The sequence below is a fragment of the Castor canadensis genome, chromosome 11 (genome assembly GCF_047511655.1).
Source record: "Castor canadensis chromosome 11, mCasCan1.hap1v2, whole genome shotgun sequence".
NCBI classification, from domain to species: domain Eukaryota; kingdom Metazoa; phylum Chordata; class Mammalia; order Rodentia; family Castoridae; genus Castor; species Castor canadensis.
This window is the reverse complement of record NC_133396.1, coordinates 22,022,568-22,078,834: the sequence shown is the minus strand read 5'-3', so window position 1 is coordinate 22,078,834 and position 56,267 is coordinate 22,022,568. Positions and strand designations below refer to the sequence as shown.

Here is a 56,267-nt window from a genome sequence, read left to right as displayed (position 1 = left end):
GAAGGCCATGATAGCTACCTCCATCCATTCTTCATAGTCAGTGAATTAACCCCCAAGATTTGAAGAATGACTATTCTGCTCCTATAGGTGCCATCCTCTGATAATCCACACAACCAACAGTCACTCAGTGAACATCCCATGTACCCAAACACTGCTGGGTTGCAGTGGCATAATAAAGTTGCCCAGCCTCCCTCCTCTGTTTGAAGTCTATCATGCCAGTTCAAGGAACCTCAGAACATTAGGTATAAAGGCAAAAAGGCAAGCATGAAGACACAGTCCCACCCTCAAGCAACTTTCAGCCTCATAGGACTAAGCAGTGTAATTGGCCAAAGCCCGTCATCCTCTGGACCTTGGGCCACTGCTTGTAATAATAAGAACTGTCAGACCACCTGACCTCTGGACCTTATCAGGCCTTGTATAATTCAGGTGTAGGTTCTACATGCGAGGTCACTCGATGACATGCAAGAGTCATTAGGTCCCCCTAAGACAGGTGCCAGGAAACCTACCAATTGGGTAATTAGGCTTGCCCCGACCCTCACATCCCTTGAGGGAGCAGATGTGGACTTTAACCGCCCTTCCCAAACAGCGGAAGCTCTGCGGGGGTCCCTTGGTAGAATGGGCTGTGGTGGTGGGCACTGGGACAGAGGGCTCGGCTGACAGATCTAAGGCTGCCGCAAGCCACCAGGTCTCCGTGGGGCTGCCTGCTGGCCTCCCTCCTGTGGAATGACAAGCCTTGCTCCCCCCACCTGGCGTTTAATCTTTAATGCAGCCCCAGCTGCCCTCGGGCAGGACCCATCAACCCACCGCTCTGATAAAAGCGATAATTAGCTCTTTTTCAACTTTTCCCTTCTCCCCCCTCCACTCTGATGTGTGAGCATTGGGAGGGTTCCAGCTAATGGGCCTGCCCTCAGCCAATTCCTGGCCCATGCAGGCCGGAATGCAGGGGTCATTAGCTGGGCCTCCTGAGTGCTCCCGGGCAGGGGCCTGTGCTCCGGATCTGCTCGTCTGCCCTCTCTAGGGCGTCCCAGCCACCAAAAGCACCCTGGTGGAGAACAGACCTGCCCAGACCTGCTGGATCCCACCTTCCTCCATGGCAGCCCTTGTTGTGCCATAGTGGAGTCCACTGGAAGGTGGTCTTAGGCTTCCATGGGGCTGGGCCAAGAGGACACAGGGCCATCCATCCTCAGGCATCGCCCTGCTCCCAGGGCAGGGCGCCCAGCCCGGGTTCAGCCACCGGTCAGTGCAGAGGCTGCTGGCTGGGATCCCCCACCCCCACCCCATCAATGACTTATAATAACTAACTTGTGCATAGAGCCTGCTCCTTACAAAATGCTTCCAAATAACTTAGCTAGGAGGTAGCTGCAGACCAGGACTTCACCATGCAGGCTCAGAAGCCGGGCTGCCTCAGGCAAATCCCAGCTTCCCCACTGGTGAAGAAAGGGAACCTCTGTGACATGGAGATGGTTATAGTTGCACCCACCTTGTAGGCTGGTGTGAAGAACGAGAGAGCTGAAGCACGTGCAGTGCTCAGTCTAGTGCCTGGCCTGCCTGTGCACTCAGTACTAGTGAGTACTGAGTTCATACTCTTGGTTGTCTCACCAGGCCTCTGCTTTGCAGGGCTTCAGAAAGGTGGTGACTTTCCTCAATTTTATTTTCTTAATAATTATGCTTGACTTATCCTGTCCTTCTAGCAGCTTTGCCCAAAGGCTCTGTCGTTCCCATTTTGCAGAGGAGTGATTGATAAACGATGGGTGCAGATGATACCTGCCTGCTACTCCCAGATGCCTGCCTCATTTGACGCCATCACTGCTGGAGAAGCCACCATTCAGCTGCAGGTGCCTGAGCAGGGAGTGCGGGGGTGGGGGTGGGTGGAGATTGTCAGCACAGGGACTGACCTGAGAGCTTGAGGGACAGGGCATTCAGCAATGCAGTCTCTGCCCATGTCTTGGTTGTTCTGGGGATGCAGGAAGTCCAGGTTGGTGCCCAAATCATGAGCCGGTCCCACTCCATCATGGGACCTCAGTTTCCCCATCCTCAGACTGTGTGCTGCCTTCTAGTGACACCCTTCCCACTGCAAGGCAGGCCTTCTCACTCACTGTCCACTCCTCCTGGATTCCAGTACCCAGTTGGGAGGGGATTGTGAAGAGAGAGATGAACAGTGTTGGCCTGGACACCCCTGCCAGAATCCCAGCCAGGAGAGGCATCCTGGACCAGCACTATTGGGTCTCACTAGGACTTTTCAGCATCAATTAAAATGCTCCAGACTATGATTCTCCCAGAGCTCCCTGAGGGCTCTGCAGAACACCCACAAGCTGGCTGATGTGCCAGAGAAGGAGGTCATCAAACAGAGAACTTCAGAAGAGAAAGAGCTGTGCTGAGCCTGCTGGGGTACAGGAGCCTGAGGCAGACTGTGGTTTAGCTTCCTCTTTCATTCTCTGTCCAGCTCTGGCCAACACCCACAGGTTTGTGGTCACACAGTGAAATCATGAGGATCCATCACTTCTGTCACAGGCTCACCAGCACCCAGATGACCCACAGAGACAGAAAATACTTTAGCGGCTGCCTAGGACTAGGGGAAGGCCAGAAGGGGAATGACTGCTAATAGGGATGATTTTTGTGTGGTAGTAATGAATTAGAGCATGGTGATGCACAGCTCTGTGACTATTCTAGAATCCACTGAATTGTATGCTTTCAAAGGCTGAACTTCAGGCTGGTGGAGTGGCTCAAGTGGTAGAGCACCTGCCCAGCAAGTGTAAGGCCCTGAGTTCAAACTCCAGTACCACCAAAAACAAACAAACAAACAAACAAACAAAAGGCTGAACTTCATTGTATGTGAATATAGCTCAATAGAGCTGTTACTTAGAACATACCAGGAAACTTTTAGGTGGGTAGATGGTTATCCCATTTAATTCATGCAGTGACCCCACACTGGAGGTAGGGAAGGTCTAGCAGAGTGGTTAAGGTCACAGGTTTTACAGCTGAAGTATAAGGGTGCAATCTCAATCTATCTGCTACTTGTGCAGGGACCTTGAACATGTCACTCAACCTTCATGAGACCCAGCATCCTCATCTGTAAAGTGGGTACAGTGGTCTGTATGTCATGCACGCAGCGCAGATGTGATGGTGCACAGGGGGTGCACGGATACAGTTACTGTTAGATGTAATCGTAATCTAATAGCATTACAACTTCACAAACCTTTCCCAGCTGCAGGCTGTGTCTGCTTCTCTCAGCTCACTATGTATGGTGTGTTTGGCTTTGCAGGGAACGAGAGTAGGGTAAAACCACTTTAGTCAGTCTATAGCAAGCTAGACAGCACATTTTTTTTTTGTATTTTTTCTTCCTATTTCATCCCAGAAAAATGGCCTAGCCTGGACATACCATTAACTTATTTATTTATACCAAGCTCTGGGCTCCAGGCCCTAAGCTAGATGAGAATCAAGACAGTCCAAAGTCTCACCCTCAGTAGGGCTTCTGGGAGAGAGGAAGATAAAGAAATGAGCCAGAAACAATGTGTTTTCCAATCAGTTAGAGTGCAATGAAAACACATCAAATAAGGGTGGAAGGACTACCATGTATAGGTATTCAAGGGAGCTTTGTCTGAAAAACTGGCTTCTGAGGAAGGCATTGAAGTAGTGGGACTGACATAAGAACAAGCCCAGCCTGTTTAAAGCACAACAAGCAGATGGTGTGGTGGGGACCGAGGCAGCCAGGAAAGTGAATGGGATAAGACCAAGGCCTGTTATGCAGAGCCAGTGGCTCTGTGTGAATAACTTGATCTTGGCTCTGGTACCGTGGGCAGCATGGGGGGTTCTCTAGAACTCTTATGGGAGGGGATGCTGTACGTAGGGACATATCTGCTAATGGTGGCTCTTCGTGTATAAGCAACCAGGTGACGTGCAATCATTTGCCATAGGTCCTTTGGTTCCCTCCACAGTATACAGCTGCCAGGGACTGTCTCCAGGCTGGATGGAGCAAGACTTTACCACTGAGATACATTCTGGTCCCTGTGATCGTGGCAGTAGGCACACAGCCTTCCTCCTGAGCACTGCCCTCAGAGCTTCTTCTTTCAGGGCAGGCCACGGGGGGAGGCGCACAAGTTTGGGTGTTATTTTTCCTTACCGAGGTCAAGCCTGGTCTTCGGCCGTAAGTTGTTTATGAAAAAACAGAGGCTCCCAGATGCCTGCTAATACAAACCTTGTGGGAAATGGATCTGGGGCTAGGAGGGTCATGTGCTAGAATGTATTTCACCCAAAAGATATGGAGTTCAGAATAAGTCAGTGGAAATCTAGATAAGGGTGTGTGTGTATGTGTGTGTGTGTGTGTGTGTGTGTGTGTTTAAGACTAGAATAGAAGGAGAGACAAAATGCGATAGCAGGAAGTTTTCACTTGGCCAAGTTTTAACAACAAACAAGGAACAGTTTGTGGCCAAGCAGACAGTCCAGGGGAAAAAACAAATAGGCAGGGCAGGGAGTAGAGAAAGCCAGGGGTGGGCTTACTTTGGGGCTGGGGAAGAAACATAAAATACTCCATCTTTTGTTTGGTTGCCAGCAGACACTGTGAGTAGCCAACAGTCAGTCCCCCTTTCTTGATAAGGAGAACCCCGGGTTTGATCAGATATCTAACCTCCTTTAGAAAGGACTCCCCATTCCCTGCTGCCCATCCAGCTCAGGGTAAATAAATCCTCACTCACCTAAAGAGATGTAGTCATCTCTTTAACCTTCACACAGATTAATTTAAGCATGGACGGATGGTGCATGCTAGCTAGCAAAGAGAGCTGAAGGGAGGCTCTTCTGTGAACCAAGGGAGAGGCTCTTCTCTTAAAAAGGGTAGCAAGAAGAAACTGTTCCTCTTAGTCTTCAGTTATTTACAGTATTGGCCAGAACCCTACAGATATGTGGCAGCCACCTTGGCACCACTTGGAGGGTAGTCAGGCAGAAAGAAAAAAATTGATTTCTCAATGATATGCCATTGAACACCAACTGACCAATCTGAATGCCTCTCTACATCTGGTCTTCTTGTTTTCCATCTTATTTAAGCAATCTCAGGTGGGGGTCCCAGGTACTTTTCTCCTAAGCAAAGCTATCTCCCTCTTGAAAAACAATTGGAAGATGAGGACCATAGCTTTTTCCTCCCTTGATCTCCAACTCCCAACACCAAACCTGGTATACAATGTATACTGATGGATGGATGGATGGATAGATAGATGGTGGGTAGGTGGGTGGTTGGATGGATGCATGGGTGGGTTGATGGATGGATGGGTGGATGCATGGATGGATTTCACTAGCTCTCACAGCAACTTTGTCCCATCATCTATTCTTCTAGATCTCATATCTTCAATCAAGATCAGAGTGTACTGAAGAGGCAGAAAGTTCTGAACTCAGGAGATCTTCACATGTGCTCTCTTCCGAGCTAACAGGAAAACTTGGATCTTCCCCGCAAAGGCCTCAGAAAGAGCCCCCTTGCCCAGGGTCTCCTGCAGAGCTCTGCCTCTCCCTTGAAGATGGGCACTCCCATCACTTCGGGGGGCCTCCTCCCTGAGACTCCTCCTCCCACCTGCCTTGGATCAGGTCTTCACTTATCCCAAAGCCTGTTTGTACATTGGACAAAGGGAAGAATGGCCCTGTGGAAAGGGCTTCTTAGCCAACCTGTGTCAAGACTCCATAGGTCCCTTTGAAGACGGTGCTTGGAAAAACCCACTCAAGCAAGAGTGGGCAGGCAGTGTTACCCTTCCGTGGAGTCATAAGCAGACCGCCTCTGTTGAACATGTCACACATAAATGAGAGAGCAAGCTCTGCTGCAGGGTGGCATCTGCAGCCATGGAAGGAAAGGAAATCTTTGCCCATGACCTTGACCTTTGGGAAAATGGACCTGGACAGCTAAGCCATCATTCCCAATAGCCTGCTGTGCATCAAGACAGTGGGGTTCTGCAACCTGGGTCAGCCCAGAGGGAGGTCAAGCAGAAAGCTAAAGCATTAATTGGTTGCTTCATCCTTCAGTCCCTACCATGGTGTGTGTGTGTGTGTGTGTGTTAGGAGGAAGGGGGAGATCATGTGTGCCTGTGAGTGTGTGCTCAGCTTTGCAGACTAGGGTCTTCCAAAGGACCTGCTCCAGTGCAAAGGAAAGCCACCGCCCAGCAGTGACGGAGCAGCCAGCCCATCTTTCCACAGCATCTGGGAGGAACAGGCAGGGCCGGATGTGGGGCCCGACCTTCTCCCTTCCTCCTGAAGAGGAAGCTCCTCCTGTGCCACCTTTGTGCTGCCACTGGGCGTTACAAATCCTTCCCTGCCTGTCATTCCCTTCCTGAGCAACGATGAGCAGCTGGCCTGGCCCAGCCCCCACTCCCGAGAGGCCAGCCCAGGAAGGAGCTCCAGGCCCTGGCTTTGGACCAGAGCTGAGGGTGGGGTGAGAGGCAAGGCCAGGCCTTCATGCTGGCCCCTTCTGGAGCGTGGCTCTCTCACCTATCTCATAAGATAAGGACTCATAAGTCAGTAAGGACTTCCCTGCATTAACAGAACAAGGTCAGCAAAAGACCCATGCTGGGGCCAGCAGATGGCTGATAAGTATCTCTGGTCCAGGAGGCTGGCAGATAAATTTCATTAAACAAAGAACTCATAGCAATATCTTGCGCCTTTTATGATTATGGACATATAGAAGGGTTCGAACAACTCTTTGAGGAAGGTGCTATTATTGTATCCTGTTGACAAATGAGGAGGCTGAGACACAAAGAAGTAACTTACCTGAGATTTCCCATGTAGTAAGCTGCAGGGCCCAGGTTTGAAATCCAGATGCAGGGTTCCTGCTCTCAACTAATATGCAACCCTCCCTCCCAAAGTTACGAAAATGAAAGCAGTGCGTGAGCACCATGTGTGTGTCAAGCACTGTCACAGGATTCCACCTGGGGCCCAGTATTTGGGAGATCAGTATGTAACCATGCCACAACTACACTGTAGTTAGAATGATCAGGGTAATCATGCTCCACTGGTGAGGGTTCCAAGAGAAATTTAGGGCAGGCGACAGAGGGATGAATTCCATCTGACGGTAGCACTGACTCTGGGTTTTATCAGGTACTTTCAAGTACATGATTTCATTTAGTCCTCATAAAAAAACTTGTAAGGAAACAGAAGGGCTGAGTAGTCATGTAATTTTCTTAAGGATGCACAGCCAGCCACTGGTCCAGCCCAGGCCTGTCTCATGGCAAGGCCAGTGGGTTTCCACCACACAGGGAGCTTGCCAATTAAGAAAGCGGGGCGTGGGGTGGGGGTTGGTTCCAGCTAATTCAAGTCATCAGGCAGCAGGAGGCTCAGTCAGGATTTGAATACAAGCCTTTCCAACGTCTCTAGGAGCAAGTGCCCAAGGCTGGGGGCTCTTCTTGGCCCTGCTGTTCTTAGGATATTAGGCTTCTGGTTAGGCCTCCCCTCAGAGGAGAGCAGGGGTGGGACGTCTATGCTCTGGTCCCACCTAACAGGTAGAGGCTGACCATGTCAGTAAGTATAGTTGCCTTCCCTCAACCCCATGAAAACCTATGGATAGTACTAAAAGCTACGTAAACCATGTGTGTCTTATACATATGAATTTATAAAGTTTAATTTATAAATTATGCACAGTAAGAGATAATAAAACAGAACTATTACAACAGTATACTACAAAGTTATTTAAAATGTGAATTTTTTATTTCTGGAAATTTCCATTTAATAGTTTTGGATGGTGGTTGACCACAGGTAAGTGAAGCAGCATGTAAGACAGGACTCCTGTACTCAGGCACCTGGGGCTGGCTGACCTAGAGCTTCAGGGGGCAGGCCAGGTGCAGGTGTTAGACTCAGTGAGAAGGATGGTCCAGGTGGCCCTCTGTTTTTATCTGAGAGACCCTTCCTGATCTCCAGCCCCAGCTCTTGGTGTAAGCAAGGCTTTAGAGACCTTGGTAAGACTCAGCAACCCTGACTTAAATCGGGAAAAAAAAAAAAGATAGTAAAGATTACTTCCCAAAGTATGTGCTATTTTCTTAAAACCAGGGTCAGGCAAAAGGTTCCCACTAAGTTCTATTTTGTCCTGGGCCCCTTAACTGCAGCTCCACTGGGGATGGGTGGCAGGGGAGGTTAGTCCCAGCACTGTGGGAGAGCAGGTTGGGGGCCAGCTGGGCCTGGTCTGCAACCCCCCTAATCTCTCACCAATGGAATGTGCTTGATTCCGGGAGGCAAAAGTTTTGGTGGAAGACCCCTTCAGAAAGTCCAAAGTTGAGGCAGGCTACATCCCGCTGTTTGAAGGTTCTTGATGGATGAGCCCTGGACCTGCCTGTCGAGCCTACATTCCCCTCCTCACGCTGTGAGGTCTGGCTTGTGCAAGGAAGCCTGTCAGTGTCGTCCAGACATGTTGGCCCCATGGCCTGCAGCCTCTGAGGGATGCCTGACCCATGCCTCTAGGTCCTGGGTGCTTCCCTTTCAAAGTTGCAAAATTATCACCATTAGTGCAGCTTGTCTCCCAGAGGAAGGCCTGAGAGTGCAGCTAGGCCAGAGGAGGACCTTCTCCTGGTTGGGGAGAATGGGGGTCTGGGACTGGCTTATTTGGGGACTGCTGTGGGAGAGAGAAGGGCACAGGCTGGCTTTGTGGATACTGAATGGGTTTTTTTTACCCCCAAGGCATGGGGGCTGTCAGACCACCTGGGGACTGCTGGGAGCTCAGCGGTGGACCACTGCAGCCACTCACTCCTGCTGAAGGCACCATGTTGAAATCTGATGTAGCTGCCAGAAAGGATAGGCAAGCAGAATTCAGCACTTGTGCCACCCATGAGAGGAGCTCCTTAAAATTTGTGCCCTGGGTGCCCTGCTCTGGTTCCAGACTTGAAGCCTTTTTTCACCTCCAACAGGAAGCCTACCTTGATTGCTTTCATACCTTACCTTGAGACTCTCTGGATTGCAAGAACCACAGAGGAGCCACAGGGAGAACTGAGGACCCAATCCAGGCTCCATGCATGTAGACCCTGGGCTGTCAGGCTGGGAGGGGCTGCGCTGGGGGAGGAAGCAGCATCTGAGGCCATGCTCTGCCCTTCAGTAGCCTGTGGTCTCCAAAGGCCAGCTCTAGAGCAGCACTGTCCAGAGAAACACAGCATGAGTTACGAACATGAGCCAAAAATTGAATTTTAGATTTCTAAAGGAAAAAGAGAGGGTGGGGTGGAGCTAAGTGGTAGACTGTACTCTTAGCGTGTGTGAGGCCTTGAGTTTAATCCCCAGCACCAAAAGAAAGGCAAAGAAACAGGTGAAATTAATTTTAGTAATATGTTTTCTTTAACCCAATACATCCAAAATAGTATTGTTTCGGCATGGATCAACATTAAGAAAGCGTTGGAGTTGTTTTACATTTTTTTGTATTCTTTTTGCAGATGGACAGCACATCTTGATTTGCAGGAGCCACATTTCAGGTGCTATAGGGCCACATGGGGCTACCTGCTAAAGTATGGGGGGTGCAGGTCAAGACGGGGTGGCTTAGGCCACGGGGACAGCAGCTTTGGACACTTTACTCAACTCCTCTGAGCCTCAGTTTCCTCCTCTATAAATTAAAAACCTGCACGCAAGGGGTTTGAAAGGAGTGAATGAGATTTGTGAATGTGTGTGTGTGAGTGTGTGTGGGTGGGGGGGGGGTGATGGGGATGGACGATGGACTCAGGGCCTTGCACATGCTAGGCAAGTGCTCTACCACTGAGCTATATGCCAGCCCAAGATCATTATTCTTAAGAACCCTGAGAGACATTTCTCCATCAGTCCCTCATGTCTAAGCCAACCTCCTTCTGCAACTGCCCCCAACCTCATGCCCCCTCTGCCTCCCTCAGACATCTGTCTTCCAAGAATGCCAGATGAATACCCTGCTCTACTTGGCCCCAATCCTTTGAAGGCATTTCTCCAGTCTGGGGAGGGCTTTCCAGAAACTGCACTGGGTGTTGGGAATCCTTTAGCAAGAGAAAAGGCCAGACCTTTGCCCTGGCCCCACTCACAGGTGATGGGGTTAATCAGGAATTCTTTCCCTTCACTCAGGGCTGCTGGTAGGGGTCCAGCTCCCCATGACCTGGGGATGCATTAGTCAGTGATAAGTGGGGTTTCCAGTCCCTTTTCTCCTGTTTACAATACACTGGCTTTCCTTAGACAAAACCCTTCTCCTTTGCCTTGCTCCTGGCTGTTATGGTTACATGAGACAATTTGCTGATGGGCTTTCCACAGAGGGCAGCTTCCTGGAAGACCCGTTTCCACCTCTGCAGCACCTGGGGCAACATCTCCTCCACCTGGCGGGTCCCAAAGGGGGCCAAAGATGCTTGTTTTTCTCAGCTCACTGCAGGCTCTGAATTAAAAAATGTTATCCTTGCTGTCTGCTCAGCTTCAATCCAAGGAGTCAGGGAGGTGGCGAGATGATGTTTCTCAGGAGCCTAGATGGAGAAGCCACCCAAAGGTGTTTATCTGTGAGCAGGCTCTCTTTTAGGTCAAAAAGGTAAAATGAGGGTTGGGGATGTATCTCCATGGTAGAGCATTTGCATAGCACGTGCAAAGCTCTGGGTTTGATTCCCTTTGTATCATACACACACAGCACACAAAGGCAGAATTGCCTGAGGGTGGCATATAAATGCAGTCTGGTCTTTGTTCCCTTCTACCACTAAGGAGCTTGGACCAGCAAGTTAATTTCTCTGCAGCTCAGTTCCCTGTCTAAACAACCAGGATGGTCCTTTAGCACTGCACTGATTTCGAGTGATGATTCTTTCACTAAGACTGGCTCTGTTGCTGTGGGCAGCGCTCTGCTGTGGGGCTGAGACAGGGTCTTGCTATGTAGCTTAACCTGGCCTTAAACTCCAAATCTTCCTGACTCAGCCTCCTGAATGCTGGGATTACAGGCATGAATCACCATGCCCAGCTATGTGAGCAGTCTTTAATTACCTGAAAGTCTACTTTCGAATGATTCTGTGCTCCCAGAATGCCAAGCAGAGAGAATATTAGGTGAGCTGATTACATGGACTCCATTTAAGGTGACAGATACTTAATGAGCACCTGACTCATACTGGGAACTGAGCCATGCAGGGATGAAAGACACATCTCCTGTCCTCAGGTTAGGGGACAGAGAACTGGGACACATGTAATGAGTACTGAGAGGAAGCCCCAGGTGCTAGGGGACATAGGAGAAGGGTGTCAACGGTGCTCCTCAAGGTAGGTGAAGTCAGAGTTGAGACTTCAAAGAATGAATGAGGATTGGTCAGATCTGATTCCAAGGGAAGGTGCTTGAGGCACAGGGAACAGTACATACAAAGACCAGAAGACACAAAGGCTCTTGTGAGGAAAGCTGAAATTTCTCTAGTCAGGACAGGGGAAATAACCGGGGAGGAGGCCAGTAAGGAGGGCTTTGTGTGCCAGGAGGGTGTTACTGTGATCTGGAGACACCAGGGAACCATCAAAAGGTGTGGCATGTATGAGACAGCATTAAATCTGTGCTTTAGAAAGATTTTTCTGGGCACCACTGAAGAGGTTGTGTGGAAAGTGGAGGGAGTGGCTGAGGAATAAGGGCCCCTCAACTGGCTCTTATGGTTCAGTAGGGAAATGAGACATATTAACTGTGTCACCAATCATGGTGGCACAAGTGGCCATCTGGCAACAATAGGGGTGACAGAAGAAAACAGGACCACAAGGTACACTGGGAGGTAACCAGCATGGAGGAGGAGACAGGGAATTGATAGTTTGGTAAAAGAGATGACAGAATTGTTCTATATGATTCTGTACAGTCTCCTTGACATGGCTAGAGAGACACACAGACACATGTGTTTAGAGATAATTAAATTTCATTAAGGAGGATGGAGCAGAACTCCTTTGTTCATTTCCTTATTTGTTTGTCTTTTTAAATTTTGAGACAGGGTCTCACTATGTAGCATAGGCTGGGCTAGAACTTGAGATCCTCCTAACTCAGCCTCTGTGCAGAGATTATAAGCATATACCATCATGCCCAGTCAGAAATTCTTTTTAGTAGAATGCCTTCCAAGTTTATCACCCCACAAATGGGAACAAACATATAAGTAGGATCTGGGGTTCCAAATCCTGGAACTCTAGAACTGTTGGGGGCATTTCTTGATGTTCAAATAAAAGGAGAGAGCATGATTTTCCTGAAATACTACTTTCTCCTACCACCTGAGCCTAAAGCCCTCCAGAAGTTCCCCACAGAGACAAGATAGAGGCAAAACATTTTTTCTGTCTGCAGCTACACTGACTCACCAATCCAGCTGCATCTTTCTCTGCTGCAGAAACCTTCTGCTCTAGCCAAGAAGAACCACACACACTCCCTTTTGGGCTGACCTACACTGTTCTGACTTTGCCTTTCTGCCTTCCAGGAATGCCCAGTCCTGTCTTCATCCTTGCACTTCAATATCCCCTGAAATCTGTCTTTTCTGGAAATCTATCCATCATCACCTTTCAAAGGTATCTTTTCCTTCCCTGAATTGTAATGGGACTTCACTGTCCTTACTACCATCATACATTTGTGTACTCTTTTGCATGGTTACCTTTGCATAAGTCCTGTACCTTGTTACCCCAACTAGATGATAAACTTTTTGAGGTCAGTGTCATTGCTACATAACAACCTACTCCAAAATTCAGTGGCTAAAACTTCATCTGTTTTACCATATCTCTTGATGTCATGGGACAGGACCTCAGGCAGAGGTGCATGTGGAATCCCACATGGTGGAACTCAGTTGGCTGACATACCTAGCATAGAAGGTACAAGATACCATTGCTCACATGTCTGGCGCCTTGGTGGAAATGGCTGGAAGACTGGTCTCAGCTGGGTATGTTGACCTGACCCCTACACAAGGCCTTTCCAACATGATGACCTCAAGGCAGTCAGACTTCTTCCATGGTGGGTCAGGGCCCCAACTAAATGCTGCAAGAGGCTGAATGGAAGCTGCAAGACCTCTTGTGGCCTGGCCTTTGCCACACTCTGCTGGTAAAACAAGTCAGAAGGCCAGCTCAGTTTCTAAGACAATGGAACTAGACACTTCCTCTCAATGGGAGCAGTAGCAGAGAATATGAAACCATCTTCATCATACCATTTTCCATGAGACCTAGGCAGGCAAGTTCCCCAGTCACAGTCCCAAGCAAGGTGCTCAGGGTATCCCACACTTCTTGGAATTTTCTTAGTCCCCCTTCAGCAGCTAGAATCATCCCAGTCTATCTCTCCTTAGGGTATTCTCTGACCTACCACTCCATCTATGGGGTTGACCAGATGCCCTGAAAAGTTTCAGGGATTATTGGCCCAGAAAAACTGACAAACAAATTACTTCTGCTGGCCAATGCAATATTCCTTTTGTGGCATTGCACAATATTAGGACATCAGAATGTAATTGCTTGCTGAACTTGGGTGATTCCCAATCATTTTGGATACAGAAGTTCACGACTCTGGAATACTGCCCAGTCACCAACAGCCCTTGGAATTGAACCATTTGGAATTGAACCATTTGTCTGAGTCAATGTCATTGTTTTAATCAGCCTGTGTGATGACCACAGTAACAGCCTCTGGTCTCCCAGATGCCATAATGATAGGAATGGTAACATTCTTTATCCTGTGTGCAGCCCCCAACCTCCAGCTGGTACAGGGTGGTCACCCTACCCTCTCTGGGCTTTGCACCATGTCAGGCACCTTTTCTATTTGATATCATTATTCTCCAATGTCAGCTAGCTTTTATAATCAATATCTTCTCTCTGATCAGTGTAGTGACCTCATGAACTACTGGGTCAGTCTTGAGCTGTGCTGGGCAAGGGGAAGGTGTTAATAAGAGAAGGGACTTCTCTTATTGATCCACCTATGGGTCCCTAGCCTATCCTCCCCCTTTCCCTGCCAACTTGTTTCAGTGTGTGGAAAACAGAGGTATAGTTAACACTGAAAAAGATACATTCTAGTGATTAAGGCCTAAAGAAATCAAAAGAAGACATGGTTGGATGATACATTGATGTATCCTTATGCTACAAGACTCTGAACAGTGATTTTTTTATTCATATTCTCTTGTATACTCTAGAAAAACACTTGCAATTAGTATCCTCATTAAGGAAGTGCAGTAATAAACTTGAGTCACTGGAAGCCAGTATTCATGGGCAGAGTAAAGGAGATACAGCATCACAAGTAATGATGTTGTGAGCACTAAATAAGTGGCATGAGGAACTGGAGGGGGAAGAAGGGTTGCACAGATCAATTCTAACATGTTCTGAAGAGTCATGGCATTGTGAATAATAACATCATCGTTCCCTTTTTCTCATGGTGTCCAGAACCCAGCCAGAAATAGTACATTTGACAATGAAGGACATGAAGAGAGAGTTCCTGGACCCAAATAAGGAGCCATGGTACATAAACACTATAAGAAATCTTCACATGCACTTGTTGAACAATAAACAAATATGCAGATGCCTCTCTTCTGTAAATTATTCTATTACTCAAATGGATCTATGAATTCTATGATACATTTTAAAATCAAATTCCTCAGATAGACAAGGCCCACAAAAATATTTACCTGGGGCCCCACAGACCCTAGAGACAGCCTTTCCAAGATAGATAGACAGACAGATGGACTCATGCAAGACACAGGCATACATACACATTTCCTAGAGGATCCCTCATCCATGATTTATTAATAAAAATAGCCCTTTATCCAATTTTCCTCCCCTGACCCACATTGCCCATTGGACTGCAGCTGGAATGATCTACCTAAAATGCAAATCTGCTCATGTGACTCTCAAGGTTGAAATCCTTCAGTGGCATCCCACCACCTACAAGATGAAATCCAACCTCTGACCTCATCCTTTGTTATTTTGTGTATTGTGATCTAGAATACCAAACTATTTGAAGTTTCCCTGTGCACCATGTCTTTGCATTTGCTTGTTTCCTTTTTGGATGCTCTTCCCATGGGGTTGAGCTTTCAAGATTCAATTCAGGTATCACCTGCTCTTTCAAGTCCTCCTGAATCCCCAGCTTGGCTAAGTGGTCCTTCTCTGTCATCCCAAAGTTCCCAATTATCCCTATCCCATAGTCACTCCAGAGTATTCTAATTATCTGTGTAGAAATTTCCCTACCAGCATATTAAAGAACTCCTTTGGCAAGGTGGTATCTTACTCATCTTTGTAGCACCCCCTTCCACAGCCCTTGCATTGTTGCCTGACACATAGAATAAGCTCAATAAATACATAATGTAGGATGATTTATAGAAAGAGACCACTAGGGTAAGGCAGGTGGATCCTGGTGAGTCTAGAAAACAGTATGAAGGAGAGATGGAAGGGCAAATCACCCATAGAGAATGTCAGCAGTGTAGACAAACTGTCCAAGTGGTTTACTATAAAAAGAAGGAAATTGGATAGAATTTAAAAGTGCAGCAAGATAGAGGGATGAAGTTTTCTTTTACTTACAGGAAGGCATAAGCACATGTAAAAGCCAAAGAGACTGACAGGCAATCTTCCGAACTTCTATTCCCTTATCTACCTTCTCCATCTCACAGGAATGCTACTTATTTTCCAAGATACTCGAATAAAAATTCTTTGAGAACATAAAAAAAGAAAAAAAAAACCCTTCTATCCAACCTATGCTGGCTTCTAACTAGCTATGGAATAAAAACTACAAATAAAAACCTGAGCCTGACATTTAAGATGCCCCATGATCTGGCTCTATCCTTCCTTCTAATACCATGATTGTCTAACCCCCTTAAGTTCAAGGCACAGGAAAGCCAAGTTCTCCCATTTGCCTTTGCTCGGGATATTCCTTCCAGCTCAAATGACCTGTCTTTCATTTCTACCATGCCAACTCAAATAACATTTACAGAGTGGCTAGTATCTGCAAGATAGTTAAAACTCCATTAGTTCTTGAAGGCCCTATTCCTATGCTACTTGGTCCATGAACCCTTCTTGGGAACCATCTCCAAGGAAACGATGCTTGTAACAACGACAGCAAATGTGTTATTTGATAATTTAGCTTGAAAGTATTGGTGGCCTTCCCAACAGACTGTGCGATGTGTGGGAGATTCGAAGACTCTCAAGACACGTGTTTTGCTCGTGCTCTGATCCCCAATATCTGTGTATAGTCCATAGTAGATGCTCAATAAATATCAAAGTGGGAAAATTAATGCTAGGGAAAGAATGCACATGGGTGGGATACAAAACTGGGACGGATCCAGGATACAGGAAAACAGAAGAATCAACTTGCCAAAAGAAGAGGAACATCTCGTCCCTTGGGAGGAACTACAGGTAAGCCTGGGAGGATGGAAACACGATGGATCAAGATCAAAAGACCAATGCGTCCAAGTCCTTTCAAATTCCAACTCAAACGCCTTCCCTCTTCAAGTCTTCCCTGACTCTTTTACTTTGGACAACCCCAGATCAGTTCACTCTCTTTGGATTTCTTAGGATTTTCTACCATTTAGAATGTTTGTACACATAGCACATTTTCCTTCTTTCTTTTTTTTTATATTCCTTCTTTTTTTTCTTTTATTATTCATATGTGCATACAAGGCTTGGGTCATTTCTCCCCGCTGCCCCCACCCCCTCCCTTACCACCCACTCCGCCCCCTCCCTCTTCCCCCACCCCCTCAATACCCAGCAGAAACTATTTTGCCCTTATTTGTAATTTTGTTGTAGAGAGAGTATATACAATAATAGGAAGGAACAAGGGTTGCACATTTTCTTTCTTACACCGCGACCTCTTGGAGGGCAGGAGGAACTCGGTTGTGCCCATATCACACATAACAACCACTCATTCAATGTAGGTTTATTGGATGGATAAATGGGGAAGGGGGAGATAAGAAGGTGAGGGAGCCGACAAATTCGGGACAGAATGGTGAGCCATCAGTAGCCCCGTAAAAAGCAAACTGTCCAGACCCGCAATTACGTCGTTTAATGCCAAGACAAGCTACAGCCTGCAGGCTCGCAGGCAACTTGCTCTGAGGACCCCGCGTCAGTACCCAGTGACTGTCCTTTCCAATACCTGATTCAGTCCCGAAATTGGACTTCTGCAAAAACCTATAGCCATCGGTCTCCCTGCGAGGCCGAGCCTCCGGTTACACTTATTCTTCTCTTTCTGGTCTCGTTTCTCATTCCTCTTCTCCAATCTCACAACCACTGTTAGTAAGGCACGCTCGTGGGCGCCTTAGCCGGAAGGAGAAAGGGTCTTAAAGCCGGAAGCCGGAAGTGGACCTGTGAGGACGTGTTCCAAGGAAGCCGGAGCCGGGGGCCGCGCGGCCGGCGACATGGAGCCGCTATACCAACAAACACACAAGTGAGGGCAGCGTCGGGGAACGGGCGGGCGCTAGGAAAGTCGAAGCCAGCCTCTAGGGCTGGGGTCTCGGGCGTCCGCCAGTGTAGAAGTAGAGTCCTTTCGCTAGAGGCCCTCGGAACTTCTCAACTCCAGGCGGGATGCCCAGGGCAGCCCTGGACTGAGGGTCCGTCCCCCGGCCTGCAGACTTTGGGCGGAATGGCTCCTGGGGTCCACAGCTGTGACTGCCTTCTGGGTTGACTGGCTGAAAGGAAAGTGGCACCCACAGGTTGTACTATTTTGTCCAGCACCTGCCAACTCTGTGCTCCCGGTTGGTAGAGATTATGAGGAGAGACGGAGAAGTAGGAGATTCGGCTCCAGGTCCAGAGGCGTTCACTGTTTAGTTGGAGAGTCAGTTTATATCCTGATTTGATATAAATAAAGACAGTGTCTTAATGCAAAGAAATTGCTGTATAGGTAGCATTTACTATTATTGGTAATCGTGTCTGGCTACAGGTTACCTTTAAGGAAATCGAATTGTGGCTTAGCTTCTTATAGCTAAAATTCCTTGGTGCGTCCTTTATTCATATTGGCCTGCGGTTTTTGGAATTGTTGGGTTATGTAGTTGGGTGTAGTAATAAGTAATTATTTTCAAAAATTATGATTTTTATTGTGATAAAATACTGCACTGTTAAGCACATTCAAAATCACAGGCTGGGGGTGTGGCTCAAGTTGTGAAGTTCTTGCCCAGCCAGCATAAGGCTGAGTTCAAACCTCAGTACCATAGAAAAAGAAAACAAATGACAAATACAACAAAACCCACAAAATTCATATCACCACTACCCATTTCTAGAACATTTTCATCATCCCAAACAGAAACTCTGTACCTACTAATTAGTAACTCTGCACTCTTCCATCTAGAGCCCTTGGTAACTTCTGACCTATTTTCTGTCTCTAATTTACCTAAACTAGATAACTTATGTCAGTAGAATCATACAGTATTTGCCCTTTTGTGCCTGACTTATTTCTGTTAGTAATAATGTTTTCAGGGTTTATCTACATTGTAGTATGTATTAGAATTTAATTTCTTTTTATGACTGAATTTTTATTCGTTCATCTCTTGATGGACACTTGGATTAGTTCTGCCTTTTGGCTATTGAGAATAATGCTGTTATGAATATTGGTTTACAAGTATCTATTTTAGTCCCCATTACTAAGAAAGGGCAGATCTTTTACAATAGCAAAGCACAGTGGGCTTAATAGTACCTTATAGTTAATCTGTTAGTTGCTGAATTGATACAATGTAGTAATGGAGCATATTAATTTTACTAGGACTTCCAACCCAGTTTGTAATTATCTCTTACTATGTCCATGAAAGTACAGTGGCGTTAAATCATCACTTTACAGTTACATTCCTTGAAACTCCTGAGCTAACCTGTGCAATGAATTTTTTAAAAAATGAAACTGGAACTTTTTACACTTAATGTATCATTAAGATGAACTTGATAGAGGAGATAATAGCCAGTTTTCTATTTTTGAGATTGCAGTGGTTATAAGGTGTCCACATTTGTCTCCTGTGTAGTCCAAGCTCGGTCTCTTGTCTTGGACTTCATCTCTTGAGATTTTGATTCATAGGTCTGAGGCACAAGAAGCCCCATCAAACAAGCTCTCCATGTGTTTTTTGCTTGTTTGTTTGCTTTTAGTTATTTTTTTTCTGGTGAGATTGGAGTTTGAACTCAGGGCTTCACACTTGCAAAGCTTGTGCTCTACCTCTTGAACTCCACCTCCAGTTTATTTTGCTGTGGTTATTTTGGAGCTGGCCTCTAACCTTGATCTTCCCGATCTCAACCTCCCAAATAGCTAGGATTACAGGTGTGAACTGCTGTACCCAGCTTTTTTACTTTTTTTTGGTGGGATTGGAGTTTGAATTCAGAGCTTTGCCCTCACAAAGCAGATGCTCTACCACTTGAGCCACATTTCAAATCCTCCATGTGGTTTTGATGAGCAACTGGGTTTAAGAACTTTTTTCTCAAGACCAACTTTTTTTTTTTGTGGTCTGGGGTTTGAACCCAAAGCCTTGTGTGTGCTAGACAAATGTTCTACCACTGAGCTACATCCCTAGCTTCAACTTTTCCTTTTATGATTTTGTCTTCTTCTGAGATAAAGGCTAATTTTAGAGGCAAAGTGGGTAAGGTAAAAAAAGTGGTTCCTAGTACTTTTGAGACGGGATCTCACTATGAAGCCCAAGCTGGCCTCAAACTCATAATCCTCCTTCCTCACCTCCGGAGTGCTGGGATTATGTAAAGTACAAAAACAAAAGCAAGAAAACAGTAAACTTCTGTGAAGCTGTATAGGTTAACCAGCCTTTACATTGGGTTCTGTAATTCTTTAAATAATTGTTATTATTGATACCCTTATTTTACAGTTGAGATTGAGGCACTGAGAGTTAAATACTTGCTCAGTGACCCTCTGACCTTCAACCCAGACAGATTCTTTAACTCCTAAATCTGGTTTCCTACTCATGATTGTCAGAGGCAGCATGCAGCAAAGTTGGCTGTGCATGGTGCAAGTGGACCTTTTTTTTTTTTTGGTGCCAGGGTCCCACTATGTTGCTCAGGCTGGCCTGGGACTCATGATCAACGATCCTTTTCCAGGACCCCAGGTAGCTAGGAATGTAGGCATGAACCACTAGACCCTGCTAGTTTCATGGACTTTTAAAGAGCAGTTCCCTTTAAAATTCTTCCTACATCTTCCATAAACCTTGTTTTATAACAAAATAAAAATAGCAGTAGTGCTCCTTGCTTACTTCCTACTAGCTCTCTGCTTGGTAATACACCCACACCCATGGTGGACCCTGTGCTAGATTGGGCTATGACTTCTTTTTTTCTCATGTCCACATTCCCAAGTTGTACTTGGGTTCACTTGTTCCTTATCGGCTGTGAGTGTGTTGTCTGAATTCCCAGTTCCACTGGAAACAGATTTTCCACTTGGCATATTAGTAGTTTCCACCATGCCATTCATACTTGCTGTGTTGTTTGTGTTTATTTCCTCTCAGTGTAGAATGTGGAGATTAGAATCACTTCATTGGTTACATCCTCTAATTCATTCAAAGTAAATAGAAATTGAATGGGAAAGGTGGGTAATGTTTCCCTGCATTTTCTTGAAGTTATCCTTTTTAGCTTAGAAAACAGTAGAACGTAGCTGGTCAAAGAATGCTCTTAGGGTATTATTATCACCTCCTGCTTTCCTCATAGAATCTAAGACTTGAGAGGGACTGGCAAGATCTACTCCAACCAGAAAGACCCTTTGTGAGACCCAAGACAGTCAATGTACTCTGTTTAATCATGTAGGAACTCCTTGATCCCCTTTTCTTTTCTTGAAGAGACAGCTCACAGTTGTAGGTTTTTTCCCTATGTCAGAGAAACTTGGTGTCTTGAAACTTGAACCTTTTGGTTCTGTGACTCTCTTATAAAGCCTCAGCAGCAGAGAATATGCTCATTTCTCCTCCTATGTGTCAACTCTAGCTAATTGAAGAGCATCCCTTGGATGTCATTGTTTAGCCTATTATGAATCCCTCAACCTATAATCTCATCAAGCCATATTTATCATTTTAAACTACCAGTGCCTCTTGAAATCAGCATAGATTTACTGTGGTTTTATTCCCTTGGATTGTTGTTATTGTATAACTCACTCATTTATTGAATGTGTGAATGAAGAAATCAGGGTATGAGTAAATATGTGAATGATGATCCTTATTAAAATGTTGACTCTTAACATCCGGGAAAAATATTTAGTATTTTATTTAGGAACTAGTTCAGTCATATAGAGAATGACATGACTCATGTCAGGACTCATTAATACATGTGCTTCAGATTATTGATTTTGAAGTTGAGTTAAAAGCTCTCATACCTGTTCTCCCCCTCAGCCCCAGAAGTTGGCACACTCCTATCCATGATTTTGTTCTTCCTGGGTTTTTTTTTTGTTTTGTTTTTTATTTTTTTTGGTACTGGGGTTTGAACTGCCTTGCTAGGTAGGCACTATACCACTTGAGCCACTCCATCAGCCCTTTCTCATGTTGGTTATTTTCGAAATGGGCTGTCTTGAACTGTTTCCCCGGGCTGGTTTTGAACCTTGATCATCTGGATCTCTTCCTCCTGAGTAGCCACACCAGAATCTCTTCAGGACCTATTACTAGAAATGTAATGCTGGATGCATATTATTTCACTCGCCTATGTCATTGTATTTCTCAAGTTTTAAACTGTGTCAATCTGATTGGAACAATGTGATCTTGTTAGTTTTAATTTGCATTTTCCTGAGTTACTGGTAAAGGTTAGCATCTCTTCCTGTGTTTATTGACCATTTGGATTTCTGTTTTTTTATTTTTTCTTGTTATTATTTTTGTTTTTAAGACAAGAATCCCATTATGTTGCCCACGCCTGCCTTAAATTTGTAATCCTCCTGCCTTACTTACTTAGCTTCCCAAGTGCTGGGAAAACAAGTGTGCACCACCATACTTCACTTGAGTTTTCTTTTCTGTTATTTGCTCTTTGCCCATTTTTTAAAATGCTTCATTTGACATTTGTTACTGGTTTTTAACAGTTCTTAATATATTCTGGATATCAGTTCTTGTTATCTGCTGTGGATAGCTCAGATTATCTTCCAGTCTGTGCCATCTTTTTTCCTTTTTTTTTAAAATGATGCTTTTGATGTAAAGAAGCTTTTTGTTATTAATATAGTCAGATTTATCAGTCATTTCCTTTATGGTTTGTGAGGGTTTGGGGTAGGTTTTTTTTTTTTTAAATTTTTGACTTATGTAAGAAGTCCTTTATCCTGAGCTCATTTTTGTACTTATTTTCTTCAGAGAGTTTGAAAGCATTGCTCTTTCATTCAGTTTTTTGGTTTTTTTAAATATTTGGCAGTACTAGGGTTTGAACTTAGGGCCTCACACTTGCTAATAGGTGCTCTCCCTTTTGAGCCATTCTGCCATCCTTACATTTAGTTTTTAAACTGTCTTGAGTTTCTGTATGTGTGTTAATATGAAGTGTCTTTTTTCCATATGGATAACAAACTGAGCTATCAAGCTTCTCAGGGACACAAGTCTTGCCTAGGAAGACTCTGGAAGTCCTTAAGACAGCTGGCCTAGCTTCTTCTAGTGTCTTTCTGGTGTCATATTTAAAAGTCCTGAAAAAGACTAGAGGCAAGCTGAAACCAAGTGTGGGCTCTGGGTCATGGTCTGTAATGCTTATGGTAGAGGAGAATTGTTGAGCTTTCCCTCCTGGGTTGGGGATAGGGCCCCCTTCACATGGACTCTAATGTGGAGAGACATAAGCACCAGGAGGCATTGTTGTCCTAGGCAGTACAGTATTCTAAGGAGTGATGATGAGGACCCCTGGGAAGTATTCTGAGGGTGACCTTGGCCAGGTCCTACAGAACCTGCAGAAAAAGCTCTGGGGCCTGGTGTCTGGGACGATGTTGTATTTCTAAATGAGACTGCAGTCCCTCCAATTGCCATAGAAAGATGTTTACCAAACATGAGCTCCCTATCTTTCAGGGCCTTCCTCTACCTCGCCTATTCCATTCCCCTCTCTGACAGACTGTCCTTCAAGCAGGCCAGGCTGCTTATAATTCACATGACGTGCCTCACATGCCTTTTGCATATCATTTTCTTCCTTCACTAAATCCTGTCTCCCTTCTTCAAAGTAGTGCTCAAAACTCCCTCTGTCCACAAAACTTCCCAGTTTATGCCTTCTCAGCCCCAGCCCTTCATTTGCCTCGCACTGCTGCTTGTAGCTCCTCAGCTTTCTATTTGTTTATACTTACGTGTGTTGGTTTTCTTGTAATTCTTCTCAGGGCTTTTTCAGGTCTATCTTGCCTGTCATTCCTAATTACATTGTTTCTCAAGAACAGGGATTATATCTCCCTTGCCCTTTGACTCTTGCTAGTACAGATCAGCGCTCAGCAAGCACATTGGGTCATAGAACAGAGTGGGATCAGCTGGATCTTGGTTGAAGTTTATCACTCCCTGTGTGACCTTGTGCAAGTTACATAACCTTTCTGTGTTTCAGTTATTTATAAAATGAGAATGATGATAGTACTTTCCTCATAGGCTGTTGACTTTATTGTGTCTTGAATACAGTAAGCAGTTACTCAATGCTGTCTGTTGATATTATTATTACTATTGGCATTTACATGTTAGAAATCATGCCAGAACGGGTGGCCTAAAGTACCACATACAGATTTTACAGTTCAGCAATGCTGTCAGTTTAAATCAGTTACATGTTGGCATCAGAAAAATTGCCTTTCCTGGTTGAAGCGCTGTTGATTATTCCTGTCTCACTCATTTCCTCCCTCTTCCTTTGATAGGCAGGTCCATGAGATCCAGTCTCACATGGGACGCCTGGAGACAGCAGACAAGCAGTCTGTACACTGTGAGTAATTAACTATGGAGACCAGAGTCCTTTCTCTGATGACATGGTGCTAATGGGCTGGGTTTCCTGCCTGCATTCTGCCTCGGGGGCTTAGTGATTCAGCATGGAATGAGTTTTGTTGTTAGGGTGGACAGAAAAAACCCTTTGGCAAAGTCACTGATTTCCTTGATTGTGCCCTTTGGAATCCCTCAAGTCTTATCCCCCATTACCTCTCCACTCAACCTGACATGGCCCTGAAAGTTCTTTTCCCCATCTGTCTTAATCTAATTTCCAAGTCCTTAGAGGAATGCACTCCATAAAAATTCAGAGATCTTTCACTGGAATTGGCCATTTCTTCTGAGCTGAGAACTCTGGCATTTTAGGGGGATTATTCAGAAACAAATAGCAATATTAGTTTAGTTCCCATACAGTGATGGCTTTTATTTAGGGTTTTTTTTTCCCCCTGTTCTAAAAAAAGGCCCTTAGCCAGGCACCTGTGGTTTACACCTGTAATTCTGGCTACTTGGGAGGCTGAGATCAGGAGGATTAGGCCAGCCCGAAAAATAGTTTGCAGGACCCCATATCCAAAATAACCAGAGCAAAATGGGCTAGAGGTGTAGCTCAAGTGGTAGCTTTGCAAGTGCAAAGCCCTAAGGTCAAACCCCAGTCCCACCAAAGAAAGGTGAGGGGGAAGGAAGGAAGGCCCTTTTATTGAGTCAGCTATATGGATGTTTCTGCAGAAGTTCTTGTCACCACTGCCCATGGTGAAGAGATGTTTCTTCATCTCTTTCCACAACTATAAAAGCATCTCTGCATATCACAGCATGCTAATCTAAACTGTGTTTGCTGCAGGTACGAAGGCCTAGGAAGGGACGGTGCCACTGATGTCACTTCTTGGTGGAGCAAGAAGCCACCTGAATGCTTTCTTTAGTGCACAGTTCAGTTTCTGTACATTGGACTTTGTTTGCCTTCCCAACAATCTCATTGTTACGTGATTAGAAGTGGAAAGAGGTCATTTTGACTGTCTTATCAAAAGGGATAAGGAAAATAATTATCACATCTTCTTACCTCTGGATTCTTTCCTGGGCCTTTCCTACTGATATGTGGTCTATTTTGAGGACTCCAACATAGCCTGGCCCACCCATTCTTACAGAAAGTCTTAAAGGAGCTCTTTTGTATCTTTCCATGCTAATCTTCTCTTTTATGCTTTTTTTTAAAAAAACACCTCACTACTTTAGGGAATTCAATTGGCAGTCTTTATAATCCATATTTGAAACTAATCTTAAAAAAAAAAAAAATCTATATCAGAAAATTTAACTAAAGATACTATTCAGGCAACCTTTAAATGTTTATTTTCCAAAGGTAGGAAAGGTAGGAAATGCATTTCTATAGATCTTCCTTCAGCTTAAAAAAAAAAAAAAAAGAAACCTGCCGCTGTTATGTTATTAACAGCTATGGGCAGTTTGTGTGTGTTTGTGTGTGTGTATGCATATATGCACATATATACATATAGTTTGAAATATTTACAGTATACCTTGAATTTTTTTCACCCGTTTGTGTACAAATTTTTTTCCCTTTGAAATAATGTTTTTTAGTTTATTGGATATGGAAAAATATGTTTGATTTATCATTCTAATTTAAGTTCACTGTCTCTTTTCCAGCAATTATTCTTTTTTCTCTTTTGTGCAGTAGTAGAAAACGAAATCCAAGCAAGCATAGACCAGATATTCAGCCGTCTAGAACGTCTGGAGATTTTGTCGAGCAAGGAACCACCTAATAAAAGGCAGAATGCCAAACTGTGAGTGCTGACCTCTGACATGGGTTCTGATACCTCATACTCATGGCAGTTCTTTTTCCCAGGGGAGGCTATGGGACATTCTGAAAATCCATGTACATACTGAAAAACTAAGACTATGCAAAAGAGAAAGTTCCCCAGAAGGGTATAGTTGTTTCTCAGTGGTACCTCAAAATCAAAAGCCTGTGGGGTTTGTGGCACAGAGCCTGTGATTCCTTTCCCTCTTTGGTATCATTCTGCATATTTGCCTTTAGTTCTCTTTTTCTGACAAGACCCCTGACCACTTGAAGCCTTAATGCTGCCGGGGAGGTTGGCTCTGCTGTTTGGGTCCCACCTAGTTTTTGAATTGAAATGAAATTGTGCTCTTAATCACTTCAGTCAGTCTATTTATAATGAAATAGTGATCTAATGTTTGATACTCTACCATGAAATTCGAATGAAACCACCCCCATCCCATGCCCCCAAAAGTTTTATGAAACTTCATTGATGCTTTACTTCAAAGAGAGATGTAATCCATAAGAAGGTCAGGAAGGGGTCACTGAACCTGCTTCCTTTCACCTGTTCCCTGACATGCATCCAGAATCAGAGACCAGCAGATATTTAAGTGCAGCTCCTGGGATTGTATATGTTACCATTCACTTGAACCTTGAGCTACTATCTTTACTTTCAACATCATTGAGCAACATACATCATTGAGCAACATAAGATTTCTGGGGATGGCATGGGGTGGTGTGTGAGGAGAAGTAAGGAAATGTCTTTTCTGAGTACAAAGCCTAGCTGCCCCAGATTGTGCCTCCCTGGGTTCCTGGAACTTAATCTTTCTCTTCATCAATTCCAGTCGTGTTGACCAGTTGAAGTATGATGTCCAGCACCTGCAGACTGCTCTCAGAAACTTCCAGCACCGGCGCTATGCCAGGGAGCAGCAAGAGAGACAGCGAGAGGAGCTTCTGTCTCGTACCTTCACCACTAACGTAAGCCAGACACTGAATAGGCACTTGACAGGTGTCAGGGCTTAGTGCAGATTGCTGAGATTCACCTTTTAGGTGAGCCTGAAGCTAACTAATGAGGAAGAGACCAGCTGGAAATGACAGGGGACTTTGTGCATGGCCACTGAGACTAGACCCAGACAAGGAATTTCTCTTTCCAACACAAAACCTGAAAAGGAAGCAGTTAAATTGAGGGAATGAGCAGAGGTGAAAATTACCTGGTTTAACTGGTTTGCTATAGAGGTGGAAGTTCACATGGTCGAAATGTTTTTGTGATCAGATAGACCCAGATGATTAAAATTTAGACCATTTGTAGAGGCAGCATTTCAAAGCTGCCTCGGGGCAGTTGCCATTGTGCAGTATGTGTGTGGTTCCAGTGGCAGATGCATTAAAATATTTTTGCCCCTAGTCTGAGCAGCAGTTTGGAGGAATTGTTAACAGATGTTTAGTATTTGATGGACTGCCTGACTTGAGTCTGTTTGAAAATGGCCTGATGGTTTGATTTTTCAGAAGCCATTGTCTCTGCCTTCTAGTCTCAGGGTTATTCCCTGCATGTGGCTGTAGAACGCACCGGTCTTTTCTGTGTCTTTTGTAATGTTCCACCACATGAGGTGGGTTTTGGTTTTTTGTATTTTGTTTCTTACAGAGGGGTTTAATTTCTAAAGAGGTGTTCGCTCTCTAAGCCTGTCACTTTGCAGAGGTATAACTCATTGCTCCATCCATGCAATGCAGTACATTTCTCCAGGTGTTTTGGAATGGGCCTGCATAGTTGTCATTTTTCCAGAGCACGCAGTTAGGTCATGATGATTAACAATTTACAGTTGTACCATAAGACATACAAAAAACATTGCATGGGCTTTTGATAGTTAAGATGTTGCATTCAGGCCTTTTTTAGGCCAGGGGATGATCTCTTAGGGTTATTTTGTTGCTTGCCAGCCTGATGTGATGCTGTCTATACATAGGCCCTTAATAAATATTGACTTGCCAAATGAAACTTCTTCCTGGTCATTTTGCCATCTGGAGCTATAATATATTTAATACGTTTTTCTGAGAGATAATGGTCTATCAGCCAAACCTTTTTGTGTGGGAAGGTATTTGTATAAAAATAGCATTCACTAAGTACTTGTCAAATAAATGAAGGGACAGTTCTCCTTGATTTTCTTTTTTTTTCCTGTTTCTTTTTTTTTCTATTTCTTTCTTTTTCTTTATGACTGGAGTTTGAACAGGGCCTTGTGCTTGCTAGACAAGTGCTCTGTCCAGCTCCCTTTTTTGCTTTCGTTATTTTTCAGCAAGATCTAGCATTTTACCTGGGGCTGGCTTCAAACTGCAATCATATCTACACCTCCCGCCTAGTGGGATCACAAGCATGTGTCAATATGCCTGGCTCATTTGTTGAGATGGGGGTTTCACTAAATTTTTGCTGGGACTGGCCTCAAACTGTGATATTCCTGATCTCTGCCTTTGAGTAGCTGGGATTACAGATGTGAGCTACTGCATGCAGCAGTTTTTTGGGTTTTTTTTTTTTTTTTTGAGGAATGGCCTTTCTGGGGTTCTGAACTCAGGGCCTCATGCTTGCTAGGCAGGTGCTCTATCACTTGAGCCATGCCTTCTGCCCATGGTTTTCTTAAACACTAGAGTCTTTTGACTTAATGAGCGCCAGCTGTGTGTAGAATCATGCGAATATTAATAAACCTGACTCTTCCCTTTGAGGTACTCCCATGTTAGCAGCAATGACTGAAAAATGTATCTGAACTTCAGAAGCAGAGAAAAGGAGATTTAACTTCTTTGTGCTGATGGAAGCTGGCATTTAGGTGGTAAAGACAGTGCTCTTGGCAGGAGTTTTTGCTGGTCAGAAGGCAGGAAGGAGAAGGGAACCGTGTCACAGCTGGCAATGACTGGCTCCTGCCCACTTCCAGTGTGAAAGGAAAGCCAACAGATTTGAACTTGGTGTTTCTTTCTATAACATGGTTAAGAGCAGGCCCTGCACTCACTACCAGTATTTCTGCCCTACTGGATTTCTTACCAGCTGTGTGATCTTAGACAAGTTATTCTAGCTCTCTGAGCCTCACTTTCTTCATATGTAAAATGGGGAAAGTTAGAGTAACTACTTCATAGAATGGGAATTGAGTGATTTTAGAATAGTGAACTTTTGAAGTGGAAAGTACTTGATCAGTACAAGTTGAAATTAGAAATTTGAATTAGATTTTCAGATTAGGGCTACTCAGCTGGTAACATCTATGTTAATATTCCAATCTGAAAAATCTCTGAAATCTGAGATACTTGGTTCTAAGCATTTCAGATAAGGGCTACTCAACCTGTATTCTTTATTTTTCTCCCTTTGTTTCTTTAGCAAACTTTTCTTGCCTGCTCAGGAGTGTATTCCCATCCTGAACACCCTTAGGCCTTCAATAGAAAGCATGGTCTCTTTGATCCTTAGTCTCAGTCTAATCAGGGGGATAAGCTATAGATAAAATAGCTAAAGACCAAAAGCAAACATTTAATGCCGCATTAAGGGGAAGCCAAGTAAAGGAACACTTGGGACAGCTGTCTTAGTGAGGATTCAGAGAAAGCTTCAGGAGACACCCAGTGAGATCTTGAAGGAATAGCTTTTCCTCAGTGGGAAGATGATACACAGAAACTAACAGTGCTTGTGTAATGAAACTCATTTGAAGAGTCACAATTCTGAGAAAACTTCCTCCTTTTCTGTGTGAACAGAGACTTCTACCACCTTTGCTTTGCTTTCTCTTCCCTATTGGGGTCTCTCGTTCTTGCACCGTTTTAGACTCTGGCTGTTCTGGCTTAGCTTTTGCCAAAAGGCAGGGCAGTCAGATGCAGAAGTACCTCAAGGAGTGACTAGCAGGCAAAGCTAATTAAGTGCCCATGTTTCTTTCACAGGACTCTGACACCACCATACCCATGGATGAATCACTGCAGTTTAACTCCTCCCTCCAGAACATTCACCATGGCATGGATGACCTCATTGGAGGCGGGCACAGTATTCTGGAGGGACTGAGGGCCCAGAGACTGACCTTGAAGGTGGGGTCCCTGCTGGGAAACAGGGAGAAAGCCTCTTTTTTGGGCTTCATCCTTCAGTTTAGAGCCTGCATTTTCATTTTGATTATGTGTCCTCAGGTTTTGATATTGTGATGGTGAGACAGAGCCCTCGAGTTTGTAATCCTTCATATTGGAGTTGAATTATTGTAAGCCCAAAAGTAACCAAATCCCCTTTGCCAGAGCTGGAAACGAACCATTAAGTGGCCTCTCTTTGTGTCCAGGTCTTTCCCCATTTACTGAACCTACATGAAATGACTGCTACTACAAAGGGAAAGTTCTGTTAAAGACTTTGCTCTCATAAGAATGAAGATGTGGCTGCACTCTAAGGTGGTTTCCCTTAGGATCCCAGCTGTGGACTGCCTTCTATCTGAGGCCTTATTGTGCTTCAGTCCTGACTCCCCATGGGTGAGGTATTTGGTCTGCTGAAGATTATAGTAGATAGCTTCTAGACCACGTGGAGGTGACCCCAGCCACCCTTCACTCTATAGCCACAGGTATTCCTCAAAGTCCTGCCCCACTGGCACTACTGAGACTCCGACCCCTTGGGAGTGGTTTACAGAAACATTGTACAGACTCTGATGTCAGTCATGATGTTTCAGCCTCAGCCCTTTTCCTGTGTCAGCCCTGGTGGCTAATGGGGTGTGGGCTTTGCCTGTTATCAGGGTGTGGTCCCCTGGAATGAAGCCCTCCCAGTCACTGAACTATGAGAAATAGTCATTCGGAAGCATAAGCGTTATCTTAGTTATTGTTGGACCATATTGAGCCTGTCAGCCCTGCAGGACTCGGTACATTTCTTCACCAGGGAGAGGGTCAGGCAGACTGTGGTGACACTTGCTTCCTGCTGACAGTTTATGCATTTCAAATGGCCTGGAAAGGTGCTCCCCTTTCAGAACAACCACTGCAGTAATCTTAATGGTACGTGTTGACTGGCCTGACCTTTCTGTAGAGAGCTGTTCTTTCCATAGCTCAGGAAAAGAGTCAAGCATTTTAGGACAAGGCTCCATGTGACACTGATGCAGAGCCAGTGGGGGTAGAGCTTATTAGAGCAAGTGTTAGCTTCCTACTAAAGTCTGGCGTAACTGAACAGGCCACGTGTCTTTTGCTACCCTCACTGTTACCAGCAGTGGCTTGCTGAGAAGCCTGTCCAGATGGTTAGAGGTTGAACTTGAAGGTTTCTTTTTTCTTTCTTTTGGTGGTACTGTGGTTTTGAACTCAGGGTCTTATGCCTGTGAGATGGGTGCTTTGCCTGGGGCCAATGCCGTGGACCGAAATCCTTCTGCCTACACCTCCCACCACAAGCATACGTCACCACATTTAGCTTATTGGTTGAAGTGGGGGTCATTCGCTATCTTTTTGTCTGGACTGTCTTCTAATGGTGATCCTCCTGATCAGTGCCTCCAAATACCTGGGATTGCATGTATGAGAACCTGGAGGTTCTAACTCACTTTTTTCTGTACACCATGTCTCTTGATACTGCCTCTGCCAGGGAATCTTCTGCCTACACTGTTTGAAAGGAACACGAGGGAGCTTGAAGGAGCTGGGATGAAATATCCTGATTTGGGCCCACGTGTGGTTAAAAGAACAGTTTGCAGTGTGTGGGCACTTCCAGGGAGTTTTAGAAGCTTGATCCATGAACCTTGTATAATGATGAAATAATCTGTGCTTTCAGAGTAAGACATGATCTTTAGCAAGTATCATTTTTGTTGTCACTGTCGTGAAAAAGCATTTTTCTCATCTCCTCTGTCAGCAGACAAGTTGGACTTGAGATTATTTATTTATTTATTTATTCATTCATTTACTTATTTAGAGGTACTGGTGATTGAACCCAAGATCGGGTTCATAGGCTAAGCAAACACTCTACCATGGAGCCATGCCCTTAGCTCTTGAGATTGCTTAATGAGGCGGGTTAATCCTTGTTTGGGCAGAACACTGGCTCTGAATTCCTGTCCATGATACCTCTTGTTCTCCCACCCCAGCCCTGTCTCTCAGTTGCTTGTCAAGGTGTTCATTTAAGGAAGTGGGTTTCGGGGGGTAGGCTACATCCATATAATGAAGTACATGTGTGTAACATGTATATAAGTAATTTGTGAACTGCCCCTGCACTCACTTGTATTTGTTTCTTCATAAGAGATTTAATGTGCTCTAAAAAGTTACAAAGTAGTGAGGAAGGCAGAAGGGATGGTTTGAGCTATTGGTTTTGTTTTGGTGCTAGGTGGTGACATTTTTATAAGGGGCTTTAAGTTATTGTGGTGGTATCTGTTTGTCATGTTTCTATCTCTTTTTTTTCCTACTTCAAACTCTTTTGTAAATATGAACTTTGGCCCACACATTGCACTCAGTAGAATCCCTGAAGATTCTGCTCTACGAAATGAACAGGTACTAACCTGTTCACTGTCAAGGATTATTGGAGCTAGGGAACCAAGGAAAATTTTTTTTGATGTGACTTTTAAAAAATATAAAATATTCTAATTTTAAATTTGTTTACTGAGGTATAATTTATATTTAATAATGTATACAGATTTTATCTATTTAGTTTAATTAATTAATTTACTTTTAATTTTTAAAATTTTTTTGTGGCAGTACTAGGATTTGAACTCAGAGCTTTGCACTTGCTAGGCAGGTGTTCTACCACTTGAGCCCCACAGCCCTTTTCTCTCAGATAGTCTCTTTTTGCCTCTGGCTAGCCTCAGACCTGAGTAGCTGGGATCACAGGCATGTATCACCACTGCCCAACTTATTGATTGAGATGCAGTCTTACTAACTTCTTGCCCGTACTGGCCTCCAACCTTGATCCTCCTGACCTCTACCTTCCAAGTAGTTGGGCCCATAGGCACGAGACATTGCACTTGGCCTACTTCAGTGAATTTAGACCAAAGCATATAGCTTTTTATTGCCCCTGAAAGATCCTTTTGCCCCTTCCTAATCAAACTACCAGTCTTTCCCAGGCAACTCACTATTCTGATTTGTTTCATCACAAATTAGTTTTGCCCATTATCATGTAACTGTATTCATACTCCTCCTGTCTTGTGTGTAGCTTCTTTCTCTATGTTTCCAAGATTCATTCATGTTACTACATGTTGGGTTACATATGATAATTAGGGTTTTTTTTTTTTTAATATTGTTGAGTAGTAGTCCATTGTGCAGATACACCATAATTTGTTTATTCATTCTCTGGTTTTTGGATGCCCTGTTTTTTTCTAGAAGCTTTTATGTTTAATTCTGTGATCCATCTTGAATTTTTATATATAATGTGAGCTAAGGTTCATTTTTTATACATATAATATATATGAAATATACATTTATGTGTATATGATGCATCTACATGATAAAACTTATTATGTAGACAGTTGAACTAGCACCATTTGTGCAACAGATTTTTTTTTCCCCCCTTTGCATTGCCCTGGTACTTGGATCTGGTTTGTATATTGCTTTGTCTGTGCTCTAGGCATGACCACGAAGCTTCAGTTCCTGATGACCATCACCCACCTTTGGCAATGGGATTGATCTTTGTTTTTCTTCTCATCTGTCCTAGGGGACTCAGAAAAAGATTCTTGACATTGCCAACATGCTGGGCCTGTCCAACACTGTGATGCGGCTCATTGAGAAGCGGGCCTTTCAGGACAAGTACTTCATGATCGGTGGAATGCTGCTCACCTGCGCAGTCATGTTCCTTGTGGTGCAGTACCTGACATGAGCCAGCCACACCCAGCACAGGACAGCGCTCCACAGTGTAAGAGTGCAGTGCGAGTGTGTGCATGTATGAGGAAGAGGAGGGCTGGAAGGCCACCTTTTAAATGTATGCCTGCCTTAACTGTGAAGACCACTTGGGAGTAATCAAGCCTGCTCTGTTTGCTGTGACATCTTGGAGGGGAAGCTAGTGCCACCAAGGTGCATGGTGCTTAGGAAATGAAAGAAGTCCCTGTTCTCTGTTTCTCACTCTCGCTGGGGGGGAAGGAAGGAATGGCTTTGTCCACATAGCTGGTGCACTGGAAGGCTACCACAGTGAGCCTTGGATGCAGGGCCGTCCACACCTTGTCATCACCCAGCCTTTGTGGCTCCTCATGGGTAGGCTGGAGCACAAGCAGAAAGAAGAGGAAAGAGGCCTTCTTTTCCTGCACCCTCTGAAGTAGATCAGTTCACATGTTTTTGCTCCTAGCCACCACCACCCTCGAGAAAAAATGACATGCAGATGACTAACTGCCAACATTCATCATCTTTTCCTGGAAGCAGCTGCCTGGGGGCTGTTGCTAACAGTGTGTAAGCTCTTCCACACTCTGCTTGCTGGGCGTTTGTCCTTCCCGAGACGAGGTCAGTGTTGTTCCCTGAAGGCATTCATTCTGGAGACTGAAGGTCCAAGTCATCAAGTGTTTCCAGTTGTTAATAGAATAGTCTTGCTCTTACGGTTCAGAGACTGCAGCTTGATACCTCTGCCAAGCTTTGGTGAGCCTTTACCCCTTTGAAAGTAGCAGTGAGCAAAGGCTAGTGATTGTCAGTTGCAGTCTCACCTCTAGTTCTAGCATCTCTAATTCTTTTGATTTTCTTCCTTGAAATATATTAGCACTCACCAGCTGAGGCCCCATTCAGCCTGGAGATGTCCATTGTGTAGATATCCTTGTAAGACTGTTTTCAGGGACCAGGACCTTTTTCCTTCTCTGCCCAGCCTGGATTAAGGTTGTATAATGTGCTTTTATATTGTGGAATTTATTAGAAACCAGTCTGTCTTGAGGTCCATCTAATATGATTAGTTGCTGAAAGTAAAGACTGGCTAGCATATTTGTTCATCCGTCACAGGCCCTGCCTGCCTTACCAACTTTAAGGTCAGTTGCCTCATGGCCGGACAAAATGGCACTCACAATTCCCCAAAAGAACCATAAACCTGGTCAGTATTATCCTCACTTTAGAGTGTACTGCCCCACCTGCTTCCTGTGTTTGTCCCTTGTTGCTTGAACAGTTTTCTGTCTTCTTTCCCCTCTATAGTATGTGTTCCATTCCACCTGCCTTATTCACCTGTTGTATCAATATTAGTCTCTTCTGACACATCTGTGATGTAGCTCCCCCTTGGTGAATTTTCTTAACTGTCACAGATTTATAACATGAATTTCCTGGGCACTAATTTCGTATTTCTGGTCAGACATAATATCCATCACTCCTACCCCTCTTGGTCAGATGACTCCTAGATGTCTGGAAAGAAGGAATCTATGACCCCTTCTAAAAAGGATTGACAACCCTGTGGAGTGAAAATAGTGGCCTGGGGCAGAGGTTTTGCAGTATCATCAAACCTAGATCTGACTTTGGGAGGCACCCTTTGAAACTTTTATCACAGCCAGCATTGGAGTTCTTGTTGGACCATAAAATGGAGTTTTGGACTGCAAAGACCTGGTTTTCCTGTTCCCTGAGCACCTAAAGATCCTGCCAGACAAACACACTTTGGAGAGTCCAAATCATAGCTGAGCCATTTAGACTTGAACCCTGGGAGGCAAAATCCTCTTCTCCTTTCCCCTCCCCCCAGCCCTCCATTGGCTGTCAGGAGATCCTTTTCTAGCATATACCAGAGTTTCTGCACTTGACTTTATAGTGATCCTTAACTGAGGAACCTTCGTGCTACACATTAAGAGCCAAGTCTCCCTACTTTGGAATAAAACTTGTGATGCTAGGATGTGGGTCATTACCACCTGGGGCTAGGAAACAACAGCCCAGTGGATCTGGAGACCAGGGGCACTGATCCAGCTGTTTTCATATGACTGCCCTCCCTCACATTTGAGTCCAGTGCCCTATGAGAATACCTTGGTCTGATTACGTGCAGCTGTCTCCTCCATAGCCCAGCCTGTAGGGAAGGTCGCAGGCCAGGGAAGGTGCGCCCCCTAATGGAATTTGGTTGAGTTCTTCAAGGAGTTGGCTGTAAGCTCCAAAGTTGGCAGCACCTGCCACTTGGTGCAGGAGTTAGGCATACCTGTTGTTTGAAACAGGTGGGTGCCAGGAGGAACTGGACTGTCTTTATTAAATGGCCATGTACTCCAGGTACATATCCAAAGACAAGACTCCAGGTACTTGATCCAAAGATCAAGTAAACAGGAGAGGCTCAATTTTTCACTGCTGTTCTCCACCCCACCCCCCAAAAAAAACCCTGCTTGCCCTGTTGAATTTAAATGGATTTGATTTGCAAATTTGGATTCATATGCATTGTTTTCAAAACACATCAGTCAAATAAAGTAAATGTTTATTTTATTTAGAAAATTACTTTGTAAAAGCATTTGACATTCACTTTGTAAAAACATTGACCAGTCATCCCTTTTTTGTTTCCAAGCTAGAGACTCTCAAACACTGCTGTAGAGCAAGGGGCGAGGTGAGGGCCTATCCCAGACCTTCTGAATTAGAACATTTTTTTGTCTCTAAGGTAATTCTGATCATCTTTTGGAACCACTGTCTCCTAGACAGAACACGTTTGTCTTAAAGTTAAAAGCATTGGAAAGTATACCCAGAACTAACTCAGCATATATGTGTGAAGAGCAAGACTTGTCAAGTCCATAATGAAGTCTTATGGGTAGCCTACCTTATTCCAGAAAGGATTGAGGAGACTCAGAGAAAATAACTAGAAGATGGGACTGTAGCTGTAGTTGAGGAGTAGAGCACTTGCCTGGCATGCACAAGACCCTGAATTCCATCCCCAGCACCACGGTGGGGAAAATGTTGAGCAAAAAAAGAGGAAGTAAAACAGTGAAATATAAAGTGAGGACTATAAACAAGTCAATTCAGAACAAAATATAAGTAAGAGAAAAGCTCAAGTGCAAGTCATGAAGCCCTGTAGACTCATCTTGAGGAATCCTTTGGCTTTGGGTCCCAGCAGCCACGGCAAAGAGAAGCATAATCTGTTACTGAATGGAGTGGAGGCTGTGCTCAAGCAAAGATCAGACTCTTATACTGTTGGCTTCCCCATAGCCCTTGCTGGAAGTCAGGTAAAGTTCTCTTTGTGCATCCCTGTTAATCTTGCCAAGCCCTCCCTGCTGTGCTGTGCTTTAGTGACTTTCCGAAGGCCCCACAGGGAGCCCCAGAGAAGCTGACTCCTTGTCTGGCCAACCTATAATCCAAGCTCTGCACCAAACTCCCTCTTGCACTCTGCAGCTGCTGTGCTGGGGCGGGGACCAAGGTGGCCTGCTGACACTGGGCACAGAACTATTAGACATTTGTTGCAGGCTGTTCACACTTCACATGGAAGAAGGTCAGGGTGAATGTTTTTGAAGGAGCCTCTGGAAACGGGTTGGGGGATGGTTGAGACAATACCTGCACCTTGCCACTAGAGGGCAAAACAGCCCCACCTATGACTGCTCTGCCCTTAAGTGCAGATTTGGTTGGGTTCCCTTTAGATCCAAATTTCCCTGCTGAGCTGTGGCTTTGGGCTACTCTTGGGGTTCCCAGTATGGCCAAAAAAAGACCTCTGAATCCTAGCTAAGTTACAGAACTCTCCTTCAGTCATTTCCTTGGCATGTAGACATCCTGTAAACAAGCATGGAAAACATTCCTCAAGTGTGGTCATTCTTCCCCTTTTATGTCCTTTCATGTGTCAGATGGGGAGGAAAGAAATGGGCTAGGTAGGGGACAGAGGTGATTCTGGCAGGTGCTTGACCCCTCAAATGCAGTTGATAAGTTCCCCACCATAGAACCTCTGTGCCAGACGCTACCCATCTCATCCCTGTGTCCTTATAGCATCTGACTGTACATCAGGATCCCCTTGGAAACTTAAAAATACCAGGTGAGGTGAGGGTATTTTACCTTGACCTCTTATTAATTAGTGGGGTTACAGCCTGGGCATCATACATTGCCTAGGTGATTTTAGTGCGTAGACATGGCCTAGAACAGACTAAGGCTAGGCTGCTACCATGGACTTCACTCCAGCTACACTGGAGGGCCACTGTGCTAGACCAGCTAGAAGGGGGTGGAAGCCTAATTCTCCATCTGATTCGGAAAGGACCCAAATCCTTCTGTCTACTGAGTAAAGTGTGACAGGCCATCCTTTCCCTGCCCCTCCAGTGCACCTCCCAGCCCTCCATACCCCACCTACCCAGTGCTCCATTCTCCCTTACTGCTTGGCTTTGGGACATGCCACACACTTTGCCACAACTGCACCTTTACACAAGATGTTTCCTTTGGCATGCATCACCTCCATGAAACCTGCTTCCTGCATGCCTATCACCCTGCTGTCTCCTGGGGAATGGTATTTGTTCCTCACTGCGGGGAGCTGCCTCCCCTTCACGTGGCAGGGGTCAGGAGTTATTGAGTCGGTGACCTGCAGGAGGGCATTTGAGCCCAGCCCATGCAGGTAATGGACTTAGAAATGGGTGCAGTGGTCCAGCAAAGCTGCTGTGGCCAAGCCAGAAGAAGCCAGAAGATTCAAGGCCACTAATGCTATGGCCATGTGTTCATAGTCCTTCAACAACAGTAATGGGTGAAGTAAAAGGGGAAGAGGTGTGGGATCCCATGAAGGAATATGTGTCAATCACTCCTGAGGAGAGTTCTGGAGATTGACCATCTTGTATGGGTTTTAAAGCTAAAAAGCTTGAATCCTGACAGTGCCCCCCCACCCCCGGTCCAGCGTAAACAGGATGGTTGGTCACCCTAGATAAGCTAAAGACTTAAGTTGTGACTAATGCAAGGTGCCTCAGCCAGCACTCGACTGAGCCATTTGGTATAGCCTCACAGTCCTTCTTTCCAGGTGTCTGTGATGTAGAGGCTCCTCCTGGAGGGTTAGTGGAGGCCTGCCCAGGCCCAGGAGGGAAGAGGAGAGAGTGGACCATAGCACTGGACAGGACATCCACCGTGTGTTCAGTCTTTCAGGGTCTGCTCCCAGAGCCCTGCATGTGCCCAAAACTGTAGCTGCTCCAGGGAAGACAAAGGGCTGAGGACCTCCCTGCCCTCTGTGGTTTGCAGGAATCATGGAGTGAGAGGCAGAGCCTGATTTCTAGTTCTGGCCTGCTGGCAGCAGCCACATGAAACACATACACTTCTCTCAGCCTCAGCTTTCCTTTTAGAAAGGCAACTGTTCCATGTTCTTTCCCAGGAGGGCAGGAAGCCCAAATGACCTAGTGTTTGTGGTAGCCTCCAGAGGACTGAAGCAGTAATTCTCAACCTTGGCTGCTTCCTGGAATTCCTGACCTCATCCCTGATGGTTCTGAGCTACTTGGTGGAGCCTGGGTTTCAGGACTTTTAACTCCTGTTTTGTTTTTTTTGGTGGCATGGAGCTTAAACTTGGGGCTTAGTGCTTGGTAGGCAGGTGCTCTACAGCCCAAGTATCCTGTTTTAATGCCTTCCAGGTGCAAGGGGTTAGTAATCCTGTTAAGCTGAACAGGCTGTGTTCTGAAACAGCCAGAGGACAGGTAACACTCAAGAGTGCCCGTAGTTGAGACACGACAGTTTGGACCAGCTGTCCATCCCAGTGAGGCATTGACTAGGAAGGGCTTTTCTGGAGACAGCATGGTGACAGGCTCTGAGTTTGGAGGAGAGGAACAATGGGAGAGGCTGAGAAAGAGGAAGGTCTGGGGGAGTCAATAAGCTCTAGTTAGCCTTTAGCTGCTGAGGCAGAGAGAAAGAGCCACTGGGAGGGCTGACCTGTCATTGCCCATCATCAGCTGCCCATCATCTGTGTGGCTCCAAGCCCAGGGGAGAAATGGTTGCTGCTCAGAGGCCTGAGAAGCCTGACATAGAGCTGAGTCTTTGGTCATCAGAGGCGAATAGATATGAACCGTGCAGAAGGGAGTCAGTTCCACTCCCCCCCTTCCCCTTTCCCACCTGGGCAACTAGTGTCACTTGGATAGAGGCCAGCTCCTGGCTCTGCTAACCTACCGGCGCCTTTCTGCACCTGTGCTAAGTGTTTCCTGTGCCCAGAGTATGTGCAGTAATGGAGGCAAGGGGCCAGGCAGTGGGCAGGATAATCACACTGCCCTAGACCTCTGTGGGTTGTTGCGAATATGGAAAGATAAAGCCCTAGAGATAAAGACCTGATCTCCTGGGCGCCAGTTAAATTCGTGTTGCTATGTGCAGGGAGTGGGTGTGCACTCAGCGTCTAGGGTGATTTTGTCCCGGAAGCCACTTCTTTTTCTACCTCTCTTATCTCAGTCCGGGGTCCTGGAAGACCCTTGGCAGGCAACCCCAAGACCTGAATTTCCAGAACAGGAGCTGTAGTCACCTTTGATAACAAGACACCTTGTAGTAAATGTGTTACGGTCACCTATTTGGAGAGTCACCCATTTGCAGTTAAAGATGTAGGAGGCCTGAGCTATTCACTTAAAAAAAAAAAAAAAAAAAAAGACCAAGCCTAGTATTGCCCACTTTTAACATAAAAAGTTAATTTAGTAATTACAAGAGACTTATCAGGGCAGCAATTAGGAATCAGGCAAGTGGGGCAGATTCCAGAGATTTGCATTCTGAGAGCAGAAAGTTTATCCAGAGTGGATGAGTGGGAGTGGCTGGGAGGCTTCCTAGAGGGGGATCTGCAGAAGCCTGGAGGGTGTTGGTCTGTGTTCCTGGGGCAGCGGGGGAGGGGAGTTAGACTGAAGCAAGGAGTGGGAGCTCAGTTCTCCGGGGGTTGGTTTTGAGGGGACTGTGCAAAGACCAGAGAATATTGGAGGGAAACTGAGAGGGGAGGCCTTGTAGTAAACACAGATAGAGGGATCCTTAGGTGTCATCCTAGAACCAGAAGGGCTGGGAAAGGAACCCCTGCTCATGCCCTGGATTCCATGGACCCAGGAGCCAGTGATCAGGAAGGACAGCAACCTCATCTTTGGTGTAAGTGTGCAGAAAAGAGGGTGTGCTGGAGTTCTGCCAGTGTCCCCTAAGGAAACACTGCCACCTAGACTCTTCCCCACCCACACCTGGTGAAGCCATCAATTGGTCAGAGGTGGGGGGGCAGGGACTGGCACTACGGTGTACCTTGAGACTCCCCCAGTCCATTTTCATTATGTTTACATGCTGATGAAACCTAGTAGAAAAGCTGGCAGTCTAGTGTGGGGTGTGGACCAGCTCAGCTCTCCTGGGAGGACTCTTAACTCAGGAGACCTTGAACATGATCTTGTGAGATGCAGGATGGTGTGGGGGGGAGATGGTGGTGTTGGAGATGGGAATGAAAGTCTTGGCAACACCTCTTAGCAGTCCAACCTTGGGCTTCATCTCCTGAGGCTGTTTCCTGCCTGTAAAATGGAGACAATAATAACTGCCTCCCAGTGGCTTCTCACATAGGGTGCCTGTGTTTGACAGCACAGTCAATGGAAGTGATTTCTGTAACAGGGAAGAAGAGCTTTAGTGATCTGGATACAAAGATCAGCTCTACCCCCTTATTACTTGTGGGAACCTCAAGTCATGTCACCTCTCCCTTGTCTCTGTTCTCTTAACCTTAATGGGATTCATACTGTCCTTGTCACAGGGTGGCTGTGGCCAATGAATGCTGCAGCTCACATAAGTGCTTACGCACAGCCTAGGGCCCTAAAAGGCTGCTCACCCAAGCTTTGTTGTAGCTAATTAGCGTTGCATAAGGCCTGGGTTGAGCCCTTCCTATTCAGAAGGTGTGATTGTTAGTAAAGGATCTGAGATTCTCAGGAGAGTGCAAATGGATTACAAGTATTTAACACTTAGAATTGACTTAAGAGCTGCAGTAAAATTGTGGACATAGTGTTAAGTTTGGCATCGGAAGACCTGCATTCAAATCCTCTCTGTATTACTTCACTTGTTCTTTCTCAGTGTCACTGTCCTCACATGTGATATAGAGATGCTAATAATGGCCTACTTGGCAGAACTGTAGTGACGACAAAAACATTCAAACATGCAAATTCAGTGAGGATGTTCTGGGCTACAGGTTCCAAACACCCCAACAGCAAGGAGCCTCCGCAGTAAAAACTTGTGGGTCTGGGACAGCTATGGGGTGGTTGATTTAGGGCTCAGTGATTAGATCATTAGGGCAGGCTTGGGCCTGCCCAGGTTTCCTGCGAGCTGAGATTACAGATTTGTGCTGCCCTGCCAAGCTCTTGTTCCTAGTTACTGTTTTTCAAGTGTTTTTCGAACTCTTTGAGAGTTTGCTCACTAGTCATCCTGGAAGCCATTCTTTTTTCTACCTCTCATCTCAGTTTCCTATTCCTGATCCTCAGCAGTATTCTTGGGTCCCCTTCCTTCCCTCCTGTACTCCAGCCCATGCTGTCAGCTGCCCGTTGTAGGGTTAAGAGGAGGCCAATGACTAAGGAGGCAGCAAAGGGAGAGTGACAGGGCCAGGAGAGTGGGGGAGGAGAGGAAGGGAAAGGAAAAGAGAACAGAGAAAATGGAATTGTTAAGTGTGTGCTCAGTGCTGAGTCAAAAGCCCATATTGCAAATTGCTTTTCCTTCATGCTTGTCCCAGCGAAAGTTCCGATTAAAATAGCACCTATTGGAAATGGAAGTGTAATTGCAACAGGCAGCTTATTAAAGGCCCATCTCTGGCAGCAGTTGGGGGGCAGCTGTGAGCTCAGGAACCTCCCTGGGAGCACAGACATTCTGAGCTCAACAAAGCCTAAAGAGGGGTCTGCCCCCACCTGTGGCATCTTTCCTGCTGTGGATCCAGTGCAGTGTCCTGCGAAGGGCCCAGACTAGTCTCTCTGCAGGACTCTCTGTACTGGAGTGGGGTAGTTCAGTGGGCTGATGAGATCAGAACTGTCCAGTTCCAAATCCTAGAACAGAGGAAAAGTGGGGTTGGAAGGAATCTTACCACCCATCAAGGGAAGTGACTTGCCAAGGGCCACCCAGCCAGTTGGTGATGACAGATCTGGAATCACCATGGAGGTCACCTACACTCAATCCAGTGCTCCTGTTTCTTCACCCTAATGTAGGATCATTCTCACCCTGGGACATGCCACCTGGTCCTAGCCCTGTGGTCCTGGCCAGCTATAGTCCACATTCTGGCACTGTATCATATTCCTGCCAGGTGCAGCTTACTTAAGGTGGCAGGTACCACACCAAAGATTTCCTGGTTTGAGGGCATCTCCCCAAACCCCTCAGATATGGATGTAAGCTCACACTAACATTGCCAGATTGTGATGCTCCTAGGAAGAGGCAGACAGAGGTAGACAGAGTCCACAAGCTGGCTGAAACAGCAGGTTCCAGAGGTAGCTGCTGGCTGCCCACAATGAAGCCCAGTGGTGGGTGGCATTCTCTCCACACTTACCCATTTCGCCATGTCTCATCCACCCAGAGTCAGTTTCCATGACAACAGCAAGCGCTGTCATGTTCATCCTTAAAGATTCCCATCCCAACTGTCTGAGCCTGGGCTCCTCGCCCGGCTGCTGTACCAGCCCACGGTTCCAGATCCCAGGTTTAGCGGTGAACTGTCAAGCTGCCAGATAGAACCTCCTGGGAGCTGCCTGATAACTGGCTAGCCCTTGAAAAATGTCCACATGATCACTTCTTAATTGGATTAGGAGCTCACTCCCAGGGTCTGTCTTTTGCTCCTGTGTTGAACCCAGGTTCCTCTTCTCCTCTGGAGTTCAGCATTAGAGATCTCCCCTATTCCCCTGCCCAAACTCCCAGACCAAGATAACGCTAGCATGAGCTACTCCAAAGCCACTTACAGACTCAACAGGAAAAAGAAGCCTCTAATTTGGGGTAAGAAGGGCCCAGATACCCTCAGGGAGGAAAAACAGCCCCAGCATGGGAACACTCAGGGCTCATCCTCCCTTCCTCTCCCAGCCAACCCTGTTCCTGGCCTCTGCATGTTGCTTTTCCCTGGGTTTCTGCCTCCCTGCTCCTCCTCTCTAGACACCACCTCCTTCACAACCCAGCTCCAAATTCACTCCCACCAGGAAGTCTTCCTTTCTAAACCATTCTTCTCTGCATCCTCTCAGAGTGGCTATATTTGGTTCCCACAACGTAACTTGGTATATGTTGTATCAGGAAAGGGGAGATTCCTAAGGCTATTTATTTTCTAAGCTACTTTTTGGTATGTTTCATTTCTATGCTGGAAAATTCTGTAGTGAGCGTATGTTGTTTACCTGCCCAGCTTCCCCTTTTTTGGACTACAAACCCTTAGCCCCTTCTGCTGGTGACACTATGATTCCTTCTCGTGGAAATCCTATTCCATGGGATTCAGTTAAGACTGCCTACTCTAACAGGGTTAAGTACCTGAAGCAGTCCTGACCAATGAGAGGACTGACAAGTAAACCATAGTGGTTGATTCAGGAATGACCATATGACTATACTGAGCCAATCAGAATCTTCCATGGTATTCCTATAGACATTGATGGTTCTCTGACTAATACTTATCCTCCCCCACCAGTTCTCAGTTAGCAAAAACAGATAGAGATATGTGCCTTTCCAGACTTCCTTTTAGCTAGGGGTTGCCATGTCACTCAGTCCTGGTCAATAAGATGTGGGTAGAAGTTGCTAGGAGAGACATCTGGCTCAGCTGGCATGAGTTCTTTCACCCTAATCCTAACTGACCACTGCCTCTGAGATCATGGCACCCTAATCTGGAAAGTTAGGCTGCCTGAGAAAGAGAGAGAGAGAGAGAGACTGACTTAAAACCTCCACAGAACCAAAACCATGTCTTTGCCTGTCTCGTTCTCTGCCCTCTAGGGTATCCCACATAAGATGCTAGATGCAAAGCTGACGCATCATACATATTAATTCAGATGACTTAGAGCTTCTGAAATTCTTATCTCAACAACAGTTCAATAAGAGCCTGAAAAGACTTAGTATCCAAACTAGACTCAGTAAGGAACCAACTCATTAATTCCCAGTGTTGGCCCTCATAGCAAGAACACCTCTACTTCATGCTTAGAATCCCTTCTCCTCATCACCAATCCATTTCTTCAGCACTTCCTCCAGGAGCTTTCCAAACCAGGTCCTAAGTCCATCATCCTGACTACCTTTGTGATCACTCACTTTTGTTAACACTGGTTCCATGTATCATTTAAGCATAGCCGTGTGTGTATCTCTCCCACTCCACCCCATTGCAGAACCCTCTAGAACATAGGCTGGGTCTCTACCATTAGAATAGGAACTCTCTGAAGGAGAGGGCTATAACTCCCTCATTAGGTAGGGGCTCCAGAAGTTGCCTCTTCTCATATCAGACTAGGAACTGGACACTCTAGAATTATCTCTCCAGGCCTCACGGTGCCTTGTTGGCAAGATAAGAAAATATGGAGCCTGAACTCCAACTCTATACAGAAGGAGAGTGGGAAGAGGAGGGTAACAGTTAGCAGGAGGGCTATCCTAAACTTCAAGGAGAAATTGATCAACAGCCCAAGATTAGTCCTGGATCAGAATCTGTTTAACAACTCTTGTGATATTTCAACTCCAATCCTGTCCCCTCCTGGGTAGCAATGTAAACAGAAATTCCCTCGCAACATGCAGCCAGGATTCTACCTTACAAGCTTTTCTTATTTTTCTCCTTCTTTGACTGTTGTGTAACAATGACTCCCTTTATTGGGAAGCTTGTCAGATCTGAGAAGACACACGCTGAGGGGGTGGCCATGTGTTTGCTGTTTCGTGGCTCCTGTTGGATAGGAGTAGCCCGAGTTGCTGACAGTCCAGCAGGAGAGAATGCTACCGTCCTGCTCTTTTCAACACACTGCTCCATCTTTGTAGCCCCTGCCCCAGTCCAAACACTTTAGCCTTTTAAACACAGTGAGCTTCCATGGAGGAAGGATGCTGAGAGAGGGACCTGAAGAAGGCGATGGATCCCTAAAAGAGTCAGGGAAAGCCCCTCAGGAAGGAAAAGTGGCCTGCGTGTAGGCAGCAGGTGTGCGGAGGGCCAGGTTGCCCACCAGAGCTGAGCTGAGCTGCCTGGAACCATCGAGAGCAGAGAGCAAAGGTGAAGAGGGCTGGGGCACAGAGAATGTGAAGATGGTTTCTGTGTGTAGGGGATGGGGAGAGTAGAAAACTGATGGAGGCCTTTGAAGGTAGGGTGAGTCTGGTTTTGGTAGAAATATTGATGGGGAGGTGGCCAGACCTTGGACAGGAGAGACCTGATAAAAGTAGTACTAGTGATCCAGACATCCACATGTGGGAGGGTGAGCACACAGGCAGACAGGCGAAGTTCTCACCCAGAGCGATGCAGTGAGGATCCCGGTGCGTGGTGTGCTTATGGAAACTGGAGGAGTTGGGATCCCATCAAGTGACTCTCAACTTTTACACAGGATTTGTCTCAGAGAAAGGTGGGAGTGCTGGGTCAGTCTCCCCAAGGGGCCAGTGTCCCCAGGAGTCAGCTGCTGTTTTGCCAAGTGTCATCAGCTCTGGGCTGCCCCACCCATGACCCTCAGAGAGCGGGGGCCTCAGCCGTCCTGAACTTTGTTTCTATGGGCAGTGACCAGACAGGAGTGGGCAGTGGGAAGATGCTTTGGTCCAGGAAAGCCAAGTTGAAGGGTAAAGGAAAGACATGAAAAATCTTAAGCCTCCACATTTTCTGGGCATCCATATCTCATACCAAATAAGGAGAAAGATGGGACACATTTGCACAATAATTCAAGACAGGGTCTCCATAGCAACAATTACCCAAAAATCCACTCGTGACAGTTGCAACAGCAGGAGCTAGCAAAGAATACTCCAGGGGTGGGAGACATGCGTGGGGGCTCAGAGAATGGCTTCCTTTTATTCTCAAACTGAAGGAAGTGCTGATGGCAGGAACCAAGGCATCTCGCAGTCTGCCTAAGCCAAGAGCCCTTGGCAGCCAGATCTGAAAGGAATCTTAAAGATGAACGACACTGAGACCTGGGTATGGGAGCAGATGCTACTCAGGCATTGTCCCTCCCCCAGTCCACCTGGTGGACAAGCATTCTCCCTGCCCTCCAGAAATCTTGGGGTGAGCTGAGGATGGACACAACTTCTCAGGACATCATAGGCTGTAGGAGTTTAAGCAGCCTGTAAAAGGTTTACACATGCCATGGGTTGGGAGAACTGGGATCTAGCCTGCTCTGCCTCACCCCTCCAACTTGCAGTATGACCCCTCAGTTTCCTCCTCAATTGCACAGGGTGGAAACACTTTCACCAAAGTAAAGACTAGTGCCAAGACAAAAGGGTCTGTGTGGCCAGCCAGAGTAGCGTGGAAAAACTAGCCATGCCCAAGACTCACCTCAGCCGACAGAAATGGTGAGAGCCAGTGTAATGAATGTGATGAGAACCTGGAATGTGGCCAGAGATGTACCGGGGAGATGGGAGCAGGTAAAGGGGCTGGCTTAGCAGCTGAAGTGTCATCTGCTTCCCACCAGCAGACAGATGGTCAGACTGGCAGCATAAGCTCAAAGACGGGTGGCAATTTCTATTTTATTTTTTGAAAGAAGTTTGGCTCAGAAAGGAAGAATGTTCTGCTTTTTTTTTTTTGAAAAACCTAAATCCACCCTTCCCCACCCCCTACACACAATTTTCCATTTCTCTCTTTGGTGATGCAAAGGAGCCACTGGGTGTTTTTCAGATCCTGGAGCTCAGCTTGCATTAATGTATTATCTGGGGAAAGGAAAGGTTTTTCATTTTAATTTTGGGGAAGAAGAAAAAAAGGCAATTTGACTCCATCTCCAGAGCAAACAAAAAGCCCCACTGGATCTTACCTACACTTGGAAGCCTAGATTTTTGGAAGAAAATGGTTCTCAGGAGCTTATGGATATTAGGTGTCTTAGCTCTGTGATTGTCCCTCACTGTATGAGGCAGGGGGCATCCAAGACTTTTCATAATACTGACCCCTAGCTGGCAACACTTGTTCCTGACTTTGGCTGGGAAGGGATTGAGCTAGAACATCTCTTGAGCACTTCTATTCCAGGGTCTCTCCTTCGCTATCCCTCTCTCCACCCCCATACATAACCCTTCTCTTTTTGTCTCACTAAGCATGGAAAGTCCTTCCATTCCTGGGGGTCCTCAATGGCTATTCTTCCCATCCCCAGAGCTGACTTAGCTCTCCTTCTGGACTGAGGAAGGAGAGAAAGATGCAAAAGCTTAGGAAGGCTGGCTGGGCCCTTGGGAAGGACCTTCCAGGATAGGCTTTGGAGTGGTTATTGTGGTCCAATAGCCGTAGTGTCCAGAAACTCACTTGGACCAAGATACCCGAGAGTAGTCAGCCTCTCAGGACTGACTCCTGCTGACCAGCCCCAGTAATGGGCAACCAGAATGCTACTTCCTAAACCATGTTCTACCAAAGAATTCTCAAAGATCAACAATAAGAAAAACAACCCATCTTTTTAAAAAAAGATGAGTAAAAAAAGATTCACCAAAAAAAGATATAAGGATAGCAAATAAGCACATGAAAAGATGAGCAATTCGCCAAATCCAAGCCACCATGACATCCCATGAAACACATGTTAGAAAGGCACACAAACCAAATACAAAACATGGACAATATCAAGGGTTGATGAGGTCGTCCAGCAACCAGGGCACTCATGTACTGCTGGTGAAATCGCGAAATGCAATAGACACTGTGGAAAATAGTCTGGCAGTTTCTCATACAGTTAAGCATATACTTCCTCTATGACCCAGTAATCTCACTTTGCCCAAGAGAAATGAAAACTTTTGTTCACACATACGTAAAAAACTGTACATGAATATTTATGTTGGTTTTATTCACAGTCACCCAAAACTGGATGCAACCCAAATATTCTTCAACTAGAGATAGATAAAAATAAAAATTTTAATTTAAAAAGTTGTGATATGACCAGGCACAGTGGTATGTGCTTGTAATTGCAGTACTCAGGAAGCTGTGGCAGGAGGGTCACTTGAGCCCAGTAGTTCAAGACCAGCCTGGGCAACATAGCGAGACCCCAATCTCAAAAAAACAATACTGTGATACATCCATTCCATGGAAAGTTACTACTCAGCAATAAAAAGGTGTGAACTACTGATACATGAGTGAATGCATTAAGCTAAGAGCAAGAAACCAGATTGAAAAGGTGACAGTGTGATTCTGTTGATTTAACATTCAGAAAAAGAAAAACCATAGGGACAGAGAACAGATCAAGGGCAAGGTGGAAGGTTTGACTACAAAGTGGCAGCATGAGGAACTCACGATCTGTATCTCTTTTTTTTGGCGGTAATAGGATTTGAACTCAGTGCCTCATGATTGGTAGGCACTCTACAACTTGAGCCACTCTGACTGCCTTTTTGTTCATTGGGTATTTTCCAGATAGGATCTCGCAAACTATTTGCCCAGGACTGGCCTCAAACTGTGATCCTCCTGATTTCTGCCTCCTCAGTGGGTAGGATTATAGGCATGAGCCACTGGCTCCTGGCTCATGACCTGTGTCTTGATTGTGTTGGTGACCTTACAACTCTAAGCATTTGTCAAAACTCATAGTACTGATCACCCCAAAAGTGATCAGTAATTTTAAAATAAAGACAAAGACATATTTATAATGACTACTTTGGGAAGCAGTGGGAATAAAATATTAGACAAAGCCAACATGGTAGCCAGACATGGTGGAGCACATCTATAACCCCAGCACTCAGGAAGCTGAGGCAAGAGGCTTGTATGTTTGAGGCCAACCTGTGCTGCACTGTAAGACCCTGTCTCGAAAACAAAACAAAACACCTTGGTAGATGGGAGAGGAAATCAGAATTTAAACATTTATAGTCCTGATTTTGTCCAAGATGAATATAGAAATGTTGATTTCAGGTGTTTTCAATAAGGATACTGCTAAAAATTGAAGAGTAACTGCTAAAAAAAAACAGATATAAAATGCTTAACCACTAAAAAACAGATATTAAAAGGCATGACAGAAGGAAGAACAGAAGCAAATAAAAAGAGAGGTTTAAAAAAACAATAAGATGGTGAAAAGATACAAATACATTTATGATCACAATGAATGAAAACAGATGAAACACACCAGTAAAAAGATTTTATTTTTTAAAAATTCAGCTATTCTATGTCTATAGAATGACGCAGAAAGGGAATGAGTTAAAGAAAATAGACATAGACATAAAGCTGTTAAAGAAATGTTAATACACAACAAAAATGCACATCCTTTATTTAATACTTGCTGTATGCAAAGCCCTGTTCTCGGCCTATGGGGTGATATGGGAGAAACAGAAGTATAACTCCTATCCTAGGGGACTATAGTAAGATATAGTAAGTGTTGACCACACAACTCTGAATTACTTTATTTAGTCAACATATATTTATTTAATAACTGCAAATCCAGCAAAAGATGTTTCTAAATAAAGGAATAGAAACCATGTGGAATTCCAATAATAAAAATATTTATTAATCAATGTAGTAGTTGGTTTCCAAAGAGACCTCCCAATGAGCCCTGCCTCCCAGTATTCACATTATGTAGTCTTCTCCCACATTGAATCTGGACAGGACTGGTAACTCATTTTAATAAACAGAATGTGGCAGAAGAGAAAATATGCTAATTATGGGTCAATTCTGAAGACGCAGAAACTTCTGTAGTTGTAGATTTTTTTAAAGAAATCTACCATGGAATAAGTACAACCCCTTACTGTCTAGACTATGTGGAGAAGCTACACAGAGAAGGTGATGACAATGAGACTACAAGGAAAGAAGACAGGTCCAGCCATCCCAGCTCAGCTCAGGCTTCCAGCCTTCCAGCATGCCAGACTTGGACAATGTAGTCAGTCTACCCTGAGGTGGCTGTAGTTCCAGCTAACATCCTATGCAGCAGCAGAACTGCTCATGTGAGCACAGAATCATGAGAGATAAGAAAATGGTTATTTTAAGCCAGAATGTTGGGGAGAGGGGTGGTTACACTGCTATATATAACCGAAACAATCACTTTCAATATGGCCAGACACTGCTTGCTAATGGCTTCTACAAATGATGTTATTTAATCCTTTCAACAATACTTAAAGGCATGAGTAACTAACTCTCATTTTACAAATGCTCAAAAAGAAGGTCGCATAGCTGCTAAGGAACAGCAGCAGGGCTGGAGTCAATCGTCTCTCAATTGTGGACTCTACTCCATTCTCACAACCATTGCCTTATGTGGACAAGCGGGGGCTCTGAGTAGGCAGAGAACACAAGACATTTCAAAGAAAATGATAATGTCTCTGTCTTTCCTAGTGTGAGCTCCCTCCAAGCTTCCCCCTCTTTCTTTTTTCATCCTGTGCTACTGAGGAGGGAAGTAGATTCTGGAAAGATGATCAGATAAGTAGGTGGATGACGTAGCTGAGGATTTTATTATAGTTTTGTCACATTTCATAACAAGTACTAATCCTTGTGTTCAGTTGTCTTTTGAGAACATGTAAATGCTACATCTGCTCATTGCATCTCTTTTATTCTAGACAAATGAGCACATGTTCCTGAGAAGAAAATGTGCCTGTTCCCCACCTGCAGTCACCCTGGAGAGGCAGAACTTTGGGACAGTGGTGGGGGGGAGGCTGAGTCTTTATGGGCAGTCCTTTCTCCACAGCCCAGGCAAGCTTCCAGGTCTCTTCTGGGCATTTCAGGTGTCAGCAGTCATCTCACCTGAAATGAGATTTCACAGGTGAAACTATATAATGGAGATTCAGCTTCATTATATATATAGTTTCACTATATATATAGTGAAACTATATAATGGAGATTCAGGTGAAATGAGTTTCACAGGTGAAACTATATAATGGAGATTCAGCTTCTTTAAAACCCAGAGAGAAAGTTATCGGTCAGGCTAGAATACACCTCCAGATGCCTGCTTTAGAGCACTCTGAGCTCCAGACCTCTCTAGAGTCTCCTCTCCAGCCTCAGATAGGCTCCTAGGCTCCTCGTGGAGCTGGGGATCAAACTCAGGGCCTTATGTACACCAGGAAAGGGCTCTACTGCTGCTACATCCCAAAACCATTGTTCCCAGGCTCTGATGGAGGTGTTTGGAAACCAGTAGTTCTAGGAGTGTGGAGTACAGCTAGAATCTGTTGAGAACAGAACATGGCCCAGGAGCTCTTCAACGTTCAGGTGTTCAGCACCACGGACAGCTCACTATCCTCCTAGTGAGGGGACCAGTGGTGGGAGGCTGGTTGCTCAGCAAGGCAAAGTATCTGAATAATTCTGGAGACCATCTGGCCCAGTCACCTCAACCTGTATGAGAAGAAACCCAAGAAAAGAGAAATGACTTGTCCAAGGCCACACAGCAAGTCAGTAGAGACAGAGAAGGGGTCCCAGAGCCTACTTCCTCACACCTCTTCAAGGCTCTCACATAACTGGCCCCATGACTTCTTAGTGGCACAGCCAGAGTTTGAATCAAGATCTCCAAAATCAAAATTTCCCACGTTGGGAATGGTGATGAGAAATAGGGCAGAAGGAAAAAAAGGAGAAACAAAAGAAACTGAAAGAGCATCTGGCCCTGATGGGAAGGTCTGTGATTTGACCTCTAACTGCAAATCCTTGACAGGAGCTACCTACTTCTCCAAGGTGATGTGGCCTTTCAGAAACACTTTAGTTACCATGGCAACCTCATCCCAGGTCTCATCTCCATGACAATTCGTTAGCGTTTTTCACTCTCTGGTATGTACACATGTGACTGCCCATATGTACACTGCAGAAAATAATTAATGTAAAAATCCTATTTTTGAGGTGGAATATGTAATTATCCAGGAATGCACACATCCACAAGAAGGTGCAATTTAAAGTGGACCAGGCCTAGAAGTCTTTGGGGACAGCCCTGCCTTCCTGTTGCTGTTGTTAATCTCTCCTCATCTTTACAGCTCAGTGTACCTTAAGTACCAAGGGCAAGAATAGTTCCTCCTCTGCTGAGTCCTTCCCAGATCTGTACATTGCAAAGCCTCCGCGTTGCCTGCCCTGGGAAGAAGTGCTGGGGTGAGGAGAGAGGAAACTGGTCCTTTTGAATACAAGCTCACCAGCATCCCAAGGATACACCTCTGCTGCCCTTGTCTACTGCGTCCCAGTTTGGGGGTACCTCTGGAGCTTATGGGCTAGGTGACAAGTGTCCAGAAATGAGGCAGCCACCATTAAAATGTTGGTTCCCTCACCTCCTGTCAGTGGGCCTCAGTTTCCACTATTTCACCATGAGGGGGCTACATAGGATCCCTCAACCCTGCCCTTTAGAGGGGCCAGAGCTGTGACTACAGACCGTGAATATTCATGGAACAGCGAACCTTTCCTGCTTTGGCCTATGGTGAGGCTGTCATGATGGCCAGAAATTCAGTTTAGCCATTGTAGATGACAAAAAAAATTTCAGGGGGGAAGGGGAGAGGGTGGGGGAGGGGGACAAGAGAGAGAAATGACCCAATCAATGTACGCACATGTGAACAAATGAATAATAAAAAAATATAATAATACTGTGGAGGTAGAGTGGCTGAAGTCGTAAAAGTACCTGCCTAACAAGCATGAGAGCCTGAGTTCAAACCCCAGTGCGCCAAAAAAAAAAAATCATTCTGTGATAAATGGAGTGTGTTCAGTAGATGTCATAAAATTCAATTGTTTATAGGTTAAAAAAATAATTAAAGAGGCTTGGTGGTGAATGATTTTGTACCAGAGAGGTGAGCACCACCCTGGGGATATCCAGGACTTACCTGGGAATTTGAGTTCTTACCGTCTTTCTCATTGTAAGGGAGTTGCTTGTTACCTTTCCCAACCTCTTTGCATATCCCTTGGTGCCAGTTTTCACTCTGCATCCTTCCACCCCCACTCCTGTGCCAGCCTCCCTGGTGATGGCATGTAGTAGAGCAAAAGACAACAGCCATGGAGGTAGATGTGTGGGAAGCAAATCCTGGGTCTGTCATTGCCTGATTGGAACTGGTCATGATCTCCCATGGTCTCATTGTGAATCCCAACACATAGGGCTGCTGTGACGAATAATCAAATATTTCAAAGTGTGTGATTCATTGATGGAATTCAGTAAATATTGGTTCCTCTTCATCTGTCCCTTCTTCATCCTCATCACTTCTGAATGGTTGCAGATTCCATCCTGGAGTATGAAGATGCTCCTGCAAAAACTTATCTCAAAAGAACAGAGGGAGAGGAGCTGGGGCATGAGGACTCTGACTACAACCAGTTGTCAGCTAAGATTGCCCTTCAAAGTCCATCTACAAGGAAGGGGTACAGAGACTTGAAAAAACATAATGTCCAACAATAGGGGATCAGTTAGACAAAGTGTGAAACATCAGAAAGCATATCAGAAAGTTGGATCTCCTGGACACTCGTGACTGATGCCTGTAATCCTAACTGCTTGGGAAGCTGAGATTGGGAGGATCCTGGTTTGAGGCCAACCCTCAAGCAAAACGTTCCTATTTCAATGGAAAAAAGCTGGGCATGGTGGTACATCTGTCATCCCAGTAACTGTGGGAAGCTTTGCCCAGGCCAGCCTGGGGATATCCAGAACTTACCTGGGAATTTGAGTTCCCACCATCTTTCTCATTGAGATAGGGACCCTATCTCCATGTAAGCCCTTAGTTCAAACCCAGTACTGCAAAAGGAAGGAAGGAAGGAAGGATGGATCAGGTGTAATCTTTATAATGATGGTGCATGTGACTATTAGTTCCAGACATGAAATTTTATGGCCAGATACTGCTAAGTGAAAAAAACAGTTTCATAATTCAAATAATTCAAACCCATGTTCAAAACAGTACTGTAAAATAATAACATATTTTGGAGAAAAATCTCAATTTTAACTCTATTGATCCCTAAAATATAAAAGAATATAAGCCAAAGGATTCATAGTGATTATTCCTAGCTTGTAGGATTGTGGCTACTTCTTGCCTCTAGTTGCCTTTCATTGTTGCTATAAATGTTAATTACTAGCGTAATAGCTTTAAAAGGGAAAACACATGGAGGATGAACTCTGTGGTTTCTGCAGGTGCTTCAGAGCTGGCACTCAAAGACCCAGCACAGCTCGGTTCCTCCTGATGCCGTGACTCGGCTCTCCCACTGCTCTGGCCTAACTGCATCCTGCACCGACTTCAGCCTCACAATGACCCAGGCAGAGGAGCACGTACACTTAAAAACACATTTTTAGCTGGGTGTGGTGGCACAGACATGTAAGCTCTGGTACTCAGGAGGCGGAAGCAGGAGGATCTTGAGTTTGAAGTTAGCGAGACCCTATCTGAAAAGCAAAATACAAACAAAAGAGTTGGGGGTATGGCTTAAGTGATAGAGTGCTTGCCTTCCATGCACCAGGCCTTGGGTTCAATCTCCAGTATCACTTAAAGAAAAAGGTTTTCGGTTTTCACTTAATTCACTTAGTTTCCATGAGCACTCATTTTTATCTCTGAGCCTGGCCACAGTCCCAGGGGTGCCTCCCTTCCCCACTGAGGGTGAAGGAAGTAGAGCAGAGCAGGACCCAGGACCTGGCTCTGAGGACGAGGATGGGTTGTCCTTATGGTGAGGCAGCCTGAGACTGGTGGGGTGGGCAGAGGACACAGACCCCAGGGCAGGACACCCCAAGACAGATAACTGCTTTTTGTCCAAAACCCAATTGTCACCCTCAATGTTGCTGCATCCCTTCTTCATTTTCCTTCTGAGACAATGGCTGTGGTTGGCCAAGGCTGTGTGTTGACAGAACCTTGGGGCTAGAGCAGGTGGGACTCCTGCCTGATCTCTTGCTTTGCTTTGTCCATAATACACGCCCCCTTTCTTGCCTCCTCTTCCATCCCCTCTTTTCTCTGCTTTCCCTCACATTCTTCCCCAGGCCCCTTTTCTTTCCCCTTTTCCTTCTCCTCTCTCTTCTTTCTTGCTTTCAGCTAGAATGTGAAGATGCCCCTGCACAAAGCCTGGCTCTTGGCCAAGACAGGGGAAGCTGGGACAGGAAAAGACCCCAGTAAGGGAGTAGGGCTGTACACAGGATCACTGAAGCCCTTGTTAAGCTTCAGCTTTGGTGCAAAAGACGAAGCCCATGAGTGTTAGCTCCCACAGCCTGGTCTCCTTCAGCAGGGAACTAGCAGTCTATGTAGTGTGGTCCTTGATGACAGATGTTGTCTTCTGCCCAGCTGGCTGCACCACTGGCAACATCCAGGATCCATGTCCCAGGCTCTCTGCCAGGTATTCCCTTGCAAAGCAATTCCCAGGAGACTCCTAGGGTTACAGCCACTCCCGTCAACCTTCACACCACTGGGTGGTGCTGGATATACCCTTCCTCTCAAATCATGGAGGCACAGAAGTTGGTTTCACCAGGTCTCTGTGTTCATGGTTGTCTCCGTAGTCATGTTGGTAACATCTGAGGGAGAAGACCAAGCTGTCTTCTTAGCAAACCCCTGGACACTAGCTCCAGGAGCAACCCACAGACATGCCTAGAAAGTGCAGGCACTGACTGGTGAATTAGCAAAACCCGCCTTTACACCTCACCTCTGCTACCTGTTAGCTGGGAGCATGATCTTGAGCCCCTTGCCTAACCAAATAACTAGGAGAACTGGTTGGCTGACTGTTGCTGAAAGTTGTTGAACTCTAGCATCCTCTATGGATTGGAGTGTACCTAGTTCAGGACCTCAAGTCCAAGTAATGGAGCTATCACTGCAAGGTAACCAGATGCTGCCCCCATTTCAGAGGCCTGGATACCTGCCCTGCTTGGCCTGAGCTGGGGTTTGGCGTGCCGGACACCCCATGTGCCTAGATGTGTTTGGCATTCAAGGTATGCTACTCAGAGATTCCTCCACATCCTTTGGGTTAAGTGTGTGTGTGTGTGTGTGTCCTTCACAAGTTTGTATGTATGCAGATATATGCCTTCTTCCCCCAAAATTGGAAAACTAGCAAGATGATAGTGGCTCACGCCTGTAATCCTAGCTACTTGGGAGGCTGACATTAGGAGGATGGTGGTTCAAGGCCAGCCTGGGCAAACAGTTCTGAGCCTTCCATCTCCAAAATAACCAGAGAAAAATGGACTGGAGGTGTGGCTCAAGTGGTAGAGCACCTGCTT

The 56,267-nt window shown here is 45.5% G+C and overlaps 1 protein-coding gene across 6 annotated transcripts; it reads left to right on the top strand.

Annotated features, from left to right (window-relative positions):
• Positions 1 to 17,157: 17,157 nt before the first annotated feature.
• Positions 17,158 to 54,069, top strand: Gosr2 (golgi SNAP receptor complex member 2). Of its 6 annotated transcripts, XR_012438572.1 has the most exons (8): positions 17,158 to 17,263; positions 23,603 to 23,667; positions 25,336 to 25,444; positions 26,280 to 26,412; positions 29,323 to 29,463; positions 33,014 to 33,211; positions 36,326 to 36,434; positions 50,710 to 52,866. XR_012438572.1 is itself a non-coding variant. In XM_074045807.1 (7 exons), the coding sequence occupies exons 1-6, from the start codon at positions 17,235 to 17,237 to the stop codon at positions 33,173 to 33,175; spliced, it is 639 nt and encodes a 212-aa protein (XP_073901908.1). In that variant the 5' UTR covers positions 17,158 to 17,234; the 3' UTR covers positions 33,176 to 33,211; positions 53,320 to 54,069. The 6 variants fall into 6 exon arrangements, 5 of the variants coding, with proteins under 5 accessions (XP_073901908.1, XP_073901907.1, XP_073901906.1 ...); XM_074045807.1 differs by lacking the exons at positions 36,326 to 36,434; positions 50,710 to 52,866 and adding an exon at positions 53,320 to 54,069; XM_074045806.1 differs by lacking the exon at positions 36,326 to 36,434.
• Positions 54,070 to 56,267: the final 2,198 nt, after the last annotated feature.

Excerpts from the sequence above, each read along its gene's own strand:
- Gosr2 (XM_074045807.1), top strand. The coding sequence starts at position 17,235 with ATGGAGCCGCTATACCAACAAACACACAA. Across the intron at positions 25,445-26,279 it reads AAAAGGCAGAATGCCAAACT|TCGTGTTGACCAGTTGAAGT; the intron begins GTGAGTGCTGAC and ends CATCAATTCCAG. Across the intron at positions 29,464-33,013 it reads CCCAGAGACTGACCTTGAAG|GGGACTCAGAAAAAGATTCT; the intron begins GTGGGGTCCCTG and ends CATCTGTCCTAG.